The 60,948-nt window shown below is 56.1% G+C and overlaps 1 protein-coding gene across 3 annotated transcripts; it reads left to right on the top strand.

Annotated features, from left to right (window-relative positions):
- Positions 1 to 4,236: 4,236 nt before the first annotated feature.
- On the top strand, positions 4,237 to 47,265 carry KCNJ12 (potassium inwardly rectifying channel subfamily J member 12). Of its 3 annotated transcripts, XM_033221043.1 has the most exons (3): positions 4,237 to 4,762; positions 36,173 to 36,294; positions 42,769 to 47,265. In XM_033221043.1, exon 3 carries the CDS (start codon positions 42,825 to 42,827, stop codon positions 44,124 to 44,126), a length of 1,302 nt encoding a protein of 433 aa, XP_033076934.1. In that variant the 5' UTR covers positions 4,237 to 4,762; positions 36,173 to 36,294; positions 42,769 to 42,824; the 3' UTR covers positions 44,127 to 47,265. The 3 variants fall into 3 exon arrangements, with proteins under 3 accessions (XP_033076934.1, XP_033077006.1, XP_033077078.1); XM_033221115.1 differs by lacking the exon at positions 36,173 to 36,294 and having other exon boundaries at positions 4,653 to 4,762; XM_033221187.1 differs by lacking the exons at positions 4,237 to 4,762; positions 36,173 to 36,294 and adding an exon at positions 42,133 to 42,277.
- Positions 47,266 to 60,948: the final 13,683 nt, after the last annotated feature.

Here is a 60,948-nt window from a genome sequence, read left to right as displayed (position 1 = left end):
TGGGCTGAGGGCAGGGCTGCTGGAACTGATCTTTGCTCTGTGGCTCACTGCCTGAGTGACAGAGCCTCTTTCTACCTTGTCCAGCCAGCGTGTGGACCCAGGTCAGGTGGAAAGCAACTCCACCAGAAGTCCATATCCCCAGAACCAGCCCGCACAGGTCCTCCTGCTGGCTTTATGGTGGGTGGGGGTGGGAGGCAGGGTAAGACCCAGACCCTGGCCACCTGCCTGGAGGAGGGGGCAAGGCTTGTGTTGACAGACAGCCTGTGATTGCAGGGGCCGGCATGGCTGTGTGATGGTGCAGGTGGAGTTGGGAGTGGCTATAAGAGCCAAGCTGCGCAGAGCAGGGCGGCAGAATCCCTCATGGATGAGACGTTCCTGAGCCGGGTCTGTTGGCACTTGCTCTGCACTCACTGCAAGCCCTCAGCGTGCGAGGTCCTGGGCTGCAGACATGCCTGAAGGACACGCTCCCGCCCTCATGGAGGTGCCATGATGGTGGGGGAGATGACAGTGAGCCAGACACCTTAGAGAGTGGCCAGCCACGGAAGAAAGCAAGCTGGGCACAGCAGGTGAGTCCTGGTGGTCGGCAGGCCTCTCACAGACATGCCGTCACAGCTGCTTAGGGCAGTTCAGAGAGACAGTGTTCCTGATTGAGGGGGAGGCAGGCACCAAGGCCCAGTGACAGAATCAGATTCCTGCTGTCCAAGGGCCTGGATGGCCAGTGTGTTCAGAAGAGAGTGGCTGACCGGGACGGTGTCTGGGGCCTCACGGACTTTGGCTATTGCTCCTAGAAGGGTTAAACTGGGCGTGCTGAGAGCTCATTTTACATTTTGATGGTGGGAGGACGTGAGGGCCAAAGCCGGGCCAAGGTCTAGGGTGGGCAGGGGAAGTCTCAGTGGGCTCTTGGGAGGAGGCATTTTGGACGGGAGGAGATGCTGGGACTATGGGGTCACTGGGTGCAGCTGCCTGCGGGACGAGCAAAGCCGCCGGGGAAGGGCCATGTGGTTTTCACATCTCACTCGGTGATGGACTTATGCCTCCCACAAGCGCATCGGCATTGTGGCATCAAGATGTGACTACCACAAGAGCTGGCAGCTGCTGTCAAGAGGCTGCAGCTCTGGGGCTCCTACACACAGGGCAGCAAAATCAGCCTTCGGGACACCTGCCCTGGACAGCTTAGTGGTCATAGCGGCAACCTCCCCTCTCTGGGCCTTGCTTTCCTCAAAACAAAGGCATGATTCCAAATGAGCTGAGGAGCTCTTCTGTTTCCTGGGCCTGTGGCTCCGAGGACACTCAGATATGCAAAGGCGTCTTGAACAGCCAACACGCCCACCCGAAGCTGGGAGAGACTGGGCTGCAAACAAGCCTCGGTCTCTCCCCGGTCTAGGAGAAGCTCCCATCCTGGAGGGGAAGAAAGAATCTGGGATCAAGGGAAAGCCAGGTGCAGGGCACATAGTTTGGGGCGTTGGGAAGGTAGATGTGTGGTGGAACAGCTGACTGCTGTTCATCTCCTTGGCTTCTCCCATGGCTGTGCCAGGGAGTTACTACTCTCACGGCCTCGGCTGTCGCTATCACCCCCATGTTACAGAGAGGGAAGCGGGGCCTCAGCAGGGGACGTGTCCCAGGTCCCCTGCTGGGCAGTGTTGGCACTGGGCTCAGTCCATTTGGCCTCACCCAGCCACTCTCAACACTGCCCCCTCCACACTATAGGACTATAGGGGGCAGGATGTCCCCTGCTCTGGCTTCAGGCAGCACCCCAGGAGGGCTGTGAGCCCCTCTGCCCACGTGGGGATCCCTGGGGCAGATGTGTGAGCTGCTTAGAGAGACATCTGCCCATATCCCTGTCTCTCTGTGTCCCAGCTCCTCCTGGAGGGAGGCTAGTGCCCAGTGGCCTGGCAGAGGAGCTTTGCTTTGAGAGTCCCTTAATGGCTGCTTATGGGTTGCAACTACAATTAAGAATTGAACTCTGACCTTGCAAGTGGGTTGGGAGGGTGGGATGTGGAACCCAAGGGTGTGGCCCAGGGAGTCAGGCTTGCCTCTCTGCTGGGTGACCTAGGGCAAGACACTTGCCCTCTTTGTGAAATGGGTCTGATAATGGCTCTGGGGTGGGGGTTGGGGAGGGGCGGAGACCTGGCCTGACTCACACTGGCCATCTTGGGTGGCGCGCCCCTGGGCAGGGGCCCTGTGTGTGTGTGTGTGTGTGTGTGTGTGTGTGTGGTGTGTGTTGGGCTGTTCCAGGCTTGCGGATGCCCTGGGCACAGCTCCTTGTCCCAGGAGCTGTCAGAATCTTAGACCCAGAGGAGCCCTGAGGTGTTCCCGTCCATTCTCTTGCCCCTCTTTGGGCCCCCAAAGTAAGACCTCAAGGGAGGGATGTCTTAGGCCCCATTCCTCTTGGGACAGCTGACTGACCTCTGAGGGTGGGAGCTGGTTCGAGGCTTCTTCCGCAGCTGACTTGGGCTTCCCCATCTGGGAAATGGAGCAGGGGCAGGTGGGGAGCTGAGTCATTTCCCTCCTTGGTCACTTGGAGGGAGAAGGAGGAAGTTTCCTGAGAGCTTTTGGTCCCCTGGGAGGCTGTTCTCCCAGGAGGTGGAGGAAACCAGGACACAGTGCGCCAGGCAGGGCAGGATGGGGGCTGCAGGCTACTGCGATGCCCCTTCTTTCTCCACTGCAGCCCTAAGTTGGGGACACACCTGATTCTGAGTGCTGGCTCCACCATCTGGTAGCTCTGTAATTAAACAAGTGACCAACCCTTTGTGCCTCAGTTCCTTCATCTGTAAAATGGAACCAAGGAGCTTATCTAACCCAGAGGGCCCCAGTGGTAATGAAATAATTCTAGCTGGGTCTGCAGCACAGAGCTCAGAACATATTGAGCGCTCTGCCTGGCTGTTTTACCAGTCAGGTCAAGTGCTAAGCACTTTAGGTAGACTCATCTCATTTAATCTTTGCTACAGCTCCATGAGTGTAGCGAGTTCTACTGACAACAGGGAAACGGAGGCACCGAGTGGTGAAGTGAGCTGTCTCCACAGCTAGTCAGTTGAGGAGGTGGGATTCAAACCCGGGGCAGACTGATGTCGGTGAGTGCTGGGCTGGATTGCACCCACCGGCTGCTTGGGGCCAGGATCCTGGGGCTGGTGGGGCCTGCAGATCACTCTGCTCTGAGCCGCCAGCAATCTGGGCGCAGGCCAGAGAGCCGTCCTCCTTGGTTAGAATCCTGCAGCCAGTCTCCCTGCTGTGCAGACACATAATTATATTTCACATTAAAGGGGAAGCTGGAGGCCAAGGGGGCCAAGGAGCCCTTTGAGGCTCATGCTCTGGGCACAGACTGGCCTCCTCGGCCCAATTCTGAGGCCCTAGGGCCGAGCTGGGGGTCAGACTGGTGACAAAATGGGGTTTCCCTGGGTCAGTGTACAGGCGAGCAGGTCTGTCTGCCAGGATGAAAGGCTTGGCCCCTGCAGGAGGCTCAGAGATATGAGGACCAGACAATAGGCCTCAGAAGGCTGGGAGGGCAGGGCATTTGGGGACAGGTTGGGAAGAAAGCCTGGGTCTCCAGAGACAGGGGCTCCAAAGAGAAGGGGGTCACATGGGGATCGGGTGGGCAGAGAGAGGTCCAGGGAGGAGCACAGAGAAGGCAGGAGATGGGAGAAGCCAAACAGCTCAAGATGGAGAGGAGAAAAATGCTATTAGGGTGGGATGGTGTGTGTAGAGGGTGAGTGCCTGGTGTGCAAGGGGAAAGGGTTCTGTGGGAATGCACAAGCTTAGACCTGTGCGTGCGTATGCACACGTGCAGATGCCATCCTGCATGTGCACATGAGCGAGTGTGCACCTGTGCACCTGCGAACATCATGCTTATAGGGGCATGTATCCTGTATGTTTATGCCTGTGTGTGTGCCCGCCATGCACCTGTGCGTGCACGCGTGTCCCCCGGAGGACGTGCCTACATGTGTGTGTATGTGTGTGTGCGCGCATGTCCCCGGGAAGACGTGCCTCTGTGTGTGTGTGTGTGTGTGTGTGTGTGTGTGTGTGTGATGTGTGTGTGTGTGTGTGTGTGCGCGCGCGCGCGCGTCCCAGTGCGCAAGTGGCTGGCGGTGTATGTGTACGGGGCGGCCCGGGACTAGGAGGGGCTCCGGGCCAGGCCGGAGCCGTGGTAGGCGGGTGCAGCGGCGGCGCGGCGCGGCGCGGGGCGGGCGTGCTTTCCGCGGAGAGTTAGAGGAGTTGCCGAGCTGAGCTCCGGTGGACCGAGGCGCTGAGCTGGGTGCGCGCCGAGCCTCTGCCTCCCGCCGCCTCCTCGCCCTCCATTCCTCGCTTCCCGTCTTCTCCGGGCCACGCCGCCACTGCTGCCGCCTCCCTGGGAACAGTAGCCGGGGGAGGGGGACTGGCGCGGTCGGAGCCTGAGCGGAGGTGCGGGGCGCCCAGGCGTAGGGGAGCTCGCCGGGCCCTGCCCGAGATCAGATAACAGCCGGCGGGGGAGGGGGTGGGCCGGCAGTGCTCACAGCCGGACCGAGGGACCAACGCCAGCCGCCCCGGCCCGAGCGAGCGCCCAGCGGCCGGGGGCGCCGTCCAGGCGCGCGCCCCCGACCCGTGGCTGGACCAGGGCGATCCGCTTTGCGGACGGACGCGCCCCTTGGCATGGAGCGCCCCGGGGAGCTGCCCTGAGGCGGTGGCGGCAGCGGCGGCGATGCAGCCAGCGCGGCAGCTGCCGGGGCCAGGAACGGCCGCCCGGAGCTGGGAGGACGCCGAGCGCGCCGCGCCCGGGCCACTGACCGAGGTAAGTGCGCGGCCGCGGGCGCATGGTCCCTCCCGGGCCCGGCCCCAGTTCCCTGCAGGCCGCCCCCCCGCCTCTAGCCCGGTCCGGAGCGAGCACGAGGTGGTGCAACAACAGGGAAGGTGGAGCTGGAGGGTGTTTTCTTCCTCTCGTTTTCATTTTTTTTTCCTCCCTTGGTGAGACATCGGAGGAAATGCTGACTGCGAGCTTTTCTTTTCCTGCCATGTCTCTGGCTACCACCACAAGGAACTTTGCTCCTGGCTAACCTTCATCCTGGGGGGCGCTCCAGGAAACTTTGAGGAGTCCTCGGCCCCCCTCTGGCTGGTTTGCACGAGGGGGCTCGGGAGGGAGCGTGCGGAAGCACTCTGGCGCGCGGCACGGGTCCTACGCGTGACCTTCCTGGAGACCCCGCGATCGAGGTGGGGCTCGGAGGTGGGCGCCCGGGCTATATGAGCCACCCAGAGAATGCCTCCCGTCAGAGACCTGCGGGTCCTTGGAGTCGTGTCTCTTTCTCACCTCCCGTGCTGTAATGGAGTAAAAATATTCTGGAAATGATTCCATGCCAGCAAGTCAGCCAAGTCCAGAGGCTCCCTTTTGCTTTTAGAAGTCGGCCTTGATCTCCGAGGGGATGGCCGCTGGCTGAGAAGCTCCGGGTTTCGGGGCCAGGGTCCACCCTGCGCGCGCATGGACTCTCCGGGTGCCCTGGGGGAGCGGAGCGGGAATCTGGGGCTCTTGGGCAGAGGCAGCTGGGGTGGGGCGCTCTTGGGGGGTTTAGATGGGAGTTGAGGCCCAAGCGAGTGTCTGTGCCTCGATTTTGATCCAGCGTGCTCATGTCATGTGAATATTTTAAAACCTGTGATCGGAATGGGGGTCAAAGTGTTTCTCTGGGGACGGTCTTGTTCTGGGAGATTTTCCTGCCTCCTCACAGCCTGGACTCGCCGGCACCTGGGACCTCCCCCTCCCCATTTCCCAGGGGGCGTTCCCATCTTAGAGTGCCGCGCTGCCTGTGGCCATTTCTAGTTTCTTTTTTGCTCCTCTATACCCAGGTTCGCCCTGCAATAAAGCGCTGGGGGACCTCCTGGCCCCCACATCTGAGCCCCCAAACCCGGGTTCACAGTATCCGTCTCCGAGAGCGCGGAGGCGCCCACACACCGTTGAAATCGGCAGCCGCCTTTGGAAGGTGCGAACCGGGGAGGCGTTAGCCTTGGGCCTAGCCTTCGCCCCCTCTGAGATGCCAGAGGAGGGCCAGTCCCTGGCCACGGGGCTGGACCTCAGCCTCCCTCGCGCTGCGCTGCACCTCCGCGGCCCCTCCTCGCGCAGCTCCGCCCTGGACCGCCGCCCTGTGGCGGGCGAGGGTCAGGGAGGGGAGGTCCAACTCAGCCCTGGGCGCCACCGGAGGCTTGCTCTCTTTTTGAGGGGTACTCCCTCTTGTATTCTAAGAAGAGCCCTGCAGTGTCGCTGGGAGCCCCCCACCAAGAGACTTCTCAGCAAAGTCTGCCCCTCAGTTCTCTGGTGGCACCTCTGACCACACAGGGGACCCGAGGTTGGCCGCTCTAGGAGGGGGACCCTGGGCCTGCCATTTGGTGGGGCCAAGCCCCCCGAGAGAGAGCAGGGAGTGAGGGGGGAGGGCACTCACTCGAGCATCCTGGAGACAAGGAGGGTGGCTCCAGAGTGCTGGGCCACAGGGACACCCCTCTTCTCCATTGGAGCGCCACTGTGGGCATACAGTAGGCAGTCTGTAAATGCTGGCTGTTGACCCAGAGCTGGCAGGTAGGGACTCCAAGTCCTCTATCACCTGGTTTTTCCCCTCCCAGGGGAGGGCATGGTTGACACCCCCCATCCCCAGCACTGAAGGGGTGGAGCCTTCTCTGGGAGGGGCAGGACCTAAGCTGTCAGTCCATCTCTGGACACTTCCCCTGAAGCTAGCCCATCAAACCCCCATAGTGTTTCCAGGCTGCCCTGGAGAGGACCCCTCCAGGATTGTGCCTCAACTGTGCTGGAAGGAAGAGATGCCTGGGAAGTGATGGAGGGGTATTGCCTAAAGCCACACAGTGGGTTAGATTTGGACAGATGCCTTCACCTAGCTCTCTCCAGGCCGGGGACTTACCCCGCCAGGCTTCCTGCCCCAGAGCCATGGTGTCCCCATCCCTGGGTCTCCTTGAAGCAGGACAAGGTAACACTGAGTGACCCTGCAACAGCAAAACAATAATGACAGCAGTGATAACAGTAGTAACAGCAGCAGCACCTGCAGCTCTGCAGCACTGGGGCGGGTTCTGCCTATGGGCAGTTTTCTCTGCCTAGCCAGGCTTCCAGTTCTCTAGGCCACAGTTGGCAGTACCAAGCATGGCACCCGGAGGCCTTGGCATACAGCTGGGGCGGAAGTGACTGCATCATTACTGTCATCAACCTCTGTGGCCCTCGCCAGGTTCCTAGGCAGAAGGCTACTGGTACACACGGTGCCCACCCAGTGGCCACCCTCACCCCCCTGCTCCCAGGCCCAGCTCTGGGCAGGGCCCTTCCTCCAACAGGTGCAGTTGGTGCCTGTGGCTGGGCCCTGGCCAGGGCTTTACTGTGAGCGACACATGGGCACACCTGCCCCTCCCCTGGGCCTGCCCTTGGAGCCCTGCCACAGGCTGGCACGGAGGAGAGTCAGGGAGGGGGCAGCTCATGGGCAGCAGGAGGGGTGGAGGCTTGGCCAGCCACATGGAAGGTGCAGTGGGCAGGGGCTCAGCCCCACGGGATGGCTGTGCCAGGAACTGGCAGCGTGATGGGGACACAGCAACAGGGAAAGGCTAAAGATGAAAGAGAGCCGGCCTGAAACTGGGCCGTGTGCAGGTTGGCCAGAGCTTCAGAGGCACCATGGGGTTGGGGGTGTGGGGGGCTGGCAGAGGCAGGTGGGTTTTCTGAGGTGCTGGGCTTGGGGCAGGACCAGAGTCCCCGCTGGGCACTGGCCAAGGACCCAGCCCTGGGTCAGCTGACTTAATTTCCTAATGGCCTGCCAGTGCAGAGAGTGGCATCAGCTCTGCTGTGCAGACAGGGATTGGAGGCCCAGGGAGGCACCGGAGGCAGCAGCCTGTGGGGCTCAGACCCAGAGCCCTGGTACTTTCCCAGGGACAGAACTGCACCTTCCCCCATTCCACAGACACGCCGCTCAGGGGCACTTGACTGCCAGGCTAGCTTTCTCCCTGCCTTACCACCTGGCAGGTCCCACACAGGGCCTGGGGCCTGCGTGCCATCCCAGCTCCTGAGAGCTGTATTCCTTGGACCTAGTGAAGCCCTGGCACACAGTAGGTGCTCAGTAAATGCTCAATGATTCCATGTCTGGACTGCTTCTTCCAGGCACAGAGGCCTCGCTGTGCTGGCGAGAGGTACGGGGGCTGAGTTCTGGGGCTGCAGACCCCAGGCCCTGTTGCCTAGCTGTGGCCCCTGTGCAAAGTAGGCATACAGAAGTGCTTAAGAAATGGACATTGCATATGGGGAGACCCAGCCCCTGCCCTCAAGGATTTCACTCTCTCAGAGGAGACTCTTGGACAGACTCAGGGGGGCAAGTGAGACAGGTGTTGCACCCAAGATGGGGTCACTCTTCCTGGCCACAGTTCATCATCTGTGAGGTGGGACTGGCTCCCGAGAATGCCCAGGATGGGGCAGTAGGAATGTGAGACTTGGAGTGTGCCTCTGGGAGTTGGGGGTGGGGAGGGGCTGGTCTCAGTAGAAATGGATGTGTGGAGAGAGGGATCTGGGAAGGAGGCGTTGTGAGCATTTGTGGAGCCAGAGCCTGGGGAACTCATCATTTCCCCATCCAACCTGCCCTTGGGCATGTAGGGAAGCAGGCCCAGGGCAGGGCAGTGATTTGCTGCAGCAGTGGGCCCCAGACGCCAGTGGGCCCCGATGCAGGCCTCCTGTTTCCTCGTGCATCCTCAGTGTCCCCCAATCCCCACCACCACCACTGGTGCTCCATAGTTCACCCCTTCCTGCCTGGCTGCTGAAGTGGCAGCATGAGGCTGTGGGGACCTTGGGGATCCCTGCCCAGTCCTCTAATTAGCCTTCAGCCATGCATCATTGGACATGGTTCCATTTGCTTGGCCAGATAGGAGTGGAAGCCCCTTTCTCAGCTGCCCCAGGGAGCAGTTCCGCCTTGGCTGTGCATTAATGCTGTCCTAGGATCGGTGGGCACAGCTTTCTGGATCCTGCCTGACTCCCCCCACCCACTTAGACTGAGCCCTCCCTCCTGCTTGGGCAGCCAAAGCCTCCCTCTCCTGCCCTCACCTGCAGCCCAGGCCTCTTTGAAGGACTCAGGCTTGGAGAGGGGCCAGGGAACAAACAATAAAGCTTGTGGAGTGGAGGCTTCTACCAGAGCCACTCTGGGCCATTGTTCCTTGAGCACCTCCTATGTGCCTGGTGCACTCTGGGTGTCAGGGCCCTCTGTTGATTCCCACCACACTCCTCCCTGGGACCCTCAGGGCCCTGCACAGTCTGGCCTCACTTCCAGGACTCTTGCTCCCTCCCCGGGGCCACCCTTCTGCCTGCCTTGCTGTGCTTCCAACAGATCAGGCCTACTCCTACCTCAGGACCTTTGCATGTGTTGCTGTCTCTGCCTGGAACGCTCTTCCCCAGATCTCAGCATGGCCCCTCCCTCACCGCCTTCGTGTCTTGCCCAGATGCCACCCTCTCTCCAAGGCCTCCCCTGATTCCCCTGTAGGACACTGCAGCCTCCCTTTCCCCCATGTTCTTTTTCCTGCTTTATTTTTCTCTGTAGAACTTAATGCTATCTGCAACAATATGTTTTATTTGTTGATCTTGTTTACTGTCCATCTCTCCCTTGGAATAGGATCTCTTCTTTTTGGAACTGCTCTACCACAGCTGTGTCTCCAGTAGGCAGGAGATGGCAGGCGCCCAGTAAACACAGAGAGTGAACTGGCTGCTTCAGCCGTGCCTGGTGCCTGACATGCAGTGAGTGCTTGGTAGCAACGGTAGCCAGCATTGTCAGCCCCTTCTGCAGATGAGAAAACTGAGCCTCAGAGAGGTCACTGTCCAAGAACTGTGGCGCTTGTCGGTGGACGTAGCTGGATTCTGACCTTTTCTCTGAGTCTTTGGCCTGCCATCTCTCTGTCTGGCTGAGCGGGAGGGAGATGGGGCTTCCTTCAGGCCCCCGCTCTGGGTGGAGTGCTTTAAGTCTGTAGCCTCACTGCTGCAAACTCCAAGCCCTGCTGTGTCTCCTAGCACTTGACCTGCTTCGGCTCACGATGGTCCCTACCGCATTCCTTCCCAGGATCACAAGCCATTCCCATTGCAGATCCCAGCAAACTGAGGCCTGGGGTGTGGGGCCTCTCATATCTCAGCTGATGGCTGAATCCTTTCTCCTGCCTTCAGCACACATGTGTGGAGGGCGACTGAGGGGATGGGGCTGGCAGGGAGGGGACAGTGACTCTGTTTCTTGCCCAGTTAAGCATTCCAAACTCCCAATGGTCATTGAGTTTCATGTCAGTGCATTTCACCTCTCCTTTCCAGTCTTTTTTTTTTTGAACAGGACACCCAGGTTTTAAAATGTTTAAAAATGTTTACGATTTGCAATGATCAACTCTAGTGGCTTTAGTGACCAGCAGTGATCACTTCTGCAACTATAGAGACTGGAATGCCTTCTGCTTGCGTGAGCACAGCCTGTCCCTCCTCCTCTGTATGTCCGTGTTGCTTCAGAAAAGACAGGGCTGGCGGCCCCTTTTGTGGGGAGCAGACAGGTTCTGGTCCTGGGCCTCAGCCAGGTGTGCGGACGTGGGGAATTGTCTCCTGAGGCTCACTTGGGGAGTGGGGGCAGAAAAGGAAACCAGGTAACATGGGGACTGGCAGCAGGGATACTTCGCAGCCCTCCCTGCTTCCACCCCAGTGGGCAGCCTGAGGCCGGAGAGGGTCCCCACAGCCTGAGGTCACACAGTTCCCAGAGGAAGGCTGGGGCGCAGCCTTGAGGCCACAGACCCTCTGTCCCTAAAGCCTCCAGGCAGCTGTTTGGGGACTTGACAGGGGAGGGGCTGGGGAGAAGGGAGTGTATGGAGACTGGGATGTGTTTGATAGAGAGGCAGAAAGGCCGGGGGCAGGAGAGGTCAAGGGGGATAGAGTGGCCTGGTGGCCGGAGGCGTGCCCTTGCCCCTGCCCGCCCCACTTGCTCCAGCTGCAGCCGGGCCCGAGCTGGCGGCTCCAGGCCTGCAATTCTCCAGCACTTAAAGCAAAAATAAATCGCTGCCAGCAGCTGGCGTTCTGTGTGGCAGCAGCCGAGCCGCCCCCGCCCCGACCCTCTGCCTCGGGGCTTCTGGTTCCAGGCCAAGTCAGGCTTCCATTCAGGCCTGGGGGCTACCGAGGCCAGGGAGGGCCCAGGGGAGCTTGGTGTGGCCAGAGGGGGCGGGTTCTGGCCTGATCACAGGGAGGGCAGAGACAGATGAAGACCTGGGGCTTTCAGGGGTGCTGGGATCTGGGGCAGGTTGGGGATGCTCAAAAATGGGGCTTCTGACAGTCTTGGGTCTTGTGGAAATAAGGCCTGGGAGGGGCAAACTCAGGGGTCATAGCCACCTGTTTGGCCCTGGGAATCCCCATTCACAAGCCACCCCCAGCCTGTCCCCTGGGTGTCCCTTTCTTTCCATCCCCTCCATTCCCTTCCCAGAGAATCCTAGAGGTCCTAGAGGTCAGGTATTTGCGTGGTGGGCTTTGAGGATGCAGGAGTTTGGCCTCATTCCTGAGCTCAGCAGGTGGCTGGGGATGTGGCCTGCACAAGACCCCTGCCCTGGGGGGCTGACATCTCAGTGGGTGGGGCAGGATGAAATAGACAAGAAACACATGAGCCATCACAGACATTGTCATATTTTGTTGAATATGACAGTTTTTAATTATAAGAGTGCTATGTGCTCACAGTAAAGTGATAAACAGTTGCAAGGGGAAAAGTGAATTTCTCCTTCTCACCCCCTGCCTCCCCTACCCCCAAAGCTTCATGTCCTTACGGTGACCATCATTAGCCTTCTGGGTTTCTCAGTGCTTATGCAGACGTGAATATGTAAATAGAGGCATAGAAATGTGCTAACATTTAAGTTGCCTTTGTTTTTTTATTCATGTAGGATCATTGCATACATGTCATGGCATCCCCTGCACCATGCATGCTGCTGTGTGGTGCCCGTGCCCACTGGACCCAGGGGTCTCATCCTGTCTTCCTGGGCGTGGGTTGAGGACTGAGTCTTGGGACCGTAGGATCTTTGTGGCATCTGAATGCACAGAGCCACCGAAGTCCGTGAGTCATGGGTTCTTTTCGTTGTCATTTTAGCTGCGTTGAGACAGAGATCCTGGAATTGCAGGATTGGTTGCTGTAAGTACCAGGAGAGGTACCGAGTCCTCGCCTGGGTGTCTCCTCCCTCAGATCCCTCTGGGAGGTGGGATAATCCAGATCCCCTGCCTCTATCCCCAGAGCTCAGAGGGTCTGGGGGGCTTGGGAGTCGCAGCCCAGCCCCTGCTGCAGTCAAGCCCCCTAGGGCTTTGGGACCTCTGGGCAAACTGGCTCCCACTCAGGGCGGAGTAGATACGCGGGAGCTCGGAGGGGAGGTGCTCACCGCTGCGCCCTCTGGGGTCCTTGCCTCTCTTGTTCCCTTAGCCCTGACCTCCTGGAAACAGGGTCACTTGCTCCTTCACTGTCTTCAGGCTGGGGCAGGCCTCTGTGTGGGGAATGTCACTTTGACCTGTCTCCAAGCTTCCGCATCTCAGTGTCTGTCCCCTCCTTGTCATTTCTTGGAACCTGGCCTGAGATGCAGCAGGATGGTCCCGCCTTGCTTTACCAGGGCCCCTCATTAGAAAGGATCTGATACACTGATTGGGAGAGTGACTAGTCTGTGGTCACTCTCAGTATCTGTGGCAGTGTCTGTGGGGATCAGATAAACCTGGCGCCCTTCTTTTATGAGCCTCAGGTTCCCTGTTTGTGAAATGGGCAGGCAGTCCACTCTCGTGTCTGGGCATCTGTTCTCTCCTCCCCTCTGGGCTTGGGCACTGCAGGCAGGACAAGGCAGCTTCCTGGCCTCCCTGATCCCCACTCTGCCGTGTGGCCGGAGGCTCAGCCCTGCCATCACCTCGGCCTGCTGGGCTGCAAGCTGTCAGCAGCACCTGCCCAGCCGGAGCAGCCAGGTCCCTCCCCAGGCCCTGGGAGCCTTGAAGACCACTGGAGGCAGTGCCCCAGGAGGCAACCGTGGAGTGGCCGAGGCCCTCCCTGGGGGTTGTGTAATAGAGCAGACCCCGCTGCCCTCCTCTTCTCCTCTGCGGGGTGGAGGCTGGCCTGGGCCTTGCCAGCACAGCCTTCAGGCCACCCATGGGTCCTGGCCTCCATCCCACGGCAGATGCCCTGACTGCAGCTCCAGGGCCCATGACCAGGCTCTTGGTGGCCTTAGGACCTGCTGCCACTGGGTGGGGATGCCCCAGATCAAAGGCAGTTAATAGAGAGGAGACTAGGAGGACAGTGGGTGGGGTGCAGGAGCCCTGGGAGCCTTAGTGTCCTCCCATGTGAAATGGGAACACTAGATAAAGTGGGTTGGGCAAACCCACACGCCTATCATTGCATCTGTGTTGTGGAAGGAGCACTGGGGCGGGAGTCTGGCAGCACCACCAACCAAGTCCAGTAAAGAAAGCAGAGGCAGGGATCAGAGGGCGGCAAGCTAGTGAGCCCTGTGTCGGTTTCCTGCTGCTGCCACCATAACACACTGGGTGGCCTAAAACAGTACAAATGCGGCATCTGTTCTGGAGGCCAGATGTCTGAAACCGGTGTCTGCAGGACTGGTTCCTCACGGAGCCTCTGAGGGAGAAGCCGTTCTGGGGCTCTCCCCCCGCTTCTGGGGCTCCTGGCAGTCCTGGCATTCCTCGGCTTGTGGGCATCACTCCAGTCTCTGCCTCTTGTCTTCACATGGTCTCCTCTCCCTGTGCTTTCTCTCCCTCTCTTCTCTCTCGCTCTTACTGTTTTGAGACAGTCTCGCTCTGTCAACCATGGCTCACTGCAGCCTGGAACTCCCAGGCTCAAGTGATCCTCCTGCCTTAGGCTCCCAAGTAGCTGGGACTACAGATGTGCACCACTATGCCTGGCACATTTTTTATTTTATTTTATTTTTTTAACTATTTTTTTTTTTTTTTTTTGATATGGAGTCTCCCTCTGTCGCCAGTTTGGAGTGCAGTGGTACGATCTTGGCTCACTGCAACCTCCACCTCCTGGGTTCAAGAGATTCTCCTGCCTCAGTCTCCTGAGTAACTGGGACTACAGGTACACACCACCACGCCCAGCTAATTTTTGTATTTTTAGTAGAGATGGGGTTTCACCATGTTGGCCAGGATAGTCTCGATCTCTTGACCTTGTGATCCACCTGCCTTGGCCTCCCAAAGTGCTGGGATTACAGGTGTGAGCCACTGCACCCGGCCAAATTTTTAATTTTTTTTTTTTTTTGTAGAGACTGAGTCTCACTGTGTTGCCCACGCTGGTCTTAAACTACTGGGTTCAAGCAGTGCTCCTGCATCAGCCTCCAAAAGTGCTGGAATTACAGGTGTGAGCCACTGCACCAGGACCTCTACTTCTAAGGATGCTTGTCATTGGATTCAGGGTCCACCATAATACAGGATGATCTCATATCCAAACTCTATATTTGCAAAGGCTCTTTTCATCCGAATAAGGTCATATTCACAGGTTCTGTGTGGACATCTCTTTGGGGAGGGCACCATTCAGCCACTACTCATGGCCAACACAGATACGCCACCCTGCATCCTTTTTCTCTTTTAAGAAACGTGCTTTTCACTTTGGGAGGCTGAGGCAGGCAGATCACGAGGTCAGGAGATCGAGACCATCCTGGCTAACACGGTGAAACCCTGTCTCTACTAAAAATACAAAAAATTAGCCAGGCGTGGTGGCGATCGCCTGTAGTCCCAGGTACTTGGGAGGCTGAGGCAGGAGAATGGCGTGAATCCAGGAGGCGGAACTTGCAGTGAGCCGAGATCGCACCGCTGCACTCCAGCCTGGGTGACAGAGCGAGACTCCGTCAAAAAAAAAAAAAAAAAAAAAAGAAACGTGCTCTTTTTTAGAACCATACTTTGGAGACATCGAGCGCTGGGGTGAGGTGTTTTGGATCAGCTACCAGCAGTGCATCCTCGGGCGGGTTTCCCATTTCCCAGCTGCCCTGTGTCTCAGTTTCCTCACCTGGGAAGTGAAGCTCTGAATGGTCCTTCCCATGTCGGAGGGTGTGGGAGATGACATCTTGTATTGTTATATCCGTGAACAACTGGTTTGAACATCTAACTGGTATTTCCCGCAGGAGTCTGGATTTCTGCTTAGTCTATCTGCCTCACTGATGCGCTCACTATTAGGTGTCCCTCCAACCCTCAGCTGTCAGTGATGCAATGCTGCTGGAATACCTGGACACAGAGGTCCTCCGGCCCCGGCTGTCCAAGAGAAAGTTCTGGAAATGGCCTGTTCACTCGAGGGGCTGTGCCTTTGTGGTTTTGAAGTGTCACCGCTGTGCGCCCAGAGGGTCGTGCTGGTTGGTTGCCCCCTTGGCAGAGTCTGTGTGCCCTGGGTCCCTACCTTCCACTCCTCCCACTGAGGCCACTGGTCCTGGCCGTGAAGATGGCACCCGCGCTGCCATCGTTTTGCTTGACGTCTCCTTTGTTTTAGAGGTGTAGTGGCTTTTCAAGTTAAAACCTCTTGTTGTAGTTCCATTTCTGGCAGCTGCCGGCTCCTGCAGGGAGGGTGTTTCCTGACCTTATCCTTCCCGGCGGAGAAGCTCTCAGGGAGTGGGTGGGATGCCCTGGCCACATGCCAGCCCTCTCTCATCCTCCTGGGTCTCTGTGGCTCACCCAAGGATGGGGAGCAGCAGCCTCACTTCACAGATGCCTGAACGGGGCGTTGGGAGGACCTGCCATACCCCATCCCATGCCAGTGTTCCTGCCTGTGCATGGAGCCCGAGAGTGGGGCTCCTCACTGCCTGGAGGGAGGCGCTGGGATCACACCTGTGACCCCCCTGCCACACCCTAGTCCCTCTGGAGGTGGGTGTAGGTGGGATTGCTGTAATGCCCCTAGGCCAAGGGAGCCTGGGTGTCCTCGGCCCCCTCCTGTGGCTCCCAGTTGCCACCAGGAAATTTGGGAGCCCCAGCAATACGAATGGCCCGGTGGTGCATCCGGCAGCCTGTGGTGTCACCGGGTGCCTTTATTTCTCAGGAAGCAGTGTGACGTCGTGCTGAGGCTTGGCACCCAGAAACAGTAATGAAAATGACTGCTTACCCGGCGGCGGCTGGTGCCAGGCGCTGTGCTCAGTGCTTTCCCGAACATTATCTCACTTAATTCTCAAAATGTCCCAGCCAGGCAAGGAGTGGGGCTTGAGAGATGGGGCCACTGGGGGAGGCGGTGGCCAAGTCGAATTTGAACCCCAATCGGGAAGCCTCGGTTCTCTGAAGAAGGCCCCGCTGGGCTCCCTCATGAGGGAAGATAGAGACGTCCTGGGCCCGGGATCCAGGAGGTGTCTTGCCGCTGAGATGTCTCTGTCTTGGAATGGCAGTGCTGGGCATGAACTGGGGGCCTGCAATGACACGGGCTGCTCTCCTACCCCCATCTGCTGTGTGACATGAGGTAAGCCGCATCACCTCTCTGAACCTCATTTCCCTACTGTGAGAAATGGAGCCAAATTTACCCCCATTTAAACTGTAGTTGTGCGGGGAGCTTGCCTGGCCAGGCGTTAGGCTGTTTCAGAATTCCAGATGACGGGGTCTGAATCCTGCCATTCACAGGTGGAGAAAAGGAGGCTGGGAGAAGGGGAGGGCCTGCCCGGAGCCTTGCCTCCCACCTGTGACCTCAACCACAGAGCATGGCTGGTTCAGGCGCCTCTTTCTTGCCCCCAGATCAAGCTAGGAGGACAGGCCATTGCCTGAGCATTGCTGTGTGCTGGGGGCACAGGCAGGGAGAGACACTGTTCTCAGGGTGGGGCCTGCCCCTTCGCCTGTTCCCTAGAGGTGAAACGGCCTCTCTCCATGTGCGCCGCATCCTGGAGCCCCCGCCCCCTGGCTGAGCTCAGGCTTCCCATGAATCTGTGGGTCCTGTGTGATGCCACAGGTTGTGGTGGTAGCTTTGCTGCTTGGGGAGTAAGTCGATGACTCGCCCACTCACTCATTCACTTAACTTCGGGGACCCCCAGTCCTGAGGGGGAAGCAGCTGTTCGCTCACAGCCCCATGGCTGAGTGGAGGTCGCTGCAGTGGGTGGTGCCGCTGGGGGGCAGGGATGGTTTCCTGGGGAAGAGGCCCTGGATCCTGGCCCCATGGGGGGTTTGGGGGCTGCTGTGGCACCAGGTGTCCCTCAGCACCAGTGTTCAGCTCAGGGGAGCCCTTAGAGAGCCTTTCAAAACCATCCCTGGGCCCTAGGCAGGGAGGGCCCCAGCCATGTGCTTCCTAGCCCTCCCTGTGACATGAAGGGAGCAAGACTTAAAGGGCACGAAACCCCGAGTCCAACTGCGGGCTTGCTGCTCAGGGCTGGCCATCAGCCTTGCCTCCCCTTTCACTGCACGTCCTGCTTCTGAGCTGGGGTGCTGGTCCCAGACCCTCCTCCTCCTGCCTCGTTCTAGAACCCACTCTCTCTTCCTTGGGCCCAGCCGCCAGGCCCCCACTCCTGCGCCATGCCTGGCTTTCTCCCTCAAAGGTCCCTGACTCCCCACCAGCATGGTGATCACCTCTTTCACTGAGAAAATCGAAGAGAATTTCAACTCATGCCCATCACAACTCCCCTCCCCATGATGTACTGTCACTCCTCACCTTCAGGGCCCACCCCTCTTGCCTACCCAAGGCTATCGCTGTCCCGAGTCTCCCTCCCTCCGCTGGACCCTGCACTACACCCTGGTTGGGAGTGAATCCTTCCGACAGTGACAATGAAGGGCCCACCAGGACGGGCACTGCTCCCCAGGCCCCAGGACGCTGCAAGGCACAAAACAAAGTCCTGCCCCACAGAGCTTCTGTGCCAGGGGACCACTGGCCATAGACTCCATGGGACAGGGACTCACTTCCAGAGAAGGGGCCCAGACCCGCATGGAGTCAGGGAGGGAGCTGGGAGGGCATGCGAGGGAAGCAGGGCCGGTGGCCAGAGGTGGACAGAGCCTGACCCAGGGGCAGGGGCACGGGGATGGGGAGGGGGAGCAATTGCAGGATCTGGAAGCTGCAGCAGCATTTCTGGTTTTCTTTCTTTCCTTCCCTCCTTTCTTGTAACAATAAGCATTTCTTCCCGCTCCCTGGTCCAGAGTTTGGCTGTGGCTCTGCTGAGCTGCTGTGAGGAGTTGGGCTTGGATCTGTCAGGCTGAGGTTGGTTTCAAATCTCCTTTGTGTGTCTCCTCCCAATTTTTTTTCTTGGAGGTGAAATTCAATTTTTTTTTTTCTTGGAGGTGAAATTCACATAAGATGAAATTAGCCATTTAAAAGTGAACAATTCAGTGGTATTTAGTGCATTCACAATGTCATGCAGCCATCACCTCTGTCTAGTTCCAAAGCCTTTCTACCACGCAGAAAAGAAGCCCTGTCCCATTGGCAGTCACTGCTGGTCCCCACCCCATCCCCTGGCAGCCACTAAACCACTTGCTGTGGCTGTAAATCTTCCTAATCTGGACATCGTGTGTGCGTGGGGCCCTGCACGGGCAACCTTCCATGGTTGGCTTCTCCATCTCCGTCATGTCCTCCAGGCTCGGCTCTGGTGTGCCGTGCATCAGCACCACCTTCCTTGCTATGGCTGAGGGATGCCTGGGTGTGGATGGACACACTCTGCCTGAGCATTTGTCAGTGGTGGACGCTGGGCTGCTCAGCCTTTGGCACCTGTGAACCGTGCTGCCATGGACATGGAACACAGGTTCCCCTGCATGCCGGTTTCTAGGTCTCTCCATGTACCTAGAGGTGAAGTGGCTGGGCCTGCAGCAGCCCCGCCAAACTCTGAAGGGGCTGTTACCTTTGGAAGAGACTCTGACTCCAGGGCACCCTCCCTGTACCCCTCCAGCCTGCGTTATTGCTGTACCCCAGGACCACAGACCTCCTCACAAAACTGTCCTGCTGCTCCCCAGATTCTCCTTACGGGCCGTCCCCTGCAATGCCTCGGAAATGTTTAGGACAGGGTCACCAGTCACCTGGTTTGTCTGAACCTGTGCCCTCTGGGGACACCTGCCTTGCGGCGCTCCGCCCAGCCGTCTTCCTCCTCCTCCTCCTCCACCTCTTCTTCGGAGGCCAGGCATCTTCCCATCCATACTCGCTCCCTTGCACACCTGTCCTCCTCCAGCCCAAGGTTCATGTCTAGCCCAGGCCTTTCTTCCCCCACCAGCCCAGGTGACATCTCCCCTGGGGTCTGTGGGCACCTGGATCCTACATGGCCAGAACTGGGCTCCCACTTTCCTTGAGCCTGTGGTCCCCCCGCCCCAGTCTCCTTGTCACTGGAAGGGGGGCAGGCCGAGAACCTCCCCTGCCACCAGGTCTGCCTTGGCCATTGGTAGGAGGGCCAAGCATGGGGTCATGTCTGGCAAGGTGGCCTCCCAGCTGTGGGGCGTTGCATGGCTCCAGGCTACAGGCCGGGGCTCCTCATCTGCAAGTGGCTACAGGAATCCCTGTCTTGCCTCCTGGGGCTGTGGTTGAGGTGGAATCGGGTGACTTAACACTGAGTGTGATGGTGGGGACTGTGGGCTCCTGGACAACTTCCTTCCCTCTCTCTTGAGCTGCAGTGACTTCGAGGGAGGTGGTCCAGGCTCTAGCAGAGCCTTCCTGATCCTTAGTGTCCCCAGGTGTGAGTGGGAATAAGAAGCTGCCCTACCCGCTGCACACGGCACCACTGGACCACTGGACCTACTGGAGGTGCTGTGTGAAGGGCTTCCCAGAGGTCCAGGCACATAGTAGGTGCTCAGTGTGTGCTCACTTGTGGGTCATGGAAGCCGGCTGTGTTTGTTCCGAGAACTCAGTTCCGTGGGCTGGGCCCCCAGGGAAGGACAAGTTTGGCCGCTGCAGCAGGGAGCAAAGGCGGACAGGCACACACGCCCCGCAACCCCGCAATCTTCTGCCTCTGGCCCCACCAGGCTACAGCTGCTTGAGGCAGGGGGCGGGGGCAGGGGCCCAGCTGGTCCCCACTCCTTAATCATCTTGTTGGCACTTAGGACTGGCAGGAGCCCCACCAGGAGCCCTTGGAGGGGCTCCAAGCCACCTGGTTCCCTTGGCTTGGGAGTGTTGGTTCTATGGGGTGGGGGTTTCATGGACCCCCCACCCTCCTCAAGTGGGTTCAGAGAATGAGGCCTGAGACTGGCTGTGTAGATGGGTTGTCTAAATGGCAGACACCTGTGGTCCATGATGGTGGCCACAGCATTTGGGCAGTCTAGAAGGGGAGGTGGATTGTGGAGACAGATGGAAGGCCTGAAGGTGGGTGTGGGCAGCACGGTCGGGGCAACCTTGGTGGTGTGAGTACAGGCATAGGCCATGTAGCTGTGTCTGAATTTCGTAGGCAGGGCCGGTGGGATATGTGTGGAGATGCACAGATGGTGGGAGTCAGGGAGGCCAGGGCAGGAAGATGTGGATAGTGTCCCTGGGTCTGGGAACAGGATGGGCTCCTAACTTCTGCCCCTTCTTGCCCAGTCCCCCACTCTCTGGGGAGGAACCGAGGCTGTTCCCAGGCCTGGGCTGGAATTTTAAGTCCGTGTGCCTCCCTGCACGGCCGTACCAATCTCCCTTGCCCTCCCCTGCCCTCCCCTACTGGAAAGGACGTTTGTCAGAAGCTTGTGCTGCTTAGGAGTTTCAGGTGCTGACTCATCGCTTTCTGTGCTTGTCCCCATTTTACAGATAGGGACACCGAGGCTCAGAGAGGTGGAGGGAATTTTCTGGGGCACATGGTGCTTTCTTGAGCCACAGTAGAGGGATCTGGCTCTGGCTGATGTGGCAGCTCTCAGAGGCCCTGCTTCAGGCCCTCAAACAGTCTGAGTTTGTCCCTGAGGTTGGCTGCACCCTGGGGCTGACCTGTTTACCCTGCCCCACTGCTAGAGCCTCTACAGCCCCTGGTCTCTGCATGCGCCCTCCCCTCTGCCTCTGGTATGTTTCTACTCTCGCTTACGAGGCCAGCACTGCCTGCTGGTCATTTATCCAGCTAACCCTGTAATGCCCCTCTGGGAGCCTCAGACCCCCCCATGCCAGGTTAAGCTACCAGCAAAGGGTGGAGGCCTGAGGGCAGCATGCCTGGCAGGCCCTGGGTCCTGGGGCTCCACCTCATGGTTCCACAATTGCTGAGCACCTGTTCCATACCAGGCGCTGGGATTGTCTCACTTAGTCCCCTCGTGGTCCATTTTACAGATGAAGCCACAGGGGCCTGGAAGGCACCATTCAATCCTATGTGTTTGACACCAGCACCAAGTCCCTAGGCCTTCACCGCCCGCCTCCACCCTGAGCAGTAGGGCAAACACCTGGCCAGTGGCCTGAGGCTGAGCGTATCCTCCCAGGGCCACTCATTTGGGCCCATGGAGCATGTGGCCTAAGTTTGGGGCCAAGGGTGCCACTCAGGGCACTGCTGGTCTCTAGTGCTGTCCTCTTATGCCCCACCTACAGGACTCAGACAAAGGAGGACAGGTTGGAATAACAAGGGGTTTGGTCTGGGCCGTGGTCTACCTGAACTGTCCAGTGAAGACTACCTCCCTGGGCCTCAGTGCACTCATCTGTAAAATTATAATATCTATCTCATGGGGATCTCATCACGTGTCAACTAATGACATTTCAGTCAATGACGGAGGGTGCATATAACAGTGGTCCCATAAGATCACTAAGGGGCTGCGGTATACAGGTGTGCCACTTTTTATCTTTTATACTGTATTTTTGCTGTACTTTTTCAATGTTTAACTATGTTTAGATACACACATGCTTACAATCGTGTTTCAGTTGCCTACAGTGTTCAGTCCAGTACATGCTGTACAGGTTTGCAGCCTAGGAGCAACAGGCTCCATCACACAGCCTGGGTATGCAGTAGGCTGTACCATCAAGCTTTCTGTAAATCTCTCTATGATGTTCGCTGAGTGATGAAATTGCCTGATGACACATTTCTCAGCAGGTATTCCTATCGTTAATCGAGGTATGACTGTATGGTACTCAGGAGCTGAGTCTGACACATAAATAGTAAGTGTTCAATAATCCTAAGCTCTCATTATAGATCACTGTTGCTGTTCTGGAAACAGACACAGGGCTCCGGCTCTGTGCCTGCCCTGTGCTGGGTGATGCACTGATTCTGGAGATGAATGAGGACTGGAGGCTCAACTCGAGGCTGAGGGTGGGGAAAGTGAAGACAGAGACTGCCCAATGTGGTCAGGGATGTGGCAGAGAGAAACCCTGGCATAGGCACCCTGGGAGGGGACCAGCCTGGCATAAGGTGTTAGAGGTGAGGTGGGAACTGCTGGAAGTTAATTAGAAATGCACATTAGAAATCGCTCATCTTATTTCCAGAAATTCTTTCCAGGCCGTGCTGGGGCCACAGCAAGTGGGTCCCTGGAAGTGCTAAGGGACCCCTGAGGGTGGCAGGTCTGGACACAGACCATGACCACATGTGATCCATGGGCTATGTCCTGCTTTAACCCAGTGCCTGGCACAGAAGTGTTGATGACACCTGGGCAAGGTGGCTCACACCTGTAATCCCAGCACTTTGGGAGGCTGAGGCAGGAGGATTGCTTGAGGCCGGAAGTTCAAGACCAGCCTGGGCAACGTAGTGAGACCCATCTCTACAAAAATGAAACATTAGCTGGGTTTGCTGGAGCACACCTGTAGTCCTAGCGACCTGGGAGGCTGAGGAAGGAGGATCACCTGAGCCCAGGAGTTCAAGGCTACAGTGAGCTCTGATCAAGCCACTGTACTCCAGCCTAGGTGACAGAGCAAGATCTTGTCCTAAAAAAAAAAAAAAAAAAAAAAAAAGACAGCGCACAGTGACTCATGCCTGGAATCCCAGCATTTTGGGAGGCCGAAACGGGTGGATCACTTGAGGCCAGGATTTCGAGAGCAACCTGGCTGATGTGGCAAAACCTCATCTCTACTAAAAATACAAAATTTAGCCAGGCATGGTGGCACCTGCCTCTGGGAGGCTGAGGCATGAGAGTTGCTTGAACCCAGGATGCGGAGGTTGCAGTGAGCCAAGATTGTGCCACTACACTCCAGCCTGGGCGACAGAGTGAGACTTTTTCTAAAAAAAAGGAAATAGGCCGGGCGCGGTGGCTCAAGCCTGTAATCCCAGCGCTTTGGGAGGCCGAGACGGATGGATCACGAGGTCAGGAGATCGAGACCATGCTGGCTAACATGGTGAAACCCCGTCTCTACTAAAAAATACAAAAAACTAGCCAGGCGAGGTGGTGGGTGCCTGTAGTCCCAGCTACTCGGGAGGCTGAGGCAGGAGAATGGCATAAACCCGGGAGGCGGAGCTTGCAGTGAGTTGAGATCCGGCCACTGTGCTCCAGCCTGGGCAACAGAGCAAGACTCCGTCTCAAAAAAAAAAAAAAAGGAAATAATGGACGTGATGATAACAGGGACGGTGATATAAATATATTTCTCTATGCCAAGCATGGCTCTAAGCTCTTTATGAAGTCATTAATCCTCATACATACAATTACATCATATCGCCCCCATGCTACAGACAGGGATACTGATGCCAGAGAGGTGAAATGACCTGCCCAAGATCTTACCATGACTGAGTGACAGAGGTCAGATAGAGGTTGTGCACTGGCCTGGGGAGAAGGGAAGAGTATTTGGGGTTCAGCTGAGGCAGAGGAGTGGCTGGAGCCCCTCTGCTTGGTGGCAGGGCCGTTTCCAGAGCGTGTCCTTCTGTGCCCTGCCTGCCCTGCTGTGTGGCTCAGGCATGGCCTGCCCTCTCTGGGCTCTGAGCCTCTGTAGCCAGCCCAGGATGTCCTCGGGCTTTTCGGCTGAGCCACAGCCCTGCTGTACCTGGGTCCCTGCCAGGGTTGTTATGGTGGCTGCCCTGGGCCCCTGGGAGCAGACAGGGGCCAGGGGTCATTCCAAGGTGCCAGCTGCCTGGCCTTGGGATTGGAATGGGGGTGAGGGGCTGGCTGGGCTCTCGCGAACTTGCTGAGGCTAGAGCTGAGTGCTACATGCACCTGGACTCCTTGTTCTTCCTACAACCTTGAGAAATCCTCAGCTAACAGGCAGGGAAACTGAGGCTCCGAGAGCGGCAGCCAGGAATCTGAGATGACATAGCCAGGGAGTCACAGAGCTAGCTCGCTGCAAAGGCCTGCTCCCACTTTGCGGATGATGTTGATGATGGCCACAGCTTCTGCTTGCCTGGTGCTTGCTGTGCACAGGTCTGTGCCGGGCAGTGAGCCCTGGCATGCCCATCCCAGTCCTCCAAGGGGCTATCAGTGCCCATGTTACAAATGAGGACACCGAGGCTCAGAGAGACATCCCTGTGCCTGGCCGGGGTTCTAGCCAGCTTAGTACGCACCAGTCTCAGGAACCAGCAGTTATGGGATGCCCGGGGTGGATATCAGCCCCGATTGATGGGGAGGGCCATCCCGGTTGGGGTGAGGCGCCCTTTCTCTGTGAGGCTGATGACAAGAGGATATGGTTCAAGGGCTCTTCACAGTGATCACTGTCCTAACCACTGGACCTCTGGAGTCACTAGAGCCGGCCAAGCTGAGCCTCCACCCAGCGTCTGAGGGTGGGGCTAAGGCATCAGGTTCGTGGCCCACCATGGCTATGGCCTCAGGCAGCCGTGGGGATGGACTGCGCAGAGCCTCCCAGGAAGGCTTCCTGGATGCATGCAGGTGTTTGGGAGGCTCTGGCCAGGGGTCATAGTTCAAGGGGGTCTCCCAGGGCACAGATTGGAGCACACTGTCCATCAAGGTCATCTGCCTGGCCTCCATTCCCAGCTGTGTGACCCTGGGCAAGTCTGTTTAGCTCTCTGGGCCTCAGTTTCCTCATCTGTAAAACAGAGATCCTCATAGGGATGCTCGGGGACTGAATTTGGGAGGCCAGATGCTTGACAGTAAAGGCGTGGGCTTGTTCCCCAGCTCTGCCTCTTATAGGCTGTTTGGCCTTGGGTAAGAAACTTCGCTTCTCTGAAGCTTAGTTTGCTCATCTGCCCAATGGGGATAATAGCAGACTCTTCCCTGCAGAGCTTTCTCGGGGCGCAGTGAGGTAGTCAAGGTAACATCCCTGTAGCTGCAATCACAGTTCCTGCCTCAGGCTCTCGAGCAAGGGCCACCCCAAAGAATGCAGGAGGCCTCAGCTTCTCCTGCCTGAGATCGCTGCCGTGTGGGGCTTCAGCGCCCGGCTGCCTGTGGGGAGCGGATCACCGGCAGTTTCATCCCCGTGCACTCTTGTCTGATGAAATATAAATAGCATGCAATGTTTTCGAGCAAGGCTAGGGAAGCGTCTGTGGGTCGTCCTCCCCGCCCGGCAGAGGCTGATGAGCTGGCCTGGGGACGGAAAGGAGATGGGAGCTCCTGAATAAATCATCGTGGGAGCTGGGCTAATGCACTGGCCATGGGCAGTGTGTGCAATTAGTGTGTTAATTGTCCAGAGAAGATGACTTTGTGAGGGTGTGGCCCAGAGTCCACTGGTTTGCAGAGTGCCTGATGTCTGGGATACCTTCCCCCACGACTCTGGGAAAGGACCCCAAGCCGGAGGACTCAGCCAGTGCGGCCTGACTCAGGGCCTCACACTCTGCCCCACCCCCTCCAGCTCCGCCAGCAGCCCTCAGCTGGGACTGACACAGGGCACAGCAGGGATTGGCAGGTGAACCAGGAGCAGAGCCTGGGGGCCAAGACTTGCCCCTCCCACCCCGCCCGTCTCCTTTTCTTCTTTCAGCCTCTTTGTGCCAGTGGTTTGGTTTTGTTTTTTGCCTTTGAACCAAGGCTGTCCCAGACTTAGCTGCTCCTGCCCCGTTGCCAAGGTGACCAGGCCATCCCTGCCACCCTGCAGCCACTGCCAGGGCTGGGCGAGGGACATAGCCCTGGATGTGTGTGTGTGTGTGTCCACGCCTATGTACATATGTGTACAAGCGCAGACACGCAGAGACCCCTGGGTCTATAGCCCCACACAAATGTGGGCATGGATTCATCGTTTGAGGAAGGATGCTGGCCTGAGTCTGTGTGCACGCCGGAGGCACACGGAGGTGGACTGCACACACCCATATGTGCCCATGCAGGAGCTCCCTGGTTATACCCCACACTTCTCTGGCACCCGAGGCCCTGCCCAGTGCCTCTTCTGGCCACTGGAGCCTCCTACATGTGCAGCCGAGGGAATGAACACGTCCTCCCCCGCCTGGCAGCCCCCGTGGCCAGCAGCATCCCGACGCCAGGCCAGACCTCTATGGCCCCCACTGCCCGCAGCATGCTGGGCCATCCCTCCACCGGGCTTCCTTGCTGGGGATAACTCTGAGGTGTGTTCTATGCCCAGGAGGCTGAAGCCCAGGTATTCTCAGTGGTGACCTGCTCATCTATGCAATCATTTTTGGCTGCCGTCCTGTCCGCATCTCAAGTCCCCACTCCCTTCCTGGTGCTTCCTGGTGTCACCTCCAAAGTAAACTCCCTACTCCCAAATCCTTGACTCAAGATCTGTTTCTGGGGAAAGGACTAGAACACACCCTTACCACAGGTCGTGTACCCGTGTACACATGTGACATGTTGCCAGCAAAGATGCGTTTACAGAGTTGTGGTGGTGAGAGCAGGCATGTGCTAGCATGTATCATGTAGTGTGTAGTGTGCATAGCACATAGCACCGTGTGCTGGACCTGTTCTGGGTACTGTGCATAGACTAACGTCTGCTGGACCAGGGAGGCAGAATGATTAGACCCATTCCACAGATGTGGAAACTGAGGTAACGATGAATCCATAAAGGTGTGCCTTAGGGATGGAGCCCTGGCAGGAGCTGGAACCCACCCTAGGAAGTGAGAATTTGTGCAACTGCTCAGCATTGCTGCACTACCCACCCCAAGCCCTGCAGATGTGGCAGGAGGCTGGAGGTGGCAGCAGCTGCATTCATCTTCAGATCCCATGGAGTGAAGCTGGCGTCCCCCATGCCCGCTTCTGGCCCTGCACCCCAGTGACTGGGTGCAGATGCCCTTTCCAGGATGCCTGGCCCCCAGATGCTGGCCGACCGTGTGACCTTGGGGCTCTGGATTCCCTCTCTGAGCTTATTTCTTCCTCTTGGGGCAAGGATAGTCCCTGGCCATGTCTCTTGGGGTTGTCAAGAGATGCACAAAGTAGGTCCTTTCTTCCTACTCCAGGCATGAGCCACCCACCTGCTTTCTGAGCAGACGTTGCTGGTCACACCTGTGCTCTGGGACAAATGTCCTGCTGGAACCCAGCTCAGAGAAAGACCGTAGCTCCAGGTCAACGCAGCACAGCAGGGACCAAACAGGGGCCAGGCACCAGGGCCCTACCCCACCACTCCCACAGCCCCTGCCTCCTCACATCATCAATTAGCTACCACCAAAGGAATGGGAGAGAGGCAGGCAAGAACCACATAGTCAGGGAAGGCTTCCTGGAGGAGGTGGTCCAAGCCGTACCTGGAGAGGCTGTGGTGTCTCCTAGAGACACCAGGGCCAACGTGTGTGGTCAAGTCCTAGGTCTCTATTTCCCCAGCCCTGGAAGTCCTGAATTTCTATCCTGGCTTTGCCATGGACTGGCTGCGTGTCCCTGGGCACGGAACTCACCCTATCCGAGCCCCAGTTTCTTGCCTCTATCAAAAGAAACTGGTGTGAATGGAAGTGGCATGTGTCACAGTGACGGGTGTTCCTGACGCACAGCAGTTGCGCAGTCCCAGTTTACTGGGGTTGGAAAGCGTGTGTGGCAGTAAGAGGTCCGTGCAAGGCAGCATGGGGTCAGAACAGCCTCAGTGGGGCCCTGCTCGCTACTGTCTAGCTGTGGGGTGCCTGAGTCTCCTCACTGTGAAATCAGGCCATGCAGAGCCACCTGCTACCTAGTACTAGAGGAAGTGCAGGAAGAAGTGCAGCCATTGCTGTCCAGGCCCTTCCCTGTGGCCTGAAGGGCTCCCCATCCCACCTGGGTGGGCTGCACATGCAGAGGCGACCTGGGGGTGGGGAGCAAGCTCCTGGCCTCTGAGCGGCCTGCCCCAGCCCTGTCACCTCTCAGAGGTCATTTCCCTGCCCCTCCCTCCTGTCTCCTCACACCCTGCCTTGTGTCCTGGGCCGGGGGCCCTGCTCCTGTTTGCAGCCCTACTGCCCCTCAGCCGCCCTCCTCCCGGGTGGTCACACAGCCCCTCCTGCAGCTGGAATCTCCTGTGTTTCTCCAGTTTCTCCTGGGATGTCTGTCTCCCCAGTTCTGTGAGGAGCCAGGTGCAGGGCTGACCACCCTTTTCATGCTACACCCCGCGCAGAGCCTCAAACGGGTTTGGTGATCAGGAGAGAGTTGGTTGTGGAATAAATGGGTAATGAACAAGTGGCTGGGTGGGTGGGCGAGGGCCAGGCTGCCCTGTCCTTTCCCGACAAGGCCCTGGCCCTGAGCTGCCAGATGCTCCGCCCTTCTCCGTCAGATCCAGCGTGTTGAGCTGTTCGTGTGCTAGGTATGCCTTTGACATCCTCTTTCTCAGAATAACACTTTTGAATGCAAGATAGAACCCATATAGGGCTACAGAGGAAACTAGAAGTAAGTGTTGCAGTACTTATCAAAACATTATTTTAAAATGTGTGATCTAGTAATTAGCATGCTGTTGCATACGAGCACCTTAACTAGCAAGACCTGGTGGCAGCCGTCCTACTGACTCCGTGAGAGCGGGGAGGAGAGCCGTGCAGCTCCAGCGGTCTGCATTGTTATAGGGCCTGGGGGGAGCCTGGGCTCGGTGTGTCCAACATACATTTCACAGAGAGGTTGAAGGCGGGGAAGTTGACGATTTTTCCTCCATCAAGTTCACAAAGCCCTGGCTTCTGTCCTTGGACCCTGCGGCAGGACCTCCGGGAACCTGCTCCACTGTCTCGGGGACTGCAAAGCCTGCCCCTGCTTTGCCCGGCCCCCTTGCTTTGCCTCCAGGGTCCTTGGGCAGCCGCTCTGCTGGTCTGAGGACCAAGGTAGGCATCCCGACTGTGACTTGAGCTTTAGTTTCCCAGCCATGGTGGGGGAGAGGTAGTCGGGGTCAGCTGCATCCCCAGGCCCCCACACCTGGCTGATGTGGGGTGAAGTGCCCAGGTCAGGCATTGTGAGTCCCCCAGCAAGGCCATAGAGCAGAGAGGATCTCCCATCACCCCCAGGCTCAGCGGGAACCCTCCTGCTGGCCTGGCAGAAAGCTGACATTTCCTGCCCTGTGGGCCGAGCTCAGAGCTCAGCAGGGGTCAGAGAGTGACAGCCATGCTTTCTCCCTGCGGGGACCACCCTGCTGTGAGCAGTTCATAAGGGAGGAAGGTGGAGATGCCCTGTTCCCAAGCTTTGGGGCCTCTCATTTGACAAATGGGGAAACTAAGGGGACAGGGACAGGGGCGGTCCCCCCAGAGGGGACAGGGACGGGGCGGTCCCGGGGTGCGCTGAAGCTGGAGTGGTCTTGGATAGGCTGCAGCGTTGCCTGGCGTCTTGTGATGCAGAATTTAAGGAGTGCACTCTTGGAGCACAGGGACAGAATCCTAGTTCCCAATCCCTTAACTTCCCCGAGGGACCAGGTTCTGTGCTGAGGCCCCTCAACACAGTCAGACCCATGTTCTACCCTCAGGAGACCCTTGGCCTGGTGGACTCAGACATACAGGCTGCACCCAGCATGGTCTGGTCCAAGACAGAGGGAAGCACAAAGGATGGGCTTGGAAATGGGTGTTGAAGGATGCATAGGAGTTTGAGGGAGAATGGGGAAGAGAGGGCCTTGGGTAGTGTCTGGCATGTGGCAAGGCAAGGCCTTTCCTCTGAGCGCCGTCGATGAAGAGGTGCTCCCATCTACCCAGCAACCTGCACGTCCTTGGCCAAGTCCGCTCCCTTTCTGAGCTGTGTGCCTCTGTCTCGCCATCCATCTGCTGTCCCTGCCTCCCTTTCCCCCACCTCCCTGGTACACTCGGCTCCAGCCCCACTGCCCTCCCCCGGCCTCAGCCTCAAGGCCTTTGTGGCTACAGTTCCCCCTTCAAGGAGTACCCTCTTCCCTCATTCTCTTCTCACCAGCTCCCCATCAGATGTCACCTCCTCAGACAGTCTGCCCTAACCTCTGGAATAGTCTCCACCCGTCTCTGGATTTACTCAATTTCTTTTTTTTTCCCCAGCCTTTTTTTTTTTTGGTTTGTCTTGCCCCAGCAGCAGGTGGGCCCCCAAGCACGATGTCAGCGCATAGTAGAGGCTGGGCAGACGCCGCTGAGCGAGTGAGTCAATGCTGAGTTTGATTCTGGCAGCAGAGCCAGGCCATGTTGCGCTCATGATCTGAGCTGTAAATGGGGCCTGGGGCAGAGCGATAGGCTTTCTGGAAAGCCTGCCCTATCTTCCTGGACTCCACATCTCTGAGGTCAGCCTCCTGCCCATGGTAGGGTGAACCCCAGAGCCCTTAGAGTCTGTCAGGTCCTCCCAGGGAAACTTCTGTACCTGAAATGAGGCCAGATTTACAAAATAGGGAACCAAAAGAAGGAAGCTAAGGAAGCAACTGTCATGTGCTCCCCTACAGGGAGCAGTCAGGTTATGAGGGGGGCTGAAGCCCTAATCCTGGCTGGCCCTTTGTGAAGAGATCAATGTACCTCCCAAGCTGGGGACTTCCTTGCTGGGAGCAAGACAGGCTTGGAGGGCTTACTGCAGGGTTGGTGGCTGGAGTACAGAGGGACTGACACAGGACACCTGGGTGCTAGGCCCAGCTCTGGCTCAGGCTGGTGACCTTGGGCATGGCTCCTCTCTGCACTTCATTTCCTTCTCTCAAAGAAGCTTGGTCCACCTCACCTGGGACGTCTCTGATGCAGTGAGCAGAAGCCAAGTGCTGGGTCTTAGGGGCTTAAGAAACATGCTAGGAGTACTCATGGAGGAGCAAGGGACTTGGGGAAATCTTGGAAGGCTTCATGAAGGAGGCAACCTTTGAGCTTAGAGGATGCATTGCATTCTGAGAGACAGAGAAGGGCATTTCATAGTGGGGGACAGTTCAGGCTGAGGTGTGGGACATTCCACAGACATTGGAAGCCCAACCCTAGCTCTCTGCTCATTCCTACTGTGTCCTTTTATCTTTTAATTTATAAGAATTCTTTAGATATTAAGCACATGGGCTCTTTCTAATAACAAACACTTATTATTTATCTTTCATTTTACTTATGATTTGTTTTGACAACATCATACGTATTTTTACGTAGGCAAATTTCGCAGCCTTTCCTTTGGTGGTCTTTCCGGTCCCAGGATGTTTCTTGTGTCCTTACCTTGGGTCCTTGCTCTCCTGTGCACATGCTGGCTGCTCAGGACATGTCTGAGACTCAAATTAAGTTGAAGCTGGAAAATTTACAGCTGTATGAAAACCAGAAGCCAGGGTGCCTTTGCTGACCTGTGCCTCCCTCTGGGGTTCCTGCCCATCATTCCCTCTTGCCTGGAGTGGGGTCCAGCTGAGGCCCTAAAGGGGCCTGTGACTCTCTGCAGGGTGAGGCAGAGGCTCATAGCTGTGATGAGGGGAGAGGGTGGGGGGACAGGGAGTTCCCAGCTGGCCAGTCTCCGTGTATTCACTCATGAAAACCCCATGAGATAGGTGCTACAATTAGTTCCATTTTACAGGTGAGAAAACTGCGGTTCAGAGAGGTTATGTGGCTTGCCTAAGGCCACACAGGAAGGGATGGAGACAGGATTTGAATTCATGCCTTGTTGCCTCAGAACTCTTACAGTTTCAAGCTCTCTTATGGCCCTTGGGCTCCCCATTGCCTTTGGGATCAAGTCTGGGCTCATTAATATGACATCCGAAGCCTCCTGGGTTGTCTCGGCCTCTGTGCCTGCACATGCTGAGCTTCCCTGATAGGATGGTGTCAAGGCTGTGCCCATCTCTTCGCACCTTCCCCACAAACCCCGAATAGTTTAGATCCTGGAATGGAGGGCTGGCAGGGCTTCTGTGGAGTAGCTGGGCCAGCCCCCTGGTTTGCAGACAGTCAGGGAGGGCCTTGCCCAAGGCCCAGTGCCTGGAGAATGGAGCTGGAATCTGCACCAAGACTGCAGGACTCTGGTGCTCCCCACGACACCCCAGGGTGACCTGAGCTGCTCTTAGCTGTGTCACTGTGCTACGGTTGGTCTCAGGCAGGGTTCTCTCCCCTGCTGCTTGCTGCTGCCTCCCCACTGGCAGATACTCCTCCAGGAAGCACCCCTCCTGCCACTGGGTTAGACACCTCCCCTGGGCTCCTGAGGGCCCAGTGAGTTGTGACTGCTGACTTCTCACCGTCTGCCCTGTGAGGCAGGGTGCCCCATGAAGGCAGGCTCCCAATGGTTCCTCTTCAAGTCCTTGGTGCCCAGTGAGGACTTGAAGAGGGAGACCCAGAGAGGGACAGAGCCCTGCCCCAGGTCACATAGCAAGTTGGGGCAGAACCAGGAGTTCCAGGAGCGCCCCAAGACCCTCCAGGTCTCCCCTGTTCCTGGGACTTACCGGAGCCCAGGGGCGGTGTCTGCGATGGCCACCCCAGCAGAGGGCACTGCTGCAGGGCCTCTGCTCTCTGCTTCTCCCAGGGGCCTGGGGCCAAGGACACCCTCTCTCCCTCCTGCCCCCACCCTCTGTGAAGAAGGATGTGCTCAAGATAAAAATACCATCAGAAACATTCCCTGGTGTTTGGTGTGACTGTCGTCCACCCTGTGGGGCCAGAATCTTCTGACCTGGCCTCACCTCAGGATTCAAGGGTGGACATCTGCCTTTTCTGGCCACTTTGGTGCAGCTTCTTCTTGGGGTCGATATGTCCAGCCCCCATCTTTATGCCACAGAATGTGAGGGGCCTAAGGGGTCAGTGTCACTCAAGGTTCCTGCAGCTTCCACTTTCTGAGCATTCTCTGTGATCCAGGCACATCTTGGGCATGGAACAGCGAGACAGATCCTGCCCTGGGGGCTTGTGTGTCTTGTGGTTCCTTGCGGGCCTGGGGGGTTTCTGAGGACATCCAGCAGGCCACAGGGAGGCTTGGGCACAGCCAGCTTTCCTTCCTGTTGGGAAGCCTGTTTCTGCTCTCGGTGCCCGCGTGGTGTCAGGAGCGCCCGTCACAGTGAACACCTGCAGGACCCACACTGCTGCACAGTCTCTGGGGGCCAGACACCGAAGCCAGGGCATGGCTTACCCTCAGGACAGTCCCCTGAGGTGTGTGGGGTCTCCTCATTTTGCAGATGAGGAGTCTCAGGCCCCAGTGAGCTGGGGAGCCGCCAGGCCCCTCCAGGGAGGGTGACAGCTGCCACCTCCCAGAGACCCGCTGGGACCAGGCCCAGTGCCTGGCCTGCACCTTCGTCACCACCTTGAATTTCATGGCACATCCTCTGGGAGGCCTGGCAGGCGTCACCAGCCTCGTTTTTCAGGGGCAGGGGAAGCTGAGCCTCAGGAAGGGGAAGTGCCTTGCCCTGTTCCATGGGCAGTTTCAGCCCCAGCCTCAGCCCAGGCCCTGCCCTCCCCTGCGGGAGGCTGTGGGCCAGCCCGGCCTGTTGGCCCTCAGTCATGGTCATGGGGAAGCGCTGTCCCCGCAGCCCACCTCCCCATCCAAGATTGTGACCATAACCCCGGGAAACATTAGTGGTACTTACACTTGGCGGGATGAGCTCACGTGGCGGCAGCTGTGGCCCGTGCAGGTGGTGGGAGCTCTAGCCAGGGCGTCTGAAAGGCTGGCTCCTGTTTACGGGGTCCTGCCCTACCCTGTGACTTCAGGCAAGTCGCTTCTCTGCTCCATATCTCAGTACCCACTATGTAGAGTAGAGCTAATTTTGCCTTCTTCCTAGATAAGAACAAATCCAGCTGGACTTGTGGTCTGGGAAATGCCCCTTCCAGGTAGTAGGGAGTGAGGGACGAGGTTAGGAGAGCCTGGTACAGGCCAGGTGACCAGCAGGATGTGGGGAGAGGCTGCTGCCCACGCTTCTGGCCCCCACCCCTGCCTGACTTCCCATGGCCCCGTGGCAACATCCACCTTCACTGCTCAGAGTTCCAGCTCCAGGTGACTGGGCAGATGACTTAGCTTCTCTCAGCCTCAGTTTCCCTATCTGTCCAGAGGGGAGAATTGTCCTTCTCCAAGGCAGAGTGTCAGGATGACTGCAGCCAGCTGCCGGGTATGCAGGGCCAGGCACAGTGTTGGCCCACTCAAGGAAGGGTGTGGACCCAAGTCCCTGCCATGGAGGTTCCCAGCTGTGTGGCGTTGGCTTGTGACAGAACCTCTCTGAAACTCTGCAGCTCATCCACCTGTCCGTCCATCTACACATCCATCTCTGAACCTCTGTGTCCCCATCAGTTTTGAGAGTGGAATGACTGAGAGAGGCAAAGTGCATGTCTGTGGCCTCTGCTCCCAGAATGATGAGGGATGGGGAAGCGGGGGCTGGGGACTGGGGGACTTGGAGGGTGAAGAGGGACTGAAGGGCCACTAGAGACCAGGCAGGCCATCCCCTTTCAGAACAAGCTGAGAGAGGAGAAGTGACTCACCCAAGGTCACACAACTTATGAGGGGCAGAGCTTGGATTTGAATCTAGGTCTATGTGCCTCTAAACCACTGTCACCTGTCCCAGGCGGCTGATGAGGTGGGGATGACTCACCAACAGTTTGCTTAATCCCAGCCAGAAAAACCAGTATGACAAACCAGCCTTGGCTGTAACCTTGGAAAGGGCAGGCCCCATGAATTCCCTGGCTGGGTGGTGGGGAAGTGAGCTGCATGTCAGGTGGCTTACCTTGGAGATCCTCAGAGCCCCTTCCCACCATCCTCTTCTCTGATTCTCACGGCACACTGGATAGGAAGGCAGGGTACTCCTTTGACAGGTGGGGAAATTGCATCTTGGGGATTGCAGGGACCATGCAGGATGTGTGTGCACCCAAGGCAAGTCTCTGGCAAATTACTGATGTGTGCCCATCCATGTAGTTAGCCATGTGCCCACCTGCTCATCCGTCAAGTCATCTATCCCACTCGCCCAAACACCCTATCCATCCATCTACCCACTCATCACCCACCCTCACACCTATCCACCCATCCACCCATCCATCTATCCATCTATCCACCCATCCATCTATCCATCTACCCACCTATCTGCCCACCCATTCATTCACCCACCTATCCATCCACCTACCCATCCATTCACCCATCTATCCATCCATCCCTCTATCCATTCATTTCTCTACCCACCCATACACTCATCCACCTGTCCATCCATCCACCCATACACTCATCTACTCCACCCATCCATCACCCAACAATCCATCCATCCATGCACCCATCACCCATTCATTCATTAATCTGTTCATCCGCCTACTCACCCATATACCCACCCATCCATCCAGCCATCCCTCTATCCATTCACTTCTCCACTTACCCATCCACTCATTCACTCACCCATCCATCCACCCAGTCATCTATCCATTCATCCATCCCATTCATCTATCCATCCATCCACCCACCCATTACCCATCCATCCACTCATCCATCCATCCAGCCAGCCATCCATCTACACATTCACCGATCTATCCCTCCATTCATTCATCTACCCATCCACTCAGTCACCCACCCATCTACCCTTCCACTCATCCATCCATCCAATCATCTACTTTCACACTTATCCATCCATCCATCCATCCTATTATCCATTCATCCACTTGTCCATTCACCCATTCATCCACTCATCCATCCTCTCCTCCATCCAGCCATCCACCCTCACACCCAACCACTCATTCACCCGTCCATCCATCCACCCACCCATGTATTCATTCATCCATCTACCCACCCATGCATTTATCCATCCACCTACCCATTCATCCCTGCATTCATTTATCCACCCACCCATCCATCATCCATCCATCCATCCATCCATCCATCCATTCATCCACCTGCCCAGCTATTCACAACTGGCTCCAAGGTTGGTGTTGGGAAGGCTCTGCAGGTGGTGGCTAGGAGTACAGGCTGAGGGCCTGAATTCCTTTGTGACAGTAGGAGAATTACCACATTACCTACTTCTCTAGAATAGTAACAACAATAGTTCCAACCTTGTGGGATTGTGAGGATTATGTGAGATGATGTATGTAAACTGCCTACTATAGTGTCTGGCATGCAATAGGCACTCAATAATTGTCAGCTGTTATTTTTCTCTGACACCCCATCTTGTTCTGCCCTTCTCTAGTTCTGGGTGGTTGCTATGCTATGAAAGTGTGGGGCATCAAAGGAGCAGGCCAGAGGCTCTTCCACCTCCTGCGGGGCCCTGGGAAAGTGAGCAGAAATGCAGGTTCATGTGGTTATGTCTTACTTGTGAGCCCCTCTGAGAAGAGCAGCGCCTCCTGCAGTAACTTGGCTTTACTCTGTTAACTTTAGGGTGTTCTAGTGACTGGATCCTCTCTAGCTGGTGCCTGGGAAATGGCAGCCACTACTAATTCAGCCTTGAAGACAGTACCTTGCCCACTCAGCACCATTACGTAGAAGATAGAATTCAAGAGGTAAGAGTGAAGTCATTGATGTGCTCCTGTGCATCTAAGCATTCCTTCCACTAGACTCTCATGTGCACATCCTTAACCCCTCCACCCACCATGCCATCCATTCATCACCCATTCCCCCACCCATTTATCTGCTCAGCCTTCCATCCACCCAGCCATGCCTCCACCTCTTCCCTTGCCCATGCCATCCATTCCTCCCCCATTCCCCCACCCATTCATCTGCTCAACCATCCATCCACCCACCCTTCCACCCAACTAGCCAGTCCATCTATCTGGTCACCCCTATCATCCACCCACCCATCTGTCAACCCAATTTATCCACCCATCTGCCCGACCCCCCACCTGTTGATTCAATCACCATTCCACCCATCTCCTCATCCATCCCATTCAGTCGCTTAGTCCTTCACCCTTCATCTGGCTGGGGAGCATTTCCTGGGTGCCCCTCTTTGCTAGTACCTGCATCAGCCTCTCTGGGCCTCTGAGCTTGGTCAGAGATGGGGCCTGGGCAAGATCAACTCTCACACAGGTGGGAAGTAGCTTCTGGCCTGAACGGGAAAAGCCCAGTGCTAGAGGATCCTAAAGGGGGCCAGGGGAGGAGGAGGAGGAGAATTGATGTCTGGGGCATCCAGGAGGGGATGCCAGGGTTAAGGAGCCTTTGCTGTGGAGAGGCTACCAGAGACCCTATGAGGAAGGCCCAGGAGACAAAGGTTCCAGCGCAAGTAGTTTCCTGGGAGGTGATCTCAGGAGTAAGGAAATGAGGTGAGAAAGAGAAGGAGGTGATAAAGGGCATGTCATTGATACAATTACTGCTGGGGCACTGGAGCCCAGTCCCGATGGGGAGGCCAGGGAAGTGGTGCCCCTCCCAGGGGCAACTCGCCGGGGCCCAGCCACCTGCTCCCGTCAGTCACTGACCAAAAGCTGTCCTGGAAGCATCAGCTCCCCAGCCTGCCCCTCTGAATGGCAGAGTGCGCCCGTGGCTAGAGACAGCTTTTGGGCAGAGAAGCACTGTGGTTGGTGTAGGAATTGAGACAGGTGGACTTGAGGTGGCAAGGGCCTGGGATACCAGCGAGGCATCCCCCACCCCATGCCCCACACACAGTGATGTGTTGCTGCTACCTCTCTCCTCAGGTCTAGCCTGCGTTTGGCATAGGAAGCTGGCATGGCATTGGACCCAAATGTTTGTGGGCCATGGGTTAGCTTGGTGGACAGAGGCCAGCTGAATCTCTGGTGGGGAAGTTTGGCATAGAAAGGGGATTGGGCGCAAGAGGTCATCATCTTCCTCCTAGATTGTGAGACATAGGAATGAAACCCCCAACTCTCCCTCTCCCCTCCACATCAGCCTGGGCTCTCCCCCATTCAGCCAAGCTTCCTCACTGCCCCCAGGGTGCCCAGCACGTCTTTGCCCCCCACTCCTGACTCTGGTAGTGCCCCCCAGGAGCGCCCCTCCTGGCTGCCTGTACCCAACCTAGCCTCCATGTGATCCTACACCCTGGGCAGGGCCTGACATGAGGGAGAGCCCCAAACCCTGCAGCCAGCCCTGCCTCTCACTGGCTCAGAGCCTCAGTCTCCCCATCTGCAAAGGAAGGGCTGGGCTTTCCAGGCCCCCATGCTGCATCTGATGAATGGTGACTGGATTAGGAAAGATTCTGAGCTGCCCTGGACGCAGTGGATGAAGCTCTGTGGCTGAGGAATGGTGCTTGCCTGGGCGAGGCTGGAGCAGACACCTTGGGCGGGGGGCTTGTGCCAGCCTTCCCTGCCTTGAGTGATCTCTGAGGGGTCATCCAACGGTGACGCTCGACCATGAGGTCGAGTGCCCCATCTCCGAATGAGGGTGAATGGCCGTGGGTCGGAGTGCTGGTGAGGGCCCTTGAACCTGTGCTTTTGAGTGCTGATTTGCGGCAGTCTACGTCTCATTACCACCTGGGATTGCAGGGGCTTGGGACCAAAAGGATTGCAGTGCCACGCACACAGTCAGGCCTCCAGTCTTGGTGTTGTGGGGCACTGGTTTTGCCCTCACAGCCTAGCCTGGAAGCTTCACTCCTGAAAGGCTGTGTGACCCTCACAGTGACTCAGTCTTTCTGAGCTTCTGTCTGCTCATCTGGAAAATGGGGATACTAGTTACAGCGTGATGGTAGGGAGTAAATGAATCAGTTTATTAAAGCTCTTAGAAGAGCACCTGGCAGATAGTAAGCACTTGATAGATACTGAGTGCTGTGCTCATGCCTTGGGAGGCGTCCCAGCTAGCTGAACAGTCTCTGCGTGGGGGATGGGGGCTGTTGGCTCCTCCCGCTCTGAGTCCCTATGTCTTAGCCTGGGTGGTACAGGCCCCTGCACTCTCCCTTCCGGTCAGTGTTTTCTTGGTGTTTGGGAAGTGAGTCCAGGCCTTGCCCTGGGCTCCTCGCGGATGTCACCGAAACCTGAGAAGCCCAGGGCCTCAGGGCAGTGGGCACAGGGCGTCCAGCTCCATCCGGAAGCACCTCCCGGTGACTCCTGGACCCTACCCTTAGGTCACGTGGCAGCTGCTGTCTGGCATCCTCTCTAAAAGCTCCCAGCCCAGGCCCTGGTCCATTCTTCAAGTGGACTGTTCTCTGGGAGGCTGTGTCTGTAGGCACCGTGGCCAGCAGGAAAGCAGGGATCTCCGGGGGTCTGCCGGGCCTGCGCTCTCTGCCCACTGCCTGCTCTCTGCCTGCTGGGTTTGCTTCACTGCCCCTTGGTGTTGAAACCGCTTTGTCTAGCTCAGGTAGTGTACCCCAGCACCCCTCTCCCATTCCCCTCCCAGCGACCCTGGGACCCTGGAAGGCCAACCTAGGTGTCTGCGAAAGACAATCCTAATTTTAGTAGTGAGCACCTTGTCCTGGCCCTCGAATTCCTTTGTGACCTGGGACAAGTCTCTTTTTCTCTTTTGGACTTGGTTCTCCCATCTGTGAAATGGGGAGCCGGCCTCCATGCTTGCTAAAAGCCCTCTTCCAGCAAAACAAATTCTCTGATTTCATGTCTTGTCTGATTTCACCATATGCACCCCATTGAGCAGGAGCCAAAAAGGCCTGTGTGTCCCTGGTGGAGGATATTGTCCTATATTTCTTAAATTGCGTCCTTAAAGGCCGCATGGTTGTGTAACTTCTTGCCACGCCTGTGTTTATGCAGGAGTGTTCTTGGGACATTGTCTAACTTGTGGTGCTGGGGTTTCTATGCCAGGGTCCCCTTCTGGGTCTGTCTTTGTGGTGCTGGATTCACCAAGTACCCGGTGAGGGGGCTCCCAGCACCCCCGGGGAGGGTCTCTGTCTCTCTCATACACGGCAGAGCAGGGCTGTGTGAGGCTGAGGACTGACATTCTGGGCTTCAACTCTCTCTTCTGCTCAGTTTCCAGGGTCCTGGGACAGGTGTCTGTTAGTTTTTGGCTCTGAGAAATGAGGGAGTGGGGCGTGAACTTGACCTTGTTGATGGTCTCTGTGTGGTAGAACCACACAGAGAGGAATGTCAACAGAAGTGGGGGTTTCCAGCCCTGTATGACACCGTCTGGGCAGGTCCGGGGTGCCCAGCCCTGGCAGAGATGCCAGGAGCTGTGGCAGCACCCTCACCAGTCTGGTAGCTGGCCAGTTTCGGGGCCGCCAGCTGCTGGGAGCACGTGCAGACCGGGCTCTCTGGCCTTTGATTCTTGTGATTCTGTTCCTTGCAGGCTTTGAGCTGCTCCGAGCAGGGGCTGGAGCAACCATGACCCGCTGGAAGTCCCTCAAGGCCCCTGGGCCACACAAATCCAGCCCCTGTCAGCTGGTGGCCTCACGCCGGCGTCTGAGTGCCCCGGCCCTGGCTGCCTCCCAGGAATCTGGGACTGAGCCCCCTTCCCAGCACAGCCTCAGGGGTCCCCCCTGCCACCGGCTCCCCACCTCCTGGCCCAGGCAGAAGCAGTGTCCACCATTCCGGCCCTGCGTCCCAGCTCCTCAGCGTCATGGTGAGGTGGTCAGCTGCAGCGGTGTTGGGGGAGGACGGCAGAGTGAGGAAAGGTGTCCGCTGCAGAGCTTGGGGCCCATAGTGGGAGACTGCGCTAGAGGTGGTTTAAATCTCAGCTGTCCTGCTTAATGGCTGTGTGGCCTGGGGGGAGTCACTTAACCTCTCTGAACCTGCACCTCCAGGTTGTTGAGAGGATGATCTGAGAGCTGCTCCTGATGGGTCTGCTCCCCGAGGTGCTCAGGACCCCGCCTGCTCTCCCTGGGTCTCTCTCAGGTGGCAGTTGCTGTGTGCTGCTCGGACCGGCCAGCTCTGGGCCCAGCCCTTGGGAGTGTTCCACAGCCTGGCTGGGCAGGCGGCTCTACCGTCACCTGTTGCTCAGGTGTTTGGAGCAGAGGTCAGAGGCCGCGCCCGCTCTGAGGCTGGGACTGGTGTGGACGTGGCCAGAAGCTGGGTCACACAGACCGGGGCTGAATCCTGGGATTGCTGCCTCCTGCCTATGGGACTGGGGCAAGGCCATTCTGACTTCTGGGTCTCCAGGTCCTTGTTTGTAAAGCAGGGTGGCCCACCCCTCCCTGGAGGGCTTGAGAGGCCTGCAGAAGGCTGTGTGCAGCGCCCGGTCCACAGCGGTCCCAGCCCCCTAGGACCTTCTCTTGGGGCGTCAGGGTCTTCGTAACTGAGTAACGTGGCTGCAGGTGTGCAAGGGACAAGGCTCTGTCTAGCTCTGAGGTCATGGTGTGACTGGACTGGGACTGGGGGTGCTGGGTCCCTGTGAGTGGGGAAGGGTGGGCCTGTCCAGCTCCTCAGTGTGGGGCTAATGCTGGAAGGCCCAGATCTTCCTGCTTCCAGCTTAGCCCAGCCGAGGCAGGCGGCCATCCAGATGCGGCTGCGGGCCAGGCGGTGCCATAGCCCCTAGCTTGCAGATGCCCTAGCCTGTCACTGATAGGCCAGTGTGGAGCCTTTAGTGGGGGCAGTGCAGCCTGTGTGTCCTGGATGTGGACACGTCGGTGGCTGAGAGCAGGTTTTGTTCTGGCTGGCTCGGATGCCCTGCTGCAGGGCCTGTCTTGGGGTGCCTGAATGTGCAGTAGGCTGGCCTGGAGCCAGGTGCTGCCTGCAGTGAGCTGAGGGCGGTCCTGGGAACAGGTGACACCCCTGAACACTGCCCAGATGCCAGGGTGGTAGCCTTGCAATCTTCCTTAGAGACATTGGAAGCAGGGGCTGGGGAGGGCCCTCGACTGAGGTCAGCCAGGGAGCGCCCATGTCTGGGTGCCAGATCTTGTCCTCCTTGGCACTGCTGGTGACCAAGAGGCTGCAAGCATGGCATGTGGGTGGACACTGTAGGTTGGGGCGTGTGGGTATCAGGAGGGTGGTGGGACCCAGCTTGGGGTATTCAAAGTGGGTGGTGACAGGGGTGGCAGGCCCCGTTCTAGGCCCTAGGAGGGACAACAGGAAGCAAAATAGAAAACATCTCACACCTGTAATCCCAGCACTTTGGGAGGTTGAGGCAGGTGGATCGCCTGAGGTCAGGAGTTCGAGACCAGTCTGGCCAACATGGTGAAACCCCGTCTCTACTTAAAATACAAAAATTAACTGGATGTGGTGGCGCATGCCTGTAATCCCAGCTGCTCAGGAAGCTGAGGCAAGAGAATAGCTTGAACCCAGGAAGCAGAGGTTGCAGTGAGCTGAAATCGCACCATTGCATTCCAGCCTGGGTGACAAGAGCAAGACTCAGTCTTAAAAAAAACAAAGAAGAAGAAAAGAAAAAGAAAACGTGCTGCTCTTGGGGAGTAGTGGTCTTAGGGTGGGGTTGATGGGTAGGTGCCCCCGGCTACATTATTATTATTGCTGCCACCATTGTGCCCTCAGAAAGGGCAGTGCTGTGGCTATAGCGGGGATGGGACATGGGTCTACCTGGGGCACAGGGAGACCTCTGGAGGCAGTGGCAGGATATCTTGGGGGAGGGTGTCCAGGGTGGATTTGAGTTACAGCCTGAGGCCAGGGGCTGCGGTCGGAAGGGGAGTCTGCTGGAGGAGGCTGGGAGGTGAAGTCTGAGGGGTCAAGGGCTTCCCTGTGCAGATCCTGCATGTCCTGGGGAGCCTCTGGCATTGAGCAGGGGAGGGACAGGCACCGACTCAGCTTCCATATGTTCTCCATGGCTGGCATGGAGACTGGGGGGCCACAGGTAGAGGCAGAGAGGCTGGCATGGTGTCCCCCGAACTGGCTGGGCAGGCACTGGTGAGATTCAGGCTTTGAGGGTGGGAGAAAGGGTCGGATCCTAAATAGACTCTTCAGAGCCCTCAGTGTGGGAGTAAGGTGTGGAGCTGAGGTTTTTGGCGGGAGTTGCTGGGGGGACGAAGCGGGTGGCCAGTCGCACTGGGAAGGCGGAGTGGGGAGCTGGCTTAGGCAAGACCAGAGCACTCATGGGTCAATCAGGGTGGAAGTGTTCTCCAATCATGTCTGGGGGCCCTGGGATGGGAGTGGAGGAGCCTGGAGCCACCAGCCCAGCCAGACATGCTCTCCTCTCTGTTGCAGGAGTCGCTCTGCCGGGAGCTAGCCTGGGGGCGAGCCAGGGTCCTCCAACCCCCGGGATGACTGCAGCCAGCCGGGCCAACCCCTACAGCATTGTGTCATTGGAGGAGGACGGGCTGCACCTGGTCACCATGTCAGGCGCCAACGGCTTCGGCAACGGCAAGGTGCACACACGGCGCAGGTGCCGCAACCGCTTCGTCAAGAAGAACGGCCAGTGCAACATTGAGTTCGCCAACATGGACGAGAAGTCACAGCGCTACCTGGCTGACATGTTCACCACCTGTGTGGACATCCGCTGGCGCTACATGCTGCTCATCTTCTCGCTGGCCTTCCTCGCCTCCTGGCTGCTGTTCGGCGTCATCTTCTGGGTCATCGCTGTGGTACACGGTGACCTGGAGCCGGCCGAGGGCCGCGGCCGCACGCCCTGTGTGATGCAGGTGCATGGCTTCATGGCGGCCTTCCTCTTCTCCATCGAGACGCAGACCACCATTGGCTACGGGCTGCGCTGTGTGACGGAGGAGTGCCCGGTGGCCGTCTTCATGGTGGTGGCCCAGTCCATTGTGGGTTGTATCATCGACTCCTTCATGATCGGTGCCATCATGGCCAAGATGGCGAGGCCCAAGAAGCGGGCGCAGACGCTGCTCTTCAGCCACAATGCCGTGGTGGCCCTGCGTGACGGCAAGCTCTGCCTCATGTGGCGCGTGGGCAACCTGCGCAAGAGCCACATCGTGGAGGCCCATGTGCGCGCGCAGCTCATCAAGCCGCGGGTCACCGAGGAGGGCGAGTACATCCCGCTGGACCAGATCGACATCGATGTGGGCTTCGACAAGGGCCTGGACCGCATCTTTCTCGTGTCGCCCATCACCATCCTGCACGAGATTGACGAGGCCAGCCCGCTGTTTGGCATCAGCCGGCAGGACCTGGAGACAGACGACTTTGAGATAGTGGTCATCCTGGAAGGCATGGTGGAGGCCACAGCCATGACCACCCAGGCCCGCAGCTCCTACCTGGCCAACGAGATCCTGTGGGGCCACCGCTTCGAGCCCGTGCTCTTTGAGGAGAAGAACCAGTACAAGATCGACTACTCGCACTTCCACAAGACCTATGAGGTGCCCTCTACACCTCGCTGCAGCGCGAAGGATCTGGTGGAGAATAAGTTCCTGCTGCCTAGTGCCAACTCCTTCTGCTATGAGAATGAACTGGCCTTCCTGAGCCGTGATGAGGAGGATGAGGCGGACGGAGACCAGGACGGCCGAAGCCGGGACGGCCTCAGCCCCCAGGCCAGGCATGACTTTGACAGACTCCAGGCTGGCAGCGGGGCCCTGGAGCAGCGGCCCTACAGAAGGGAGTCAGAGATCTGAGCCAGCCTTGGCCAACATGCAGCATCCACCCCCAGCCGGGGAGAGGCCCCGCCATCGCTCAGGGGCCCCGGGTTTGAGCAGAACGGGCCTGGTGCCCTGGGTTGCAGACTCAGTAGCGTTTTAGTCGTTTTATGTTTCTTTGCAACAGCCTCAGAAGGTTGGCCGGAGGGGGGCAGCCAGAGCGGCAGCCCCCGGCCTCAGAGGCTATCGCAGGCTCAGGGCAAAGAAGTGGCCTCCTGGGGGGCCAGGCCACGGGGGCCAGGGCTTCTGCCTGAAGATGGAGCTGCAGCCTATGGGGAAGCAGCTCAGCTCAATGGTGGGCCCAGCCTCTGCTGTCCAAGGCTGTTTGGCTACGGTGCTCCTTGCTGGTTTTTAACTTGGGGAGAAACACCGGGTTTCAGCTTTCTTGACCTTAGCTTGGGTGAGACTGTTTACAAAAAAAAAAAAAATTACCATGCAATTGAAAAAAATTTTTTAATTCATAGGGGGCGAAAAGAACAATTAGAATTCCATGGGTCTGCCAGGATGCAGCAGCTGGCTGGAGGCTCCAGGGGGTTCCCCGAGGTGGGACTGGCCTCTCCCTGTGTGTGTGGGCACCGCAGTGCCTGGGCAAGCAGGGTGCTCCGGGACCGCACTTCGTCGAGCTCACGAACCAACTAGGCTCTGTTTGTGATAGAAAAATCAAGACCATGTTAATGATAATAATAAAAGCTTTCTACTGTCACTGGGGTGGTGGGTGGGGGCTGGGAAGAAACTGGTTTGAGCTTTTGGAGTTTGACTTTGTACCTTAGAGATGCGTCTCAGGGCCAGGCATGGGACCTACCATCCAGGGTTCCTCCCCCGACCCTCGATTTTCCTGTTTTGCTTCTCTCTCCATTTCTGTCCAGGCCTCCACCCCTTCCACAGCGAGGGGTGGTTAGGAGCCACAGGCCGGGATGGCTCCTTGGAAGGGAAGTCGGGATCCCAGGCTAGGAGGAAGCTGGCAGCCCCGTCCCCACTGGGCCCACAGTGTGAGTCGTGCCTTAGAGACTCCGGGTTGTCCTGTTCTTTCTGGGCTCGCTCGTCTCCCCAACCCTGTCCCACCCCTCCCCGCCCATACCTCCACTGCTGAATTTCCTCCAGCCCCTCTGTCTGCCTTGTGAAGGTGGCAGGGGTCAGGTCTGCCTGACATAGGACCACGTCGTGTCCCTCCCTCACCTGGATCAGCACAGCAGAGTCCAGGCAGGGCACAGCCAGGCCCTGGTCAGCGCTGAATGGCAGAGGAAAGATCTTAGGAAAGGAGAGGAATCATCACCCCCTCCCATCAACTGGGATGACTGGGGAGTGCCACGCTCATTCAAAGCTGAATCAGAAACCAGCCACGGAACAGAATTCCTGCCGAGGCTTCCGGGGGTGCTCCTCCACCACCCTCCCCCAGGTCGAGGCACTGTGGCACCCTCATCAGGAAGAGGTTTGGGGTCCCCTTGTCACCGCTGGCTCTGCCACTCCATCTTGTTCATGGTAGCTGGTTGGGTCAGGTCCGTGATGGAGCCAGGCCCTTCCTAGGACCGCGGAGAAAATCTGCTCCCTAGTCAGACCTCTCCAGAAGCTGGTAATCAGAAAGGATGTGTCTCCTGCTCCAACTCTGCCCCGGAGACAGCTCAGAGCCAGAAGGTACCAAGGACTCTGGCTCAAGTGGGGAAGCTGAGGCAGAGAGCAGAAGGGGTCATGCAGTGAGCAGGTGGGGTGTGGGAGGCAGAGAGGGGCCGGGGGCCTGGGGTGGGGGCGTCTGCCTCTTCCCTCCACCTCCTCCGCTCCTTAGCGGCTGAAGACTCAGCCCTGAGGTCTAGGGCCATGAAAGTGAAGACACCCGACACCTATACCCTGGAGTAGGCCCGACTCAGCATCCTGCCCCAGCTTCAGCCCCACACTCATTTCTGGCATAGAAGATTCTGTCGAGACAGCTCTTTCCTCTTGGGATCTGCCGGGGGTGCCTCAGCTGGTTCCTGCTCCCAGGCCTGGCCCCGAAGCCTGAGGGGCTTTCTCAGCCTTAGCCCTGGGTGCTGGGGTGAAGTTGGCAGGGGAGAGCTTGACCCTTCACCTCCCTGATGGCCATGCTGAGGGACAGTGGTGACCCTGGTCACTTGGTGCTGGTGTAGGGGCCTGTGCCCTTCCAGGGCCAGTGAGCCAACCTTCTACTCCCCTGACCCAGAGTTGAGTCCAGGGGCCCCAGGCCCACCCCCTGGCCCTTTTGGAGGTCTGTGCCCTTGCCTCCCAGCCCCCACCCTGTGGGAGAGCAGCCCCAGCACCTCGTCTCCCCACAGGCAGGCAGATGCTTGATTCTCCTGCCCTCTTTCTTCCTTCCCCTGTATTTATTTATTTATTTATTGCTTGTGCTAAAGACCAAAATAGTCTCCCTCTTTAGTGCACTTGAAGCGGGAGGGCGGATGGGACGAGCCAGGAGCGAGGAAGACTTGGCCCCTGGGGAGCGTGTGTGTGGAGGCATGTGCCCGTGTGAGCCTGCATGCATACATGTGTGGCGCACACATGCACACTCGGCTCTTCACGTGTATGACTGGGTCAGTAATACAGATATGTGATCTCTACGTGTGTGTGTGTATGCAGGTGGTTTTGTGTCTGTCTACCCACAGGTGTGTCCGTGTGGAAGTTTCCTGTGAGGGTGGGCACCTACCCATGAGGGTGGGCACTGGCACAGTTGAACCCCACGGTCCCCAACCCTCTGCCCTGATTACGCACGTCTGCGCCTGAGCGGAGCTTGTGTTCCAGGATGAGGCACCTGGAGGTGAGCGTGTGCATCCGGCTTGTGTGTAGGAGGCTGTGTGTGTGCCCGTGTGAACCCATGTACTTGAGTGTGTGTCTGTGTGCAGCCTGTGCCTGCTGCTCAGAGCACGGTGGCCGCCCCCTGAGCCTCTGCTGGTGCTGTGCTGCCTGGTCCCCGCCCAGAGGGTCCTGGGGGACGGGGAGGAGCCACTGTTGGGAGGCCCCTGTACAGGGTGTCTGCCCTGTGTGAGGTCATAGAATGTCAAATTATTTTAAATGGTGAAACTGGAGAATTTTCATGTTATTTTCAATACATAGCAGTATCTAAAGACGTAGGCAATGAGACTAGACCACATTAAATGCATTTTGATCTCTTTGAGGTCCCCTGTGTCGGGATGTGTTTTCTGAAGCTCCCCTGCATGGCTCCACAGCGTGCTGGGCGTCCGCCCGGCTTCCTCAGCCTCTGCCTTGGGGTTGGGGGTTCCTGGGGCTCCCTCATGGGTGAGGGTGGGGCGTGGGTGATGGTGGCAGCTGTTGGGAGATGGAACAGAACTCAGCCTCCTCCCAGCTCCCAGTGGTCTCCAGCAAGCACGCGGGGCTTGTCCCATGATGTCACCCCTCCCAGGTGGCGGGGCCGAGCCTCCCGCCTTCCCTTCCTTCTACAAAGATGTGCTGGGTGCCTGCTGTTGCAGCAGCGCCCTCCCCAGCCCCAGTTGACCTCCTCAGTTGACGGGCACCTCCTTTCCCAGGAGGGGAAGCCCTGCTCCAGCTTGTAGCAGGCAGGGGCTGAGGAGTTTCAGAGCATGCTGGTGTCTCCACTGAGGTGATGAGACAAGCCTGGGGTGGGGTGGGGGAACACACATGCCCTATTTTTTTGGAAACTAGACTTTCATCTGTACCTTGAAGCTCAGGCTCAGATCTCCAAGGTCCTCAGCAAGGACTTGTGGGGAGAGAATTCCTTTGCTTCCCAAACTATGTGAGTGGAGCGTTCTCCACTCCTCCGCATCAGCAAAGGACTCAGGGGACCCTCTTTCTGCAGGATTTAGATGATGAGTCCAGAAAACCCTGGATAAGAATCCCCTGCCCGAGTCATTCCTGGGTGATGGTGCCATGCGTGCCATGCATGGCAGAACGTGGAACAGGGCTTGGGTGCTAGGGCCTAGAGGGTCACGAAGGCTTCCCAGTGGGAGCTCCCTTGGGTTGGACCTGGGGTGACAGGGGGACCCTGGAGGTACTCGGTTTGGCGGGGACCTCCTGTCTGACTCTGGAGCCCTCCTGGGACCCCAGTAGCAAAATCTAAGCCAACTGGGGCCAAAACACGGTGGCATCTGTCTCCACTCCACTCAAGCCCTCTAGGCCATTCCCACGGCCCTGACTGATAGGCATGAGGCCCTGGCCCCAGTTGGTGCTCAACAAATATTTATCATAGAGTCTCTAGGTGCTCTGTCCTGGCTGTGCTAATACCACAAAGGACCCTGGGTCAGAATCCAGGCCACTCATTTGCTGGGGGACCTCCAGTGAATTACTTTCCCCTTCCGGTCTCGGTCTCCCCATCTGCAAAAAAGGGGTGTTCATAAGAATGGTCAGCTCACAGGTTTGTTGGAAGAAGGAGAAAGAACCCTGACAAAGTGAATGCTCCTCGGTGCCTGCCTCCTGCTACGTCAGATTGCACTGGCACTGCCCGCCTTCCTGAGAGGCACACAGAGGCGCTGCTCTGGCTCAAGGTCACAGGAAGAACACACAGCCCAGGCCTAACCCCAGGTCTGCATGACTTCTGTGCACTTCCCTGCCTCTCCAGGGATGACGTGAGCCCAACCCGGAATCTGCTTTAAAACAGGTAGAGCTGGCATGGGGTTGGAGAGCTTGTGAGTGTTCACTGAGCGCCTGCAAACTTGAAGTTTGAGGTCTGTCGGGGCCCCGCCCTTGATCTTGAGCTGGCCCTTGTCAGCAGGCCTCAGAGGCCCTGCTAACATGTTTTAGAGGAGGTTCGTTGAGGGAAGCTAAGGGACTTGCTCGAGGCCCTCACAGGGTAGTTCCTCAAGCTGGGATCTAAGCCAGGCCCTGGGCCCTTGGGTCAGTTGACCCAGATGCTGTCACCCTGCTGGGCGCTGGACACCTCAGAGCCTCTGCCTGCGGGCAACCAGGGCTGGGCTGTGGTCTCGGCCAGTGGAGGGATGCCCCAGCTGGAGCCTGCCCTGGACTTATCTCCACTTTGCCCTTCCTAAAACCAGTCTGCAGAGAGGACCCCCACCACTCGGGAGGAATCACAGCCCAGATCACAGCTGCCCATGTGCTCCCCAACAGCAGTGGGGGCCCCCAAGGACACACCTCAACCCCTTCAGCCCACGCTGAAGTGGACCAGCACCAGAGTGATCTTCTTACCACCAGAATCAGGTCTTGCAGCCCCTGCCTGAAACCCTCCCTGGCTTCTTCCCAACACTGGGAATAAAATCCCAGTTGCTCCCCGCCCGCATCACCTCTGCAAGCCCGTCCTGTGCAGCGCACCCTTCCCTGCTATCCCTCCCGCTCCTGCCTGTCTGCTGCAGGCACCCTGCCCCTTGAGTTACTTGACATTCCACATGTCCCCCACCTCAGGACCTTCATGCATGCCTTCCTTCTGCCTGACACTTTCCCCTCGGGTCTCAGCAGATCCAGCCCCTCAATTTTCCAGTCTAGGCCTTCCCGGACCCAGTGTGAGGGATGGCAGATGCTCCCTCTGGAGGCAGTCATCACCCCCAGGCTTGCTGTCTGCTGCCCTCACCAGGCTGCGAGCTCTGCAGGGCAGGGACTGTCTCTCGTTCCCCGCTTGTGCCCAGCGCCAGGAGCAGGGCACGGAGGAGCTCCATATGTGCTTGGATGGGGGGTGTGGGCCCTGCAGGCATCTCTCCCCCACAGAGGGCTCTACAGGTCTTGCTACCTGAGGCCCCCTTTTCGCTGACCCAGCCTGGTTGGGGCCCAGCCACCAGCCATGCCCAGGGGAGAGCAGCCCAGCCTGGGACAGCTGGAACTGGAAACCAGGAACAGAGCCGGTGAGGGCTTTTGTGCTGAAGGTGATTTAAGCCTATGGAAGGCTCTGGGTACTCCACCCGCTTTCCTCCTCCGTGCTGCCAAGAAAACATAGAAGGCGGCCCCCCTTTCACCCATAGCTGGACTGGGGACCTGGATGGCCTGGCTTCTGGACTCTGCCCTTAAGTGTTTATGACTGGCCAACACTGGACCTCAGTTTCTCTCTATGGAACAAGAGCTCCATTCATTCCTTCGATAAGTATTTATGAGCCACCACCGTGGGCATCCGGGGCCAGGTGGGAAGGAAGCCAGGCCCAGCAGATGGTGAGCAAGAGTCTGGGCCCGAGTCCTCTAGAAGTGGGGATTCTGGTGCAGGGGAAGGATAGGGGAGAGGGGAGCAGCCCGGGCAGGAAGGAGCTGAGGAGGGCTGTGGGTGCCACTGGAGCCCATCACTATCTGGCACTCCGAGGAGTGTGAAGAGGGGCAAGGGGTTGTCCTCCTTAGGTGGGGTGGGGGGACAGTGGTGGCAGCTGTTGCGCTCATCAGTCAGCCCTTGCCTGCAGCCACCCTGGGAGAGGAGGTGGCTCCTATGGATCCAGGATGATTCTCCAGAGAAGGGCAGCGGGGAGACGGGCACTCCTTCCAGGAACTGGATCTGGGTGGCCCCAACTATGTCCACTGCAGCAAGGAGCTACAGAGCAGCGTGGTCCCGGGCTCCAGCGGGGCCCATGCAGGGGCTGCGTCCGGAGGCAGGGAGGCCTGGCTGGAGGGACCAGAGACCTCCCAAAGGAAGTGACACTTCCTCTGGGATCTACGGGATGAGTGGGTGTTTGCCAGGCACATGGGGAAGTGCTTCCCAGGAAGAGGGACAGGCACAACCAAAGGCCTTGCAGTGGGAGACAGCAGGCTTGGCTGGGGTGGGCGGGTCACTGAGAGCCGGAGGACCCTGTGCAGCGCCCAGCCTCAGTCCTGTTCCCAGACCCTCCCTGGCCTCCACCATAGCCACAGCGTGGCTGCCTTGCCTACCCTGGAATGTCAGCACTTGATAGCAGGACTTTTTGCTCTGCTTTGTCCATGGCTGGATCCCAGCCCCCAGAACTGCAAGCGCCAGCACCCAGTAGGCGCTCAGTAAATCTTTAGCTACTCCAAGATGTAAAAGGACCTCCAAGCCAGAGTTGGTGCAGTGTGGGCTCGTCCCTGGGGTTCTGGGGACCCTGCTGCAGGGCAAGGTAGGGAGGTAGCCACCAGTTACCGGGAGCAGGAAGAGACAGGGTCCATAAGGGGTCCCAGGGGCTCCTCTGCACAGCTAATGCCAGAGGTGCTGGGGAGTGGGCCACACAAGCACCTCCAGCCTCAGATTAGGGACCCACTGACCAGGATCCACTGTGCTATCAGAATAACATTTCAAAAGGCAAAATATAAAACACATAGAGTTTCCAAGGAAATCCGTTTTATTGAAATGCAGTTATCAAAATATGAACAAATACATTGGTGGTATACCAATGGCCCTACTTCCTCACAGATATGCTGATGGCCCCTGCCTCCCTGGCTGGTGAGCGCAGCCCCTCCCAAGGAGGCCAGCAACGTCACAGGCGTGGGAATGCCTGCTGATCTGTGGGCGACAGGATAGCAAGCACTGGGCACTGCTCATCCTTGTCTGTAAAGGAAGAAATTACAAAACTCTGAGAGTGAGGTGCAGTTGAGATTGAATGCTTCTCATTTCCCAATGCACGTGCCCCGAGGCTTACCCCCAGACCCTGAGGGAGTTCAGGCCACAGGGGCTGGACTGGGCCAGAGTAATTTCTTGAATCTGGTACTGAAACTCAGAGTCAGAGCACTCCTGCCCGCCCCAACCCCCTGCTCCCAAGTCCGCTCGGCCTGAGGGAGGATGGGGTGCTCTCTACGGAGCACCAGGACAGTCCAAGGGCCTTCGCCCTGCACTTGTTTGGAGGCTGCCATGGTGGGTTGTGGGTTTCACTTCATGGTCGTTATAGGGCACTCCCTTTGCGCTTGGCACAGAAGCCATAAACTCTATGAATGCCATGGACAAGTGAACAGCAGGGAATGAAAGCCAGGGGTCCTCTTGGACATGACCCTATGCCAGTCTTGGAGCCACCCAGAGAGGGCATCTGAGGACTCTGAAGACCTTGGCTGCACTAACTGCTCTGCGCCTGTTTTCTCCTCTGTAAAATGGGGCTGATGATCATAAAGCCATGGGTAAGAAGTAGGCAACCGCCTGTGGCAGTGACCGGCAGATGGGCACTGCCTGAGCACCAGCTTTCCTCTCTTGCTGCCATGATCTGGGGGACAAGCTTCCCAGGGGGGGCAACCCTGGACTGGTGCTCTGTGGCTGGAGGAGAAAGGGAAGACCACTGGGACTGGGCCAGTTAGAGCCAGGGAGGAGGAATAAGCGGGGGCTTGAGCTGGGATCTGCTGACTCCAAGTGTGATGGGAGCAAGAAAGACCCCTGACATGTTTGACTTTTCAGGATCATTCCTATTGCCATGTAGGAAGCAGGCCAGGGAGGAGGGCCCTGGGGCCAGGGTAGGAGGCTGAGTGTGAAGCCCAAGAAGTGACCCAAGGAAACACCACTGCATCCAGGCTAGTCTGTGAACTTGGGTGGGAGCAGCCAGGTGGATGGGGAGGACTAGCGAGGAGAAGCTTGTGGAGAGTGATGGCCTCTCTGGATGCTTTAAAATGCAAACAGAGGCTCAGCCACTTTGGAGGTTGGTTTGAAGTTTCTTGATAAAGTTAAACATACACTTGTCAGACAATCCCGCCATTTGTCAACTCGGTACTTCTCAAGAGAAATGAGACTCATGTTCACACAAAAACTTGTAAGTGGATGTTTATAGCAGTTTTACTAGTAATCATCCAAACAAGGAAGGAGTCCACCTGTGCCTCACCTGGTGAGGGGGCAAGCAAACCATGGCCCACCCCGAGATGGAAGCATCCTGAGCAGGGAAAAGGGAGGATATTGACACCTGGCACCACAAGCATGTCCCAAAGGAAGCGGCTGAGCAGAAGGAGCCGCCACATCCTGCTGTGGGTCCCACACATGTCCATGGAAGCTGTGAACAGGTTGGGGGATGGAGAACACATCCATAGCTGCCAGGGGCTGGGGTGGAGGTGTGGTTACCACGAGGGACAGGAGGCAGTTCTGGGGCTTGGCGTCTTGATCACGGCTACATGGATATGTGCACTTTGTCAAAACTCACAGGATGGTGCACAGCAAAAGATGAGTATAGGTAAGTTACACCTTAAATTTTTTTTAAAGGGGGGAAAGAAAAAGAAGTTGCCACAAAAACTTGTATGTAGAGCCACCAACCTGTCTGGATTTCAGACACATTGGAGGAGAGGTTGGGTCTGTAGGTTGAGACTGGGGAGTCACCAGCTGTGAACGGAGCCGAGTAACTGAGACATTAAAGACACCAGACACCTGGACACCGAGGATGTGGCAAGGCGAGGTTGGGGGAGGGCACAAGGGTGGGAGGCATTGGGAATGACAGGCAAATTGGCAGGAAGATTGACACACAGATAAAAAGAGACAGTTGGATGAGCAGAAAGGCAGAGAGACAGAAGTGGACCAACAGACAGGCAGAAAGTGGAGACAGAGACAAATATCCACTAATTGAGCAACACGTAGACAGAAAGATGCCGTAAAGATTTAAAGATGCGTAAGTGAATGGATGGAGCTCAGGGTAGCTCTCAGGTGGACACAGATAGAAGTGCAGACAGATGTCTTGGCTTATGAGTGCATGGAATAGCCCGTCCTGATTTTTTGGGACATTCTTCTAGATCTTGGATCTATCTATGGCATTGGCATTGACTTATGCCCTCTTTGGAGTCAGAGATGACTCCTCTAGCTCAGTGCCCTGCTCCACACATCCCTTCAGCTGGGTTGGCCACTGCTGCCCAAGTGGCTGCAGAAATCCCTCCTGGCAGGGACCCAGGAAGGCAGGCTGGGCTGCTGTGCACCCCGGGCCATTTCCTGAGTTGGGAAAAGGGTGTTCTCCAGGTGATGTGGGCCATGTAAAGGCAGTAAAGGGTTTCAAGAGGCCTGTCAGTGCATATCATCTGGAGTAGGGTGTGTGCTGGGGAGTGGGGATGAGGAAGGCAGAGAAAACAGGAAACTTTGAGCTTGCCTGAGGAAGACCATCTGCATGGATTATGAAGGATGGCTCGTATTGACTGTATTTTCATTAAAATGTGCAAAATTAATTATTGAATTTTTTTTACTGACTAGAAATAACTCCTGACTTACAGAATATTTTATTTCCAAGTTACACTTTACCCTGAGTTACATAGCATGTACATCCATAGTGATTCTGCACCCCAGGCCCTCCCTCGCCAGCCCCTGGCTGGCCCTTGGCTGAAATGACCCAAATCAAAAGCCCCTGCCTTTCCGTTGGGGAGATTGACCAGTGAAGAGCTATGGACAAGAAGCAGGAATGTACATTTAAAAACGACAAAAATCAGAGCCCAGTCCCAGGCCTGGGCAGCTCTCATCAGCGTCCCGTCCCCCTTGCTCTGAACTGGCTGTGGCCCGCATTTTTTTCCAGTGGTCATGCCTGGGAAATGAAGGTGCAGGGACGTGCAGGTGAGCTGGGGCGTGGAGCCACATCTGTTTCCAGAACATTCATGCTAAGGGAGGAACAGGGTCTGCATTGGAGAACATGGGGCGGGTGACTGGAGAAAGGGAAGCTAGAGCCACTTTTAATATTTTCTGGGGTAACAGAAAACTTGGAGCCACAAATGAGTCCTGGGAGAGTTTGGGTTAGCTGGCCCTGAAGCCATCCTGTGTCGTGTGTGTGTGTGTGTGTGTGTGTGTGTGTGTGTATGTGTGTGTTCCACTATGTGTTCTTCACTGTGTGGCCTGGGTGTGTGTGTGTTTGCCTGAACTGGTTTCAGCAGTGAAAATCCTGGTGCTGACATGGACAGAATCCATGAAAACATTGCTAGTCCTAAGTCAGCTGACCTGTGTTGGGATGTGGCACATGTTGCACTGTCTGCCTTTGAAAAGGGTTTTTCTGTGAGGGCTTGCAGTGAAGGCCCTCTGCTCAGAAAATGGCAGAGGGAAGTCATGGCCCCAAAAGTATCATTAGTGAACCCCACTATTAATTGTAAGTCTTAGATTCCGGGCTCAGTATTGCCATTTTCATGATGTTCAAGTGATATAAAGGGCAAACCATGTGAATCTCAACACTAACGTGGGAACAGAATACTTCCTGCTCTTTGACTGTTTGACTAAGTGCATACATCAACCTTTCCATATTTTTATTTGTTTTATTTTTGCTTGTTTGGGTTTAAGGGGAAACTTTCATGATAATTGTACCCTGAAGCCATTTTCCTGGAATGTATCTAGGCAAGGGATCCCAGCTGGACCCGTGGAGGCCAGGAAAATGCTAGTCATTGGGATGTATTGCTTCATCTGGGGACACCGTAAGGGACTCAACTCCAGGCACTGGTGTCTGGCTCTTGTGCATTTGCTAAATTGACATGACTCCAGGATCTGTAGCAGGCCCACATATCCTTGATGAATACAGTGAAGTCTTGTTTTTACCAGCACTCAGTCGGCCAAATATCTTTTCCAGCAATGAGATATTAGAGGGCACAGTGAAGTTATTCAAATTAGGGTGGAAAAATCACAAAAATTTACTTAAAAAACATGGAAGGTCCAGTGGAGTCAGGTTAGGTAGTAAATAACAAAAGAGAACGAATATTTTACTGATATTCCAATTTTAAGCTTGTCTTTTTTCCTTTATGTTTCATTATTTACTCATTGTACATTCACAGAAATACATTTGCTAAGCAAAGAGAATGACATTTGGAAGATAAGTGATTAAGCAGTGTCTAAACTAGTTGCAACAACTGATACCACCACCAGTAACATGGGCTCTTCATTCAACTCTGGCAACAATTAAACATCGATTCATCAGTATTTAAGATACAAAAGTAAAACTGTCATCTCTAAAATAGTAAAGTATATGTTCAAAAAAAGCATCCTTAATTTTTCTTAGAGACAGGGTCTCGCTGTGTTGCCCAGGCTGGTCTTGAACTCCTGGCCTCAAGCAATCCTCCCACCTAGGCCTCCCAAAGTGCTGGGATTACAGACGTGAGCCACCACACCTGGCCATCCTTAATTTTTAAGACTCCAGATTAAGTTGGAATGATCAGTTAAGACTGATACATATAAATCAGATGAAGCGTGTTTCTCTTTAAACAAGGGAACTTACAAAACAGAAGTATTTTTGTTACATGAGCTAAGAATCAATAAAGCCTTATTTGACAGTATGCTAGGTACCCACAATGGCAGCATGAAGACACAAACAGGAGGAATCAAAGCAACTATAATGTGCAGATAACATGGCTCTTTAGGGTCAAAGGAAGGCTTTCTTTGTGCTTTTTTAATGAAGCATAGTATTCATGATGCGTGAACGTGAAATGAAATCCCAATGTCCTTTGGCACAGAACCACACTCATTTCATGAATTGTTCATGAGTTGTTGACGGCTGCTTTTGCAAAACCATGGCAGAATTGAGTAGCTGTGACAGAGACCATATGGCCTATAAAGCCTAAAATATTTAATATCTCACCATTTATAGAAAAAGTTTGGAGATCTCTGATGTAAGCTCCAAGCAGCAGCCAATGTTGTCTGTTTTGTGCACAGACATTCTAGCTCATAAGGAAGGCACTTACCGAATTTGTATGTAATGGATGAATGGACAGACAGATGGGTGGATGGACGCATGGACGGATAGACAGTTCCCACACAGTGCTGGAGTTGACCAATGGTCAGACCATACATTTATGGCAGCAGAATCTACAGCCTCATGGGAGTTTATCCCACAGGTTTCAGTCACTTACTATGACGCAGGCTTAGAAAAGACCGAGAGTGGGGCTCTCCCAGGAAAAAGTGATAGATGGGGAGCAGGTGGTGCTGATGGAAGGGGCTGAGTGGGGTCTGTGGAGGCCACCATGGGTGAGGAGGATGTGGAGGCTACAGGCGCTGATGGACAGGAGAAAGTTGGCATTAGATGCCAGCCTGCATGACCCGAGAAGGCAGAGCAGTTCCCGCGATGAGTCTGTACCTGAACTCCACTTTCTAAATTGCATTTTCTGTCCCTTTCATCTGAATCATCCCCCACTTATCAAAGGACTTTTCCACCCCTGGCTCCTCCTGCGCTCGCCCACCAAATGCAAGGGAGCTGTTTGCCTCATGCCATGGGCTGTGTCCCCGCAATTCATATGTTGAAGCCCTAACCCGGTGCCGCAGAATGTGACTGCATTTGAAGATGGGGTGTTTAAAGATGTAGTTAAAGTGGAGTGAGGTGATGAGGGTGGCCCTAATTCAACCAGACTGATGTCCTCATAAGAAGAGATTAGGATGAAGGTGTGCACAGAGGGTCAACCATGTGAGGACACAGGGAGAAGACGCCATCTACAAGCCAAGGAAAAGCCTGAGGTGACACCATTTCCCAGGATCCCTGTGACAGACTGATTGCATTTGATCACTTCCAGGATGAAGAGGGCAGCAAGATGTTCTCCCTGGAAGAGGCACTTACTCTGAATATGGGCGTATCTTCTCTGCCTGTAATGCTTCCATGGCAGTACGATCTGTTAACCACAGAGCTTTTCACCATCATGGTGTCCCACCCAGAATTACTCTGACTCAGGAAGCCACTTTATATCAAAGGAATGTGGCAATGGGTTAGTGCTTGTGGAATTCACTGATGCTGCCATGTTCCCTGCCTTCCAAAAACAGCTGATCTGAGAAAATAGTGGAATGGAGATTTTTCTCTCTGAGGCAAAGGAAAAAAAAAGAACTTACTTGATTATGACTTTCTCTCAATAGAAACACCATATTGCCAAATGCTGCAGACACTAATACGAATGGATGACAAGGCAGCAGTCCTTGGCTGGCACACTCAAGCAGGGCCAGAGAAGACACATTGCAGTGGGTGGAATCACAGCCCCTGAATTATCCAGGCCCTCACCCCTGGAACCTGGGAATGTTCCCTTACACAGAAAAAAGATCTTTGCAGATGTGATTTAAATTAAGGTCTTGAGAAATGGGGGATTATGATAGATTACCCAGGTGGTCCTAAATACATTCACAGGTGTCTTTATCAGAGGGAGGCAGAGGGAGATTTTACTACAGACAGAAGAGGAGGTGGCCATGTGACCATGGAGGCTGAGGGTGGAGGTGGCCAGCAGCCACTAGAAACTGGAGGAGGTGAGGATCGGGGTTTCCCGGAGCCTGTGGAGGGAGCGTGGCCCTGCTGACACCTTGATTCCAGCCCAGTGAGGCAGGTTTAGGACTCCTGGCCTCTGAACTGTGAGAGAATAAATATTTGTTGTTTTCAGCCACCAAGTTTGTGGTAATTTGTTACAGCAACCACAGGAAATGAATATACCCATGCCAAAATTAATACATGCATTCCATTTTATATTCCTTTCCAACCTTAAAATAAAACCAACAAGTGCTTCCAGATTTTCTTTTATACTTCTCTTTGTGCATTCAGTTCAGTAAATGTTCAAAAGGGTAATACATTTATAAAATGTGGTGCCAAATTGCATAAAATTGACCAGACTAAAGGGGAAAATTTACCATTTTATGAAATAAAATATAATTTACAGATCACCAGCATTAATTTATATCATGTCCTGTTTTGGGCTTCCAAATTCTGTTGGCAATTTTACCCTGGAAAAATATCATGAACCAAATAGGAAAACTGGTATTCTAAATACACTTCCTTCATGTGACACATTTCTTGTGTGTGGATGTAATGAGAATTCAAAAAAAGAAAAAAAAATGATGTGTTTTTATTCCTCCCTTTATTGCCAAAATTTAGGCGTAAAAACAGGCACCAAAGGAATGAGTTAAAATGGATTTAGAAGAGGACAAGTGGAAGCCAGGCAGGGCAGAATTCTAAGATGAGGGTCAAGGTCTTCACCCTTCTCCTTAGCAGTGGCCCTGGGATGTGATGCGATGTCACTCCTGTGGTTATGGCACATTACATGACAAAGACGATTTCCGCAGATGCAGAGATACGGGCTCTTCTCCTGATGGTCGTGAAGGAGGAAAAGCCATGTTGTGGAGACAGCCACCTGGAGGGGAACGGATAGACTTTAATTCTTCTTTAAATGTTTGGTAGCATTCAATAGGGGAGAATCCGCCTATTCTGAATGGTGCTGTAGTTTGCATGTTTGACCCCTTAAAATTCTCACGTTGAAATTTATTCCTAGTGTTGGCAATGGGGCCTAATGGGAGGTATTTGAGTTATGGGGGTGGATTCCTCATGAATAGATTAATGCTGTCCCTTAGGGTGAGAGAGTTCTTACTCTACTAGTTCCTGGGAGAGCTGGTTGTTAAAAAGAGCCTGACACCTCCTCCCTCTCTCTCTTGTCTCCTGTCTCGCCCTGTGACCTCTGTGCACACTGGCTCCCCTTTCCCTTCTGCCACGAGTGGAAGCTCCTTGAGGCCTCACCAGAAGCAGATGTTGGTGCCATAATTCCTGTACAGGCTGCAGAACTGTGAGCCAAATAAATCTCTTTTCTTTATAAATTACCTAGCCTCAGGTATTCCTTTATAGCAACACATAACAGACTAAGACATTAGCTGTTTTGTGTAAGTGGAATCACACAACATGTGGCCTTTTGTGACTGGCTTGTTTCACTTAGTATCATTTTTTCAGCATCATTCATCCATGTGGTCGTGTGTATCAGGACTTTTTTTTTTTTTTTTTTGAGATGGAGTCTCGCTCTGTTGCCCAGGCTGGAATGCAGTGGTGCGATCTCAGCTCACTGCAAGCTCCGCCTCCAGGGTTCACGCCATTCTCCTGCCTCAGCCTCCCGAGTAGCTGGGACTACAGACTCCCGCCACCACACCCAGCTAATGTTTTTTGTATATTTTTTAGTAGAGACAGGGTTTCACCATGTTAGCCAGGATGGTCTCGATCTCCTGACCTGGTGGTCCACCCACCTCGGCCTCCCAAAGAGCTGGATTACAAGCATGAGCCAACGCGCCCGGCCAGGACTTCATTCTTTTTACGGCTGAATAACAATCCATTGTATGTATATACCACATTTGATGCACTCCGTCATCTGATGCTGGACACTTGGGTTGTTTACCCCTTTTGGCTGTTATGAACAATGCTGCTATTAACACTGGCATGCAAGTATCTGTTTGAGTCCCTATTTTCAATGCTTTCGGGATTATACCTAGGCATGGAAATGCAGGGCCATATGGTAATTCTATGTTTAACTTTTTGAGGAACCTCCATACCGTTTGCCACAGCGGCTGCACCATTTTCCATTCCCACTAGCAATATACAAGAGTTCCAATTTCTCCACATCCTTGCCAACACTTGCTATTTTCCATTAAAAACATTACAGGCATCCTAGTAGGTGTGAAGTGCTATCTCATTTGAGTTTCGTTTCCCCAGTGACAAATGATATGAGGATCTGGTGGCCCAGCGGACTGGGCGATCTCCTGGACTGGATGGTGGGGAGAGTTCACCTGCCTCCTTCGTCCCCTCCCCGAGCTCAGGATGCTTTGTGACCATCCTGTCGCTCTGTGATGTGGGCCTGAACTCTAGTCAGGAGAGCACATTCTCTGCTCAGGTGCCTGAGGTTGCTGTGACAGCTTCAGATAATGAAGCATTTTGTTTGGTTTCTTCTGCATTTTAGTGAGTCCTGGAGCTTTGGTTCCATTTTTCCATGTGTATGGAGTTGGGATCATCTTTCTGCCATCCCACTGCATTTGGTGGTGTCCACATTTGCCAGTTTGAAAAAACATGTATCCAAATCAGGTAATGTGTGAAACCCAAGGGTTGCCCACTGAAGCAGTAGGCTTTCATCTTCCTTTCCCAACTCCCATTTTTCTGAATCTATTATTGGGATGGAACGACCTAGAGATTTCTCCCATGGGAACTCTTGGGAGATTTAAACATCAGTAGTCTAGAATAGGTTGAGCAGGGCAGTAGTCTAGAATAGGTTGAGCAGGGAGCACCTGCTAGGCATGGGTCAGGCTTCCAGGGTGAGGCCCCACACT

The sequence above is a fragment of the Trachypithecus francoisi genome, unplaced genomic scaffold (genome assembly GCF_009764315.1).
Source record: "Trachypithecus francoisi isolate TF-2019V2 unplaced genomic scaffold, Tfra_2.0 Contig00073, whole genome shotgun sequence".
NCBI lineage: Eukaryota > Metazoa > Chordata > Mammalia > Primates > Cercopithecidae > Trachypithecus > Trachypithecus francoisi.
Note: the sequence above shows the minus strand (reverse complement) of the source record. Positions and strands in the feature narration are given on the sequence as shown.

What these genes read in the sequence shown, in the direction of transcription:
- KCNJ12 (XM_033221043.1), top strand. Translation starts at nt 42,825, where the DNA reads ATGACTGCAGCCAGCCGGGCCAACCCCTACAGCATTGTGTCATTGGAG.